The following is a 62,344-nucleotide window of genomic DNA, read 5'->3' as shown; positions in this document are numbered from 1 at the left end:
ATAACTACTGACAACTAGACAATTTCACTGATGTCAAATTCAGAAACTCCTGTTAGGCTTAGAAACATATTGTCCAAACTATGGCCTAAACAGAGAAACATGACTCTGCAGTGTACTGTGGGCCGTCACACATTGGTTGTTGTGTTTTTGTGGAGGAAGCGCATCTCATGGTGTCACCATGCAGGTGAATGAACGAGTGTGTTACCAGTAGAATCTAGTTGTCAGACTGCTACTGTAGTACAGCACTACTACTGTGTCATTAATTATGGACTGTGATACTTCTGGGGTCAGTTTAGTAAAAAAAAAGATAATAATAATAAGGAAATTAATATACTGATAAATCTATTTTATTTCAAGACACTGCAATAAATGCAAAATGTTACGGAAATATGTTTTGAATGGACTTGACGCCCAAAAAAGTTTTCTATAGGAGCTTTAAGAAATAATGTGACAGCATATTGCAGAAGAACACTCAATAGGAACATTTAAATGATTATGTGTGATAATCTGAGGTAATTTTACCAATTTTCTTTTAAATTATATACTATAAATTGAACTTTACAAAATACTAGAATATAGAAGTCTGATATTTGAATGGCAGAGGTGCACACAGTGATTACATAAAGGCTGTTTTGTTGACCCAGATGTCTTTAATGATCTTGAGGAAACCATAGGAAAAAGAGATTTAGGGTTATTTAATAATTATGGGTGTTTTATGATATTTTACACCCATTTATAGCCCATGTAACCATCTGTAAAATAAATCACTACAGTCACTAATACCAATATGCACACAGTGGTTCCCAGTTTGACTTCAGAATAAATGGCTTCATCTGCTGCTGCAGGACTTGAGTTCCCTGTAAAAGGTGACACACCAGTTTGAAATGACAATGTACTGACATACTGTTTGTATATTGTTTTCTTCAGCAATGCCCACATCCATAATGTAAAATAAACATAGTGGACAAAACAAAATACAAGAGAAAACATGTTACAATTAGAAAAACAAGGATTTAAAAATATGTAAAATAAATAATTAAAAAATATAATTATATCAACAGAAAACATTTAAATTACTTGACATCAGTAACAGCTACCATTGAACAAATATTAAAACATATTTGTGTTGGATGGACACAGAACACACTATAATCATCTCCCCTGTTCATACTGGCCCTAAAGAAATGTATTCCTAATTGCTTTCAGTGGAAGTGATGGGGGATGAAATCCTCTAATGATGAATAAAATAACATAAAATAAATGCAAGGAGGGCTGTGGATTATGTAGACAGACTATATTTAAAGAGGTCATATTGTGCTTTTTGGCATTTCCCTCTCCTTTATTGAGTTTACATCTTTTTTTGTGCATGTAAGAGGTTTGCAAAGTGAAAATGCCCAAATTCCAGCCCAAAGGGAATTCCCGTCTCAAACAGAAAACTCTGCTCTGAACTGCCTGAAAACAGCTCGTTTGTGATCCTGCTTTTTCCTTTTGCTCTCTCTGACTTCACAGCAAAAGGCATGTCTTAATGCTCGCCTTGCAACTAGTACGACACGGCCTCAAAAATACTAATGGAAAAACATTCTGAGCTGCCTCTCCTCTCCCTTCCAAACACCAGCTACCCTCCAGGCAGTCAATGGACATAAAGTTGTTACTGTGATGTAGAGACAGAGCTCAGTTACAACTTTATGGATGAAAAATACATTTGTTACAGATTAATAACTCACCACTCTGAAACTCTTGCTCCAGTCCATGTTGCCAAGCTGGTCAGCAACATGTAGCCTACAGCTGAACCGAAGCTGTTTTTAACGGCTTTTCACGATCCGCCATACTCTGCTTCTGATTGGCTAGTAGTCCTTAACTAGGAACGCATGTGCAACTCCCAACAAAGATCATTTAGAGACAAGATGCATCACTCCATAGCTAAAACAAAGCCTTAACACACAGGGTGAAAAAAGGAGCTATACAGCAATGTGCAGTATGAAAGAAATATGGTGTTTTTTGAAAATAAACCATGTAAACCTGTTCTGGTACAACCCCTAAATAAAAAGATGAACCTGAAAATGAGCATGATATGACCTTTTTAAATACAGCTATCTACGGTGGAACCAACCATCATTTGTGTAAGACATCTGTTAATAATTTTTAAACAGCATGAGAAATGTAATAATAATAATCATAATTATTTAATCAAACATACTGTAAACCAAAAAGCCTGAAAGCTCTTATATAAACAATATATGGGGTTACAACCGTTACTGCCTTCTAGTGGAAGGCTTAAAATATTACACTGTGGCTAATTGACATGCAAATTTTATGCAAACTTTCGAAATGTCGCAAAAAAGGGGAAAAAAGTAGTACATGTAAAATAGGTGTGTTTCCATTGGCTGTTTTGGAGTGAAAACACCAGCCTATGGCACGCATAAGGTCAGTAGTTGATGTTAAACATGGCTGTAATAAACAAGACGTATGGGTCCCAGAAACAAAACCACTCACATGAACCTGAGGACCACTGATCTTAGAAAAATGGAGAGAGGTCCTCAGAAATGTGTTTTAAGCAGACAAGTTGCTACCAGCCATGACGTTAAGCATGTTATGGGAATATCTGGCAAGACGCCAACAGCAGAAACAGCTGATTAGATGTGAGTTATAAATTTGCTAGGTAAGGGCTTATTCGGCGAAAGTGTTTCCATCTCCCATTTAGAGCATCAAATCTTTTTCGACAAAGGCAAGAACCACCTCATGGGAGCGTAATTTTTTTTTTGCGAAATATATATATTTTTTTTCATTTTGCCATCAACCTTTTCTAATGCGATACTTCAAAATGCGTATAAAAAAATGTTGACGCAAACACGGCTTCTGTTGTACTTGAGTGAACCTGCAGCTGATCCTGTCTTCCCATCTGAATAAACAATCTCAATGCGTCATACTGACGCTTTCAGACTTTCAGACAGGATTTTACGCAGACCTTTCAGCGTCTGTATGAAACACCCTCATTAGCTACTTTGCAGCAACACAAGGGAGGCTAACCCTACCTGTTAGCACATGGGCGACTCTCCTCTGGTGCATTATCAGATGGATGTGTGGAATGGCAGTTTCAGCTGCCATTTAGGTTTAAAAGAGCAGTATGTCCAGACTTTAAGTCACTTACCATGATGCTGTAAGATCACATTACGAATGCAGACCTTATTACAGTGCTACATGCTCACCATCATAAATGTATCTACGTTTCAGGCCATGATAAGGAATTCTCTGTTTGCCAGTTGGACAAGGTGGAGATTAGTATTACTGATGGATACATTTGTTATCTTACGAAAATATATACAAGATTTGAGTTGTAATCACTTTGTGGAAGGTCATAGTTTACACTTTACATTTTATCTATTTTACAGTATATTGTATTGTGTTTGTGTTGCTCTATTCCAGTGAGAAAGCCAGAGATAGAAATCAGCAATTGTTTTTTTTGTATATAATTTTTTTTTATAAGTTATTAACAAGCAAACAATAGAATGTTGGAAATTATCTAATGTGATCAAGATGTCCAAATTTACAAAAGTGAGTTATTTGATGGCTGAACAGTCTGATTATTGACTTGACAGGTGTATACAGAGATTTATTTGCCTTAAATCCAAAGTCAGCATAATATGGTGAACATACTGATGAAGACTAGAACTGCAGGGAGAAAAAACCTAATTGTCTTCATATGAAAAAGTATTAATCAGAGTCAGAATTACAAATGTAGGAGAAATACTACATGAATAAATGAAAGGGGCACCACCCTGTTTATGAAAATAAAACAGGAACAACAAACTACAGTAAATAAAACTCTGGTTAATTTGATCAGTCTGTTCAGAAGGAATTTAATTATTTCAATATGTTGACCTTGTCTTCTGCTTCAAAGAAAACACACAGACAACTTCATACTGATTGAATGAGGGTATTTATTCGTAGCTAAATGCTTAATAAATTAGGATAAATAAGGTAAAGAAACAAACACGCAGATGAACTGCAGATATTGTAATTAAATTAACCTGATCTTATTGGTAATAGTGAAGTATGTGATCTGATGGTGAAACAAAATGGTAAGAAGATAAGTAACGGTAGGACACAAATTCTCTAAATAGGTATTAATATATATTTTTTTCAACATCAACTCTTTGTAACAGCAAAACCTGTTGTTCAGCCTTTTGTTTTAAAGCCCTGGCAGAGACAAGATGCTCCAGCTGACTCTCTGGCGCAGCGGGAGGTGCAGTCAAGCTGCCAGGTGGCTCCTGGAAATAGTAGGTCTCTGAGCCGATGAGATCTCCTGACCGGTCCGGCAGTCTTGTTTCAGGGCCGACAGCAGAAGTCCATACCAAGATGTTGCAGACACAGTTCCAAGAAGATGTGACATTTTTTCTGTTCTTTTTTTGCGTTAGAACACAGCAAAAACTTTTCAGTTTAATACTGACACATTGAAAATCTCGCTGACAAAACAGTTCAACTAAAGAAACAAAACACACTGTGAGCTCAGAGGTGTGAGGTGCAGCATAAGCTAAAATGCAGTGCATCTCTATTTGTCACTTAGCCAAGGAGGAGAACTTTTTTATGCTGACAACTATTTTCCTTTGTCTAAATGGACACATGGTGAGGACCACCGTGGTCTTCTACTGTTAGCCTATGTAAATTCACATAGTCTAAAATATACTATGGTCAATAAATCCTGATCCAAAACAGCAAATTAAATCCAACATAACAGAATTGTAATTCTTTCACATGATCCGCTGTCAAATGATGCTTGGATGGCAGCAGTTGTATAAATGCTGTCAATGCTGCTTAAACATGAATGTTATTTTTCATGTCATTGCCATCACCATTGCCTCTTATTTAGCTGATGATGCACTTCTCTTTATGAACCTGGAAATCATAATAAATACAACCGAAAAAGAATCACTGAAACCTCCAGTTTCCTCAGATTAATTTTAAATAAATAAAAAATTGAGGATTTTAGACACCTATTTTGACTATAATTACTGACCTACAGTTATATCTACCTTTAGTGTACTTAATGACAATGATATGAAATGACCCAGAAGCTAGCAACATGTATTCCTGTTACAACAATATGACAAAGAAATTAAAGCTGGCTTTTACACAGCACACAAAAAATCTGAATACCAATGTATATATTTGCATGGTTTCATGAATTGGCGTGATATTTGGCTGACTATATTCTTTTGGCCATGTCATTTATGTACATTCATTTCTGTTTGAATTACCAATTTATTTTTGATGCTTCATCTTTTGTGTACTCAGTCCTTTTTCCATGACCTTGGAGCTGAATCTCTGATATGAAAGTTTTTAGTGGCTTCAATTTTAATCACTCAGTTAAAGTAAAATAATTGTGCACTGCTTTGCATACTGTACCACTTCTATTGTTTCCAAAGCATCTGATTGTTTCATGGGCACAAATATCACCTACAGGTCAGGAAAAAAAATTCAAATTAGTCTCTTCAATTAAGTTTAACACTGTTAAATCTGCAGCACAGATGTGGCTGTTACAATTACAAATACATTAACTGAATAGAGTATAGAATAATTTTATAAATAGCTGTGAAAGTAATTCACAATTAGATGGAGGACTGACCATGGAGAAGAGAGGAATATACTTGCTCCTCATTTTCATTTTGGTTGACAGTTCGGACTGTAGCAGAGCTCTGATTGGTTCTCTGTGTCTGGGTTTAAACATGTAGTAAACAATATACATACTGTAAGTAGTAACAGTAGAAGTAAACAGTTTGTCAAGGTTTAGGGTTTTATTTTGAAAGTATCCTTTCTCATGTGTCTTGTGTAACTTTGCTTCTTGTCTTTGTGCGTTTCCCACTTCACCTAATGTTGCTTTAAGGCTGCAGCAGAATATGTGAAGCAAATAAAAATAATATAAAAACATTATTCAAAGCACTAAGTAGGCTTACATTTTGTAAGGCATAGGCTATATTTTGATCATATCGGTAGCATATCAGCATCACCCACAGGATTAGTGTATGAAACAGTCCGTGGGATCTTCTACAGATTAAAGTTTTCCAAGAAAATTGATTGGTCAGTAGGTGGTGTTTATATAGCCTCAATTTCTCATCTCTAACAGAACCTGCTCTGGAGCTGGTTAGCTTTTCAGCATAAGTTATCATGGCTATGTACACTGGCTCAGTGTGACAGTTAATACATATGTTTAAGATGAGACAAGACTGTTGTACCAACCTGTGACAACATGTATCTGTGAAAGACAGATTGGTCCTCTGAGACTGGATGAACATGAAATATGTAGTAAACAATGTACATAAGTAGTGAAATGTAAAAGCTAGTACAAGTAAAAAGTTAATCATTTATTTTTAAGATGAGCTAAGAGGGTTGTACCAACCTGTGCCAACATGTATCTGTGAAAACAGATAATACAGTTAAAACTTACATATCATGATGTTTTGCCAACTGAACCGCTGATCCATGTCATGAAATCATAATTCCTTAGTCATTTTAATAAGCAGTGAGTAAATTATCTAACATTAACAGTAAAAGGTCTTGGACTTTTTGTACCAATACAGCAGCAGTAGCAGGGGAACAACCAGAAAGATGCCAATAACCAGCCCAACGATCAACAGCACAGGAAATGGAGAGCTGGACGCTGCAATAATAAAGAATAAGTATTGTCATGACTGAAAGCAGATCAGTGATCTGAAAAAACATAGAACAAAAACATTATCAACAACATTATGTGACCTTTGTACTCTTTTCTGATTAATCCTGGTAAAATATGTGTTTTTGTAGGCGGTAGTCTCCATTTTTATTATTGACTTCTATCATCGGGATTTGGTTTCAGTAAACTGTGGCAAAAAATGTCTGCTTAAAGCAGGAATACAACAACGTTTAGTATTGTGCGGATGAAACATTTTGTGAACATCAGTTTAAAATTTTGCACATTTAAAAAAAGGGGGAAAAACGATATACAATGAGCCCAGTGTAGCAGTGTACTGTGTGAGGTCACTAAATGATGGCTGATTTTCATGTGGTGTTTCAGTGATTTAGAGTGACTTGAGTCTGCAATTGCTGCCAAAGAGGCTTCAACTAAGGACTGTGTTAAGGGTCTGAATACTTTTGTCAATGTGATATTTCATTTTTTTTTGTCTTTTTTAATACATTTGCAAACATTTCTAAAATCCTGGTTTGACTTTATCTTCATTGATATTAGATTGAGGAGGGGACAATAAAAACATCTCCCAAAGATCTCTGAGGGTCTGAAAAGGTAGGCAGCTGACCAAACTGTGAGGCCTATGAGAGGGAGCACACAAACTTTCAAAAATTAAAAAGCGCATTGGACCAGAGCTGTTTACTGTATGTGTACCAAAAACACTGATTTGACACCGTTTAAATATCTTAAGACAACAGAAAATAGCTAGTTAACATGTCAATTTTGGTCAATTTCAGTGGTTTCTGAGGGGGAACTCATACATCAACTCATCCAAACTCACATACAAAGGAAAATAATTTCCCGCTCAACCTACCTTGTGTGAAATGAGGTTAAGAAGTAATATGGATTGATTGAAACCACTGTAAGATATATGAGGGGGGAGGACGTAATCTTTCAAAAAAACACACACTCGTAGTAAAGAACAAGAGCTGTTAACTGTTTGTGAACCAAATACAAACACAAGAAGCTGACAGACAACAGTCGTTATATTTCATTGTTTTGTCAAGATAGAATATGGAAAATAGCAGATAGGCACCAAACCTCAGCCTTTTTTCGATGACACTTCACAGTCTTTTACAACTGCTTACACACAAAATCTTTACATGTCACATGATGGTTAAAACTTCTCACTCAAAGTGATTTTCAACTGCATAAAACACTTTTATCAAAACACCACACACAATTCTCTATCTAAGACACAAAAAGGAAGTGACCTGCTTTCCTTTTCCAAACACAACCAAAGAAAATGCAACACTTAGTCACAAGATCAAACAGCCACTCCTCACATGTGCAAACACTAACTGCTTAACTGATCACTAACTGCAGTAGTATACAGCAGAACTATACATAGGTCAAAGGTCAAATTACCTGTTTTGAACAATGGATGCCAACAATGGACAGAGAGCAAGGGGAGAAGGAGGGAGAGGCAGGGGACGACAACGAGGACAAGTTCGACACAACCAGGAGGAGCCAGGGATTGAACCGCCGACTTCTGATTAATGGCCAACCCGCTCTACCTCCTGAGCCACAGCCGCCCCTATCATGTGATCAACCACAGGCTGACAGTGAGAGAAGCTGGACTGAGAGTCAAGCCCAATTTGAGTTGCTTTACAGTGGTGACCGTAATTTGAACCTAAAGAAATTAGAACAGGTTGCAACAATGTAATGGTTAATGTAAAATAAAAATTATTGTTTGGCAATAAAAGGATGATACAACACTGTGCAACTGTTACAACTGTAATGTTTTGCCAAATAAATATTTGCTGTTTTAACATTGCATTGGTGTTTACAGTGTATGTTTCAACCACTCTTAGCAGATTACTTTTACACTAGAACATTGTATGGAAATGTGAAAAAGAGCTTTAGATTTAGAACAACAGTGTGTAAATGGTAAATCCAATAATTTACTGCCATCTGCTGCAGGTGCTTCATTTTGGTTTTTATGTCATTTTTAATGCAGTGTTTCATTTTGAAGGAGATTTGAGGCATTTTGCATTTTATGTGAGCAGAATTGTGAGTACATTTGAAAAAGGGAGACAAAGTATTGAAAACGTGTGTAAGCAGTAGTAAAAAAAACAACAACTGTAAAACAACCAACCAATAATAAACACTGGATGCTTATGGTGGACCAGCCCAAAATGTAACCAGTTCTTAACTGGTTAATATCATAAAACATACAAAACATACTGTTTACAAATAGACAAGCCAGTGACAATGCTTGTAAATTTGAGATAATTAAACTCACTTTCACTTCCTTTTCACACCTACAGAATGTGTTGCTGGATATATTTTAGGCAGTGTCATCATATTGACACCAGATCTTATCTTTCAACACAACAAATTACTTTAGAAAGACAGCAATGAAATAAAAATATCTAGTTATGCTGTCAGTTACAGTACACATCGTCAAGTATGAAATAAAAACCGCACACATTATTGTGGTTTTAAATGCAACTATCTCTGGTGGAGTCAGTTTAAATGAATGAGGATGACGATGGCTAAAATCAATTACACTCTCTGTGGTTATATCCATACACCAGTACAGTACATTTATGAATATAAATCTCCATAGTAAACATAATAGTTAGTAGTAGTTAGCATTCAATAAATTCATTTATTTACCATTTATACTAACCTAATTTCTGCCAAACATGAGCCTAACAACATCAATGAAGCAGCAACTTTGTCCCAAATCCACACTACATCATCATCATCAATTCTAAGCAGATGTGTTCACACTTGAAAAATGAAGAGATCAATTAAACTCAAAGCGGTTAGAAACCATATTAAAAAAACCTCAGTGTTTGAGTGTGGTGAAGAACAATGCAGTGCACAAAGGAAATTGATGAGCTGCTCTCTGCTGGAAGTCAACCTGTGGATTGTGGAAGGTGACGAAACAGCTCCAGAATCAAAACGTTGCGTCAGAGGGCTTTGCAATCTGTACAACATACAAACTCTGTTACCTTAGACCGTGTTAGATCCCGAGTTACCCCTGTTCAGGAGGTACTGGACCAGCTCTCCATCTTAAAGGGTCCGATCCTCTAGGCCTATGGGTATTACCCTATTAGGTATAACTGAGGACTGTTTAAGCTGGTGTCGAAGAGATTCGCCCTGCTTACTCTGAAATGGCACCTGACTGAATAGCCCTAGAGCCAAATACCAACACAGCCACGCCCGTTTACGACAGCTCTCTTCTCATTGATCAGTGCACTTGGTATAGCTGCTAGGATTGTATTTAGTGGCCAGGAAAATATGCCCCAAGGATAAGTTAATTTTAATGCTAAAACTCAGTTAGGAAAACTACCCAAAAAAATCTTCAACAGGAAAAAAGGAATAAAACCTCAGAAACCAAAAAAACCCACAACAACTATTCACTGGCATCATCATTTAAAAGTTACAGTTTGGTTAACATCTGACAGAAGAATTGCATAATTGCCTATTTAAAAAAAAGTAAAGAGGGTTGATTTCCTGTATACTCCAAAAATGAAAAAACTCCAAAAACAGAACAACAGATTACTTATAATACTTAATGTTTTGACATTTCTGGTTTTATGTCTGTCCATTTGTTTTCCCCAGCTGTGTAGCTATGAGCCACAAAAGTGTGCAGAGGAGATCACATAAAAATGACTAAAAAGCAATAAAGGACACAACATTTGGCTGCTGAAAAAAGTTTTATTGCTGCATAAAATGATAAAATGTGACATAGCTTTCAAAACGGCAAAATAACATCCAGGTACAAATAAAGTACATACAGTATCAGTCCATTTTTAAAGGAATAAAAGGTCATTACACATGAAAAAGTAATACTATTCTCGTTATGGAACTGGAAGAAAACCAGCAAAAGCAGAGATAAAAGGATATTTAAGATGTAGTCGCTTTAAAGACACAAATCACAACATGCACATTACATGGGAGCATTATTACCAAGAGCCGTTCCTATTTTGACTTCTGAATAAACAGTTTCCTCTGTTGCTGCAGGAGATGATCTTCCTATGAACGGAGAGATGATTAGTTTGTTTGTTTAATTTGTTTAAATGTTTAACAATAATAGATTTAATATACATTGAACTGCAGACAGATTATCTAGGTAAAGGTTAAATGACAGTATTGCAAAGCCCAAAGGTCAAACCAACCACACAGCAGAGTATTGTGTTTTTCTTTATAGAATTTAATGATACATGAAAACTGTTTTCGTCAGAAATGCATATTTGCAGTATACATGCATAATAAAGACTATGCATGCATAATACAACAGGAGGAAAATAGTTACAGGTTACAACAATAGAGGGGATATCAATTAAGCAAGTTTAATTAGAATCAATAAAAATATAATATTAAAAAAATAAGAAATGTTTGTGCATTGTTAAGATTATTTAAAATCTTTTGAGTCAGAGAACAAACTCAAACCCAAGCAACAAACCAACAGCAATCATTTTACAGCAAAAATCAACAGTATTTTGTATTTTTTTTTCTCTAGAACAGAATTTCCATTTACAGGCTAGTCTGCAACAACATGACCAGAGATTAAAAAACAAACAAAAATATAACAGGAAGTAAAATTAGAGTGATTTGAACTAGAGTTACTTTCAATAATATTTTGCATATTTCAAAACAAACTATTGGACAAACTGTTGCAAGTGACTGTACCTGCAGCTGATCTTGTCTTCACATTCGAGTAAAGGGAGCTCTCCTCTGGTTCATTATGCTGCCCTGTAAAGATGAGCAGATGCATCAAAAGATGAGTTAATACTGTCTTTTATTTAGAAATCACTGGCCTGATGAATATTTTGACTATAATATTTATTGTTTGTATACTCACCTTTATTACTACTGTGTTTAAGCTGAATCAACGAGTATGTGACATAGCTGGATTCATCTGCATCTGAAATATACATGTTCTTAACTTACAGGATTGTCAACTCTTTTCTAATATTCTTCTGTGTGTAAATAAATAAAAAAATGTACCTACCATTTTCAGCATTTTCTGAGCCTCTGATTGATTCAGAGAGACAAGCATCACCTGAAAATCAAGTCACGGTAAAATTGATCATTTCAACTTTAGGATACAAACTAAGCTGCTTCTTTTCTGATGAATATACTCAAATATATTGTAAGATTGTCTTAAAGATATAAATATGGGCAAAAGACATTGATGTTTAGACTCTTTGAGTTATTTGAATTGGGTAATGTCAAAGGTGTAACTCAAATTGCATTAAATGTATTTTATACCATAAATTAATGATACTCTCTGTCTCATAGTTTAACATAATTTCAGCTAGAGACAATGTAAACAATGACTATAACCAATTTTCAGTTCTGATCTTTTCTGGTTGTAGTAGATGAGTTTATTATATTCCAATTGACTAACTGAAAAGTTCATTTGGTTTAAGTCTTGAAAATAAGCCTACCAGAAAGCAAGTGTTGTGATATGATAATGTCATAAACATGAAATGATAAATGGATCTGGATCATTTTTAAGGCTGACCATGCAGATGAGAGGAGTGCACTGTAGTTTCATTCTGGTAAACCACTTGATCTGGAGCAGAGCCCGGATTGGTTCTCTGTGGGGTCCTAAAATATAATAAAATAAAACATATATATATAAAACAATATATATAAAATATAGTAAATTCAGTAAATTGAATAAGGAACATTTAGTGCCTAAGAGAGAAGAGAAGTCTACCCACCTGGCAAAATTTGAATCTGTAAAACAAAAATAAAATGTTGTTACATTATTTTGTTTTGGCACTGAATTCAATAATGACTTTGAATAGTCAGATTATAAACCATCAAGTATCAGCAGGAAAAGGTCTCACCCTTTGACTTTCTGTAGCAACACAACAGCAGCAGGAGAATAATCAGTAAACTTCCACAAACTGGCCCAACAATCAACTGCAGAAGAAATGAAGAGTCTTCAGGTCCTAATAAAAGGTAAGTATTAATAAATGTTATTTGTAGTTGAGTGCTTTCACAAACAAAAGAGGTCACAAGTTAGTAAATCTAAATTAGAAGAAACCATGTAAAAGACTTCACAAGTGAACCCACATCCAGGATCAAGTGGGCCACATGTTCAAAAACAGACCAGTTGCAGAAATTATATGTGGAAGGAAAAAAAAACTACACACACTATACACATGTGCGTACACATACATTAACACCTTATAGTTCACAAATAAATAATAATAATAAAAAACATACATGTACACATAACTATACAAGTGTATACTTAAGAGCACACATGCTTACACACAGTATACACATAGTATATATAGTATAAATTGTTCATAAATGAATGTTCAAATCAAATGTCCAAATGTACATCCATGCAAGTGCAGTACACAATTAACACTTATTGTACATACCTGCGCACATACGTAATTATTGTTAGACTGTGTGATATTAGACATTCACAGTACATTAGAACCTCCTGTTTTAGTTTTCTAATTAGAGTATTTGTATTAAGTAAGTATTTGACAACCTCTTTTTATCTCAGATTGTGACATAGCTTCTGAAAAAGGAAGTTTTAAAGAAACAGATGTGGTGACACATTTCCTGAGTATTTCCACTAAGCCTTCGTCTGACTTTGACACTGCAGCAATATTCAGCCCCTCTCCTGTCATTTTGGATGAGACATCCATTTCGGTAGAAAAATATATTAGAATCTGATGTCCCTGTCCTCAGTTTGCAGCCAAGACCAACAGACTGTCCCTCAGTCACAGGATGGACAGGATTCACCATCTTTATCTGTGAAACAGTCAAATAATATCAAGTCGTTGCAAACCTTTTCATCGCTCATACACTTCTGCTGTTACTCTTACATAACCAAAGGTGATGGAGGTTTATAGTCACTGTGGCGTCAATTAATGAAGTTGCAACTGATGCTCTGATCAGATCAGGTAAAATTGCAATATTAATTCATCATTTCAGATATTTACAAATAAGCAGCAATTGCTCTTTATTATTTGGTGTGCAATTCTGGAGAAATCCAACACCATGACACATCCATGCAATAGAGCGAACCATTACAAAGCAAGTAATGTAACTAATGTTAGCTTAGTTGTGGGTTAGCAAACTGTCGCTACAACTGCTGCTATGAAGCTAACGTGCACAGAGGACGAGGCAGTCCCAGAGCCAGCACAATAACTCCAGACAGATACAGCTAACATCACACCAACAGCTATGTTGGTGTACTAGAGAGTAAGTTGAATGTCCGTGGGCAGTTCAGAAATCATGGCTGGAACAGCTGGAAAAGTCTTGTGTGGCTCGGTCCAAGTCATTTTATTTGTTTCCCATTTACAGAACCTGGGCTGGGTACAAACACCAGGTTGTTTTTCAGCACACACATAGAACCGACAGCTAGTGGACCGTGAGGAGATATTTGTTGAATTTGACAAAAAGACTTGTATTGGATTAGAATCACATACCCAAAATTTAATTGGTTAATTTTACACAAATGCCATTGAGGATCAATATGTCCTAATTCTTTGATAATAAGAGGTCTAATAATAAACACTGTGAAGGGCAGAAAAACTGATTTCATGGCGGGTTCCATGTCTCTCCTTAACGTTTCACTGCATTGGTTATATAATATAACCAAAAAATATAATCACCTATAAAATCTGAATATAAGATGTTAAATTATGTAATTGTGAAATAAGAAGAATTAAAACAAAAAAGCAATTACTTTGTACGGTGATGTTGACCGCGTTACTGAATTGAGCTGATTCAGACTCACACCAGTACACTGCAGTTTTGTTTGGAAGTTCGTTGATGTTGCATGTGGATCCAGTCATTGTTCCCCACTTAGAACAGTTTGACAGATGGCCGGCTTTAGTGAACCTCCTCACTCTCCACTTAGAAGAGTTTCCCTCACAGCTCAGTGAGACAGGCTCAGAGGAAAAGTGCTGCTCTCTGTCAGGACTCACTCTGACTGTTGCTGGATGAAAATCTGAAAAAGAACTAATGAGGTGTCAAAACAAACACAGAGATATCATGACATTAACAGCAGCACAGTGGAAATCATCTTTTGACTGTCTTAATATTAATTACAGTGGTTGCTCTCCATCTTTTAACACATAGTTTTCCTTTTAACTATCAGTTATTTTAATCTCCTAGTTGTACCCATATCTTGTCTCTTTACATGCCTGTTTATTTGTTGCAGGCGCCACATTTGCCACCTGTCCATGTGCCTGTCTGACCACAAATCAGTGTCTTTTAAACCTGCAGTGCAGAACTTTTGTTTTTCCTTTCCAGCAGTGAGAGTAACCCAAACACTGTTGATGAATGATGATGACGTATGCCTCTGCTATACTCTGTAACCTACTCCTTCGCTAGGTAGCTACATGACTAATTGTGGGGGCAGAATAGAGGAAAGAAAAGGAAGAAAGAAAGGCACTAACACACTGACCTTTAGACCAGACAAACATAGTGTTACTATAATTAGTGTAGTTCACTGGATCTCCTCTTCCAGCTCTGCACTTATATCCTGCTGTGTGTGTCTGTTCACGAACAATGAAGGAATCCTGTTCAGTCCCGTTGCTTCTGCCAGGTAGCAGCTCTTGGTCGTAGTAGTTGCCTGATAGTTTGGGAACAGCTTTATACCAGAAGAACCTCCATCCTGCAGATGGATCTTTAACACTGCAGTTCAGAGTTACTGAGGCTCCAGGACTCAGCCAGGATGGAGACACAGTGAGGACAGGTTTGGTTTTATTTGCTGGAAATAGATATCCCAGAATTAAAACTCTTTTCTTGTTTATGGATTGAGTGCAGTTTGGATCCTGCACATTTAACACATTTACCTCGAAACATTAAATGCATTCTTCATGTCCATTTACCCTCCTGGTTTACATCATTATCTGCGTGATAGAGTTTAGTTCCTTTTTTAACTTAGCCAGACTAGTTATCATGAGCAAAATGGGTGGCAATAAACCACTGCTAAATGTAATGTTTTCAAAGTATGAAATCATAATCACTACCACAATTAACACTGAGTTTAGAAAAAGTCTCACTTAATAATAATTTATATGTTTGCTAAATAAGTACATTTCCACATAATTTAAAAGCAGATCTATACTCACTAGCCTGTGTGTTTGCTACGTTGCTGGAATATGAAAGTTAACACTCTCAAGCACTTTATAGTCATATTCTCCTTTTTGTTGATACAAATGCACTAAAATGATGCACATGTTGATAATAAATGAATAAAGACAGATGATGTGATTCAGAGTGATGCAGAAAAAGGGAGATTGTGCAATCACCTTCAGCATGTCCAGAGTGGAGGAGTGTATTCAGCACTAAAATAAAGATTGATATTTCATCAGATATTTTCACACTCAAACTGTCAAAATGAGAATAAACAAAGTCATTTAAAACAAAAAACAACTGTGGTTAGATAATGTCTAATATCAAATCTCAATCAACATTATCACAACACAGTCTTCCACTTTAAAGTCAGTCACCAGCCAAGAAACAAAAAGACAAGACAATATTTAAAATATGTGTAGGTCTATAGTAAGCTAGAGTAACCAAATTTGCCCGCTGGAGATCAATAAAGGTTTATCTCATCTTATAAATACAGTATTAAATCATCATTGCTGACGAAACAACAGTGTCACAACTTTCCCCTGGCACATTAAAAAGAAACCTACAGTTTCTAGACAACCCGTGATGCTGTGAATGCAACATAAAGTGTTTTTAGTAAGCACGAAAAGAGTAAGTCAGTGATGTACTCACAGAATAACCCCAGCACACAGAACAAAGTATGTCCCATCTTCACATCCAAAACTGAAACACCACTTTAAAGCTTGAAAGCATACATTATGAGGAAGACTAAGAGGAAGCTGTGCCAGTAAAGAAGTTACAGCTCATATCAATATGATCTCACAGGCTGACAACAAATAATTTTTCTAAGAATAATCCACTCCTCCTTCCTTCCCCTTTTCACAAAGCTCACAGAAGTACAACCACTTCCTGCTCAGGCAAGACAATTTAACTTGAGTCTTGTACATAGCCCCTGCTAAAAATAGAACAGTCACTTTGCACTTTTCATATCATATTAAACAGAAAACAATGTTGGAATTGCACAGCTATATTTTATGAATGGCAGTATCATATTTTTGAATAAACAATAAAATGTATATATAAACTATGGATGTAAACACTCCGACGTACAGCTGATCACCTTCTGCCACATCATACAAATATACAGCCAATCACGTTATGTGACGTTACCAGCAGGCCCAGGCCCCCGTGCAGTTCTGACCACCCGATCACATCTGGTACCTACACCGGCTCCATCTAGCTCCGTGTGTCGTACAACATAGCTGCTGGTAGAAAAAGCTGTTCAAAATAGAGTGTTCAAAACAGGAGGAAATCTGATGTTCTCTCTCACACAGGCAACCAACATTGGAAACAGAGGCAGAGCCAGAGGAGGAAGAGGACGAGGACGAGGACGACAACGAGGACGGGGACGAGGACGAGGACAAGGAAGGCCAAGGACCGTAATCTCTGATGAGATACGAGCCACTTTGGTTGATCATGTGGTCAACCATGGTCTAACAATGAGGGAGGCTGGGCAAAGAGTACAGCCCAATCTGAGCAGGTACACTGTAGCATCCATCATCCGGACTTTCCGAAATGAGAACAGGTAAGAAATCTACTCTCACTAGCAAAATGCAGTAATGCATATCAATACAGTACTCAATGAGTACATTAGTACAGTATTGCCTGTGGACTGTTCTGTAGGACTGTAAAAATACTGTAAAGTATGTTTCAAGTATTTAGGAAATGTATACCCACTTTGTATTTACAGTATTTTACTATTTGTTTGGCAGAACTGAAAGATTACCAACACAAGGTGGTCGGGAACGTCTTCTGTCTTCTGAACAGGAAACTGAAATCATAAACATGGTCCTAGAAAACAACACCATAACATAACAAATAATGTTTCTAAGAATAATCCACTCCTCCTTCCTTCCCCTTTTCACAAAGCTCACAGAAGTACAACCACTTCCTTTGCTCAGGCAAGGCAATTTAACTTGCGTCTTGTACATAGTCCCTGCTAAAAATAGAACAGTCACTTTGCACTTTTCATATCATATTAAGCAGAAAACAATGTTGGAATTGCACAGCTATATTTTATGAATGGCAGTATCATATTTTTGAATAAACAATAAAATGTATACATATAACTATGGATGTAAACACTCCGACGTACAGCTGATCACCTTCTGCCACATCATACAAATATACAGCCAATCACGTTATGTGACGTTACCTGCAGGCCCAGGCCCCCGTGCAGTTCTGACCACCCGATCACATCTGGTACCTACACCGGCTCCATCTAGCTCCGTGTGTCGTACAACATAGCTGCTGGTAGAAAAAGCTGTTCAAAACAGGAGGAAATCTGATGTTCTCTCTCACACAGGCAACCAACATTGGAAACAGAGGCAGAGCCAGAGGAGGAAGAGGACGAGGACGAGGACGAGGACGGGGACGAGGACGAGGACAAGGAAGGCCAAGGACCGTAATCTCTGATGAGATACGAGCCACTTTGGTTGATCATGTGGTCAACCATGGTCTAACAATGAGGGAGGCTGGGCAAAGAGTACAGCCCAATCTGAGCAGGTACACTGTAGCATCCATCATCCGGACTTTCCGAAATGAGAACAGGTAAGAAATCTACTCTCACTAGCAAATTGCAGTACTGCGTATCAATACAGTACTCAATGAGTACAGTAGTACAGTATTGCCTGTGGACTGTTCTGTAGGACTGTAAAAATACTGTAAAGTATGTTTCAAGTATTTAGGAAATGTATACCTACTTTGTATTTACAGTATTTTACTATTTGTTTGGCAGAACTGAAAGATTACCAACACAAGGTGGTCGGGAACGTCTTCTGTCTTCTGAACAGGAAACTGAAATCATAAACATGGTCCTAGAAAACAACACCATAACATTACAGCAAATACAAAGAAAAATAATAGAAAACAATGACATATTTCAAAATATTGATAGGGTAAGCTTATCAACACTGGACCGTGTCTTGCGCAGAAATCATCTCAGGATGAAGCAGGTCTACAGGGTGCCATTTGAACACAATTCAGAAAGAGTCAAAGATTTGCGATATAACTATGTGCAAGTGAGTCCCACAATTGATGCATACACTCAAAACTGTATACAGTAAATTATACATATTTCAATATTGTAATCATAATGATTGTGCTTCACAATAGTGACCACTCCATGTCTATTTCTGATATTGTCATGTGTGTTTCAGAGTCCTTGAGCTAGAGGTGGCTGCAGTGGAGCACCAGTTCATCTTCATTGATGAGGTTGGGTTCAACCACAAAAGATGAAAGAAGGGAAGGAATGTCATCGGCCAGCGTGCCATTGTTGAAGTCCCTGGCCAGCGCGGAGGGAACATCACAATGTGTGCAGCGATTACCCACATCAGCCCATCTGATCACATTCCTGGACACCCTACACAACACACTCATTCCACCAGATCAGGTAGACGGCCCAGAGTAGCTCAGGTACGTTGTCATTTGGGACAACGTAAGATTCCACAGGGCTGCTTTGGTTCGTAACTGGTTCACTGTCCACCCACGCTTTTTAGTTTATCTCCCTCCATATTCTCCATTCCTCAATCCTATTGAGGAATTTTTTCCTGACTGGAGATGGAAAGTGTGTGACCGAAATCCACAAACACGTATACCTCTTCTCCAAGCTGTGGAGATACAGCAGCTGATGCTTTTCATGGCTGGAATCGCTATGCTAGGCGATATTTCCTGCGCTGCTTGGCCAGGGAAAACATTGCTTGTGATGTGGATGAGGTGCTGTGGCCAGACCGCAACAGAAGAGAGGATGCAGCATAGTTTGGTTTTTAGGTTGTTTTTTTTATACTGTAACTGTGTACAGTAAATTCTTCTTCTGTTGTTTTGTATGTAGTGTATGTGCAACTTTGTGTTGGGTTGGGAATGGGATGTACACTGTGTACATTGTTTTTGTGGGACAAATAAAATATATTTGTTACCGTGTATTTGTGTGTTCTGAGTATAAAAACAATATTCTCAAATATTTTACAACACACTTGTGTACACGTGTAACACTGAACAAAAAAAAAAGCCTAAGTCATTATGATGAATGGAGAAGAAGTGTTTTCCATTCATCATAGTGTTTTACATTGAGCACATCAGTGTTCAACTGGTTCTTATGAATGTCTATTCATATGATTTGTGTGTCATTTGAAAACAAAATACCATTTTGAGAAGAAAAAACATTGTTTTGAATGTAAAGTTTCATTTTGCAGGAGAATTGAGGGGTTTTGCCCATTGTGTGTTTTTTGATTTGTGTGTAGAGTTCTGAGAATATGAGGCATTCTTTCAGAAAATGTGTGTAAACAATCAGAAAAACTGTAAGTATATAACAATTAAGAAACAATTAACCTTCTAGTGTTTAATCTTGTTCTACTTGTTTTTATCTAAATGTTTAGAACTAAGTATTTTTCTAATGTTATATGTAATATTAGAGAGAGAGATTAAATGGAAAATACGCGCAATATATATTTTTTCTTTATCCCACTAAAAGTTAACACTTTTGAGGCCAAAGGGTGACTCCCCTAGGGATACCCACTCCCAAAATGACGTCACCACGTCCCAAAAAAGGGGAACAGATGAAGACCTTGTTGTCTTTTGTTTCACTGTCTTGAAACTAAAACTCTTGTACTCTCTTGTATCTTTTTTTCTTTAAACTTCCTTCAGACGAACTGAGAAAGCTTCATGTTCTTGAAACCCCATTTTTCTTAGTGGGAGATTTTGACTTTTGTTTGGAGCTGCCTGGGATCAAACTATCCCCAGACTTTGTTTAAACTCAGCAACATTAAATAGCCTATATTCCCGGGTCCTCGCGAATCTATGTGTCTTATTTGATTTTGTTGTTTTAACGCTATTCGATCGTTCTAAGCAACTTTTGACCCAGATACCCAGAAGCCCTTTCAATTCTCGTCTCGAGTTGAACGAAGTCATGGCTCCAACGAGAGAGTCTGGAGTGTGTTCCGCCGAGCTATAGATGAGGGCCAACTAGAGGACACCAACGAGTCACAGCATGTGGTTTGTTTTGCCTTACTTTTGCCGAGTTTGGTGTCGCCAGTTGGCCGTTGCTGCAAGCGTTTTCCCGCAAAGGACTCCGGAGCAATTCCATCGGTTTGAACCCAACTTGAGACGCCACCGGGGTGCCACCCAACCTGGCCAGGACAACATCCACGAGCCCAACCGGCAGTGAGCCTTTGCTACGGGGAATTACGACATAAGTAAGGCAAAACAAACCACATGCTGTGACTCGTTGGTGTCCTCTAGTTGGCCCTCATCTATAGTTAAGAAACCCCTAGGTTATTCAAAATAAATTTGCAACATAATTTCCGAGCATTAGTGCCCTCATTCTCGTAGAATCCTCTCCCTCTACAATATCAAACTGAAATCCCATCGAGCCCAGTGTACTGATCTTGGCTTATTACATATTCTGTTCATTACCTTCTGTTTTTTTTCATGTTGACTGTTATTCCTGTAATATTCCCATATTTACTCCCACTGTTGTACTCCCTTTAGTTAGTCAGTAAATTTCACCTTGATCATAGTGATTTGTGTGTGTGTATTGTTTAAGCGTCCGGGGTCCCTGTATAGAGGATTCTCCCTCAGATTTGAGACTGACTGATTGATTGATTAAAATAAATGATTTTAGAATAACTGAACCATTAACAACTATCGAATTACCAAAAATTTGTTTAATTACTAAGCTATACTCAAGGACCTAAAGCCTCGACTGCAAATCTTAAGGTCGTGCCCGTAAAGTTTAATAAAAATCATACGCAGACCTGCTACAACCCTAAGGGCTCTAGCTTTGTGTCAGGTGCGGTAAAAATTACAAAAGGCACCTCTACATCCCAGTCCTTACACTTCTCATGACAGTGGTTCTTGAGCATGGATTTTAAGGTTTGGTGCCAGCGCTTCAGAACTCCCTGTGACTCGGGGTGACAGGCGCTAGACACCGAGTTGCCCAACAAGCTAAGGGTTTGTTTGAATACTTTGGAAAGGAAATTAGATCCCTGATTGGTTTGTGCTATCTTTGGCAAACCATATGTAGTAAAAAACTTGACTTGTGCTTTGGTTACTGACACGGCAGTGGTTCAACAGAAAGGAATGGCTTCTTTTAATCGATAGCAACACACATCATTGTAAGTGGGAACTGATTACCAACGTTGGTTTTAGGTAACCTGCCAACACAGTCAACCAGGATCTCTTCGACACACACCCCGCAGATAAAGGGTCGTAGACACTTCCACACTGGAATGGGTACGCACAGCTAATGGTGGGTCTGTTCCCGCCCCTGTCCAGGCTTGGGAGATTCACTCACAAAGCCAGCTGGCCTGGCTCTTCTCACTGAAACAAACGAACAGCCGACCAGTGCATCGAATGGGGGCTGTGTGCTCTACATAGGACATTAGCCTAGCACACATGGACACAACAGATGCACTCTCATCTCCCTGCACCCTAAGTGGGGTAGGGGGATAGAAAGCATCCAGATTTATTGTCCTGGACCTGAACATGCTCCTTATGTTCTAAAGAACAATGGAGGTGTGTTGTCTCAATCTGGCTGCACTGTGGGCACCAAGAACCAGCATGCAGCTGGGGTGAACCGACAGGCACACAGCTCACTCAACTTCGTAGAAGAGGTGGGAGCAAGGCGCAGGACTGTTCAAGAGATAGCAGGACTGCTCCAGGGGCTCATAAGGTGCAGATATTAGAGCCACCAACACAAGCAGCAAGTCCTACTGAGGCGCAGAGAGACACGTCACCGGTAGATGTCTTCTCACACCCTGCAGAAAGCGTATCACTAGGGAGTTGGTGAAGACTGTTCTGTCACCAAACCCCCTGTGACAGGGGAGATAGCTGCAGCACGACAGCCCCTTCTCCATCAGACCTTGCAGGAAAAACAGAAAACGGATCCCACCACACAGGTAGGCAGATCCGTCTCCTTCTCAATGCATCAACGCTGAAAGCCCAAACACGTAGCTTTGCAGCAAGATGGATGGTCTGTGCGACCTCAGCGAACAGACCAAGGAGGAACAGTTTACTCATTTTAACCTCTCTCCTATAAAGTAAAATAATCATCAAATTTCTACAAATGGCTCATCAGGCTACAAAAGGAGTGAACATTGGCCTTCTCATTGTTACAGAGGAAGTTGAAAGCAAGCAGGAGTTGCTGGTAAAAGAAATTGCGGATGTCGCTGTTGCCCTGGAGGAGCACATCATTATGTACAACCTCAAAGATGTTGCTAATACCTTTGCAATAGCATAGACTATCCCAAATAAGTATACATTTGCTTATACAAAAACCTTTCATGAACATCAGTTGCCGCAATTGTTCAGCCAAAGTTCAAGGAAACTAGATGCTTCAAGGAAAGTGCAGTGACAACTTGGCCAAGTTAATGGCAGCTATCACTGTTCTGTTTGTCTGCTTTGAACTTGTTTATACACTAAAACTACATCACACTCAATCTCACAAACCAAACATACCGCCATGCCCACATACACATCAAATCGTTAAATACTCAGCACAAGGCCTATTCTGACAAGACAAGGGCCTGTAAAACTCACACAAAAAATTAATACGATGTCAAAATATTATGAACAAGGTTGTATTATGTTTTGTTCGGTAAATAGTCTATATAATCTGCAATTTAACTACAGCACTTCAAGTTAGTTCAAAATTTCTGCTTATAGTCTAGTGTTTTTGTAGCACATTACATAAGGTTGGACCTCGTCTTTTATCAGGCAGCAAAAACTCAATTAATTGTGGGGTTTACCTATTTAAATATTACACTGAGTGTGTTTTTACATTTATGTAGACTATGTAGACTATGTAGACTATGGCTAAAACTTCAAAAATATAACTGGTAATATTTGGAATTTAATTGACTGGCCAATAGGCCATGAAATTATGTTACACTTCTGCATTATAGATATCATAGACAACTTGAACTTGAAGTTCAAGCTTCCCATCCTTCAATTGTTAACTGGGATATATTTCCACATATTTGATGTTACCAAAAATGTTTTGTTTTCAAATGTTAATTACAAAGACAGTGAGAGGCCCATTAACTGGCAGAGGGGTGGCGCTGCAAATTAAATCATGAGAACAAATGAAAACGCATCACAACAGCATCAGACTTTACTAAACAACTGTAGCTGGAAATGGCAATGGAAGACATCTCCACATAAAAAACACGCAATGCAACAAAATAAATATTATTCAACATATAGCTGAGCGACGGCAGGGAAGACTGCTCCTTCTCCTTCTCCTGGTAATCCTTGCTTTGGCACTATCCACTCACCATATACCAAGCAGGCTGTGTGATCCTGTGGTGAAGAAAGGTCTACCTGTGGAATGAAGACCCGCCTACTTCCTGGTTTCTGTGGAGCTCTGTCAGGCTGACTTCAGTCCACCCATTGGTCCCCTCTGTTCCAGGTCTAACAATCGCTCGTCACCACCTCAGCATTACCTCCTGCTCTTAAGGAGAGCCCTCCAGTAGCTCTTGGCAGCTTGTCACAGCCAGTTGACTTGTGTGCCTCATGTGTGTTGATTGTGTGCCATATTAGTGAAGTAAGTACTTTGTTAGTTAGCCTCTGCAGTTGTGTTTAGTGGAGTGATTCACTTGAGTTTGTCATTGCCACAGTACCTTTTGAGTGTTTGATTTTTATGTGCATTTACCAGCGTGTGGCTGGTAAGAAAACCTGCAATGCAATGTACATATAGAAGAAGCCTCCGCGTTGTTCAAAAGAATTTACTGAACAAAAAAGAGCTACTGATTATTGCATTATATTTATTTTTATATTGTGAAGTGCACCTGCAACCTGAATTTTGTGCTTTCCTTTACTGGTTTAAGCGGGATCTGAACGACTGAAGGTGAAAACAAACTACAACCTTTATGCTGGTTTGATTATTATGGAAGATTTATTTGGACTTTAATATTTGTAACCCACAGAAGACAAGCTACAAATGTGTACAATGATGCGCAATTGTGTAATTTTACACTGGTGATGTGTAAAATCATATCCACAAAAATACAGTGTGATTTGCAAATACACACAATTTAATCTGTACAAAGATCTTTTTATTTCACATGCCAATTTGTAGGTCACGTAGCATTTGTAACTTCCTTTTTACACATTTGTGGAATTTTGGTCCAGCTGCAGCCCACAGACAAATGTGACGGAAGTTGATGGAAGTTGAACTTCCATATATGGTTTGTCCCAGAAGCCACCACGCACAAAACGTGACGGGGTGACCCCCCCACCACCCCGCTGTCATTCTGTGGGAAACACTGGAAAGTAATATAGTAACATAACTAGTTACTTTTATCACCCAGTAATAAGTGAAGTAATAATATTAATTTTTTAAGGAGTAATAAGTAACTGGTAATATATTACAATTTCTGAGTAACTTTCCCAACACTGGATGTCACTGCACTATGTTTCTGTTGTATGATTACGGGATTGACATGAAGAGGATTTCCTACAATAAATCACTGAGCATTTCCCTTTCTGTTTCCCCATTTTCTCAGCAGCACCTTGGCCCCCTCCTCTCCGAGCTGCTACTGGACTGCCAGCCTGCAGCACTGCTTTCTGAGCTACTTCTGCTGGCCCACTGGACACTACTACATCCAAACTTTTCTGTACAAGTGTACATATTTTATTGCTCTGACTACAATATCGTGAATCCAGATTCAACTGAAGGTACAAATATCAACACAGGCTATTTTCATTATAATTATTTTGTTTATTTAACATTGTTTTACATCATTATTCAATACACTAGAGGTAAATATAAGTGTAGGTCAGTATGCAGTTCAAATCTGACTGAAGTTATAGGGTTAATGTGTCATGTACATATTTTCACTTGTATTTATTTTGTTTACCAGGTCCATAAAGAGAAGTGCTTCATCAACAATTACAATTCTAATATGTTGGATTTAATTCCCTGTTGAATGTACTTCTGTATTTATACTTCTGTATATTTTTATTGCAATTATTTAGTTATTCTGTAGGTGTGATGGCATAGGTCTATATATGTGTCTTTTCATGTCAGCATGGAGTTCTGCAGGGTGGTTTGTTGTCTCCAGTCTTTTTAAACTGGCAGTTAAATGTTTGTAACTAAAGTAGCATTTTTGGTAATGTCATTAATCTTTGTTTTATTTTGTCCCTGCAGTTCTGGGCTTCATCACTGAGTATGTTCACCATACTGTGCGTGCACTGAACTCATCTCTGCAGCTCACTTCATCTGCTGTTATCGAGACATAATCTATCTAGATGAGTAGCCTATATTGGGACAAACTGACACAATGTTTTGACACAAGAATAAATAATTTGATGTATTATAGTTAATGCCGAATCTTTAAGCAGAGCATGAAGTTTGTTGTAGACAGTGTTACACAAAGTTTTCCAACGAAAGTTAAAGTCCAAGGGACTTCTTCAGTTCTGACTGACTGGTAGGGAAACTCAGCTATTTAACCTCAGTGGGGTCGTTTGCCAACATCGTCCATACTGCTGGTTCGGTAGTGTTCCTGGTTGTTGTAACGACAGTCGTTACGGTCGTTAGGACTACCCGTAGCCATGAACGACCATCGTTGTTAATAAATATTCTCCCAACTCACAAAACTGCAAAAAAAATTAATGAATGAAAATTTTACATATTTACTGCCAAGAAAATGCTGTCTTCTTTCATGAATTTGACCCTGCTCTGAATGCCTGCTACTTACTAACCCCAAACACCTGTTTTCCTAAAAAGCACACATACTTATAGATAAAAACTAAAGTATATAATTTAGATATAAACATAAGCCTACATGGTCAGATTAGTGTTTTAGAGGCAATGCATCCCTCATGAAAAAAAATCACAACCATGGACAGCTACAGGAGGGGATCGAGAGAAAGAGTTTCTTTACTTAGTGCACCCAGTGTTCTGAAATTATCATTTCTTCACAAAGCCAACATCATACTTCCACACAAATGAGGAGAAACATCCCTAGTTATCAGGCTAAATTGTGGGTTAATTGTGTCTAAAATTCAAATAAAATAAAGTGTCCATTAGGTGGGCTGGTGTGTTTTTTGTTTTGAATATCTTACTTAGTGGTAACATGATATTGCATATAACTTCAATGAAGAGCTGGAACGAGCTGATACACAATATATATGATATATATATGTCAGACACAACTTCAAAGTCATTAAGGTGGAATCTGAGGGTAAAATTAGGGTTTGTGCTGAATAATAACTATTGACAACTAGACGATTTCATTGATTTCAATTTCAGAAGTCTTAGAAACATATTGTCCAAACTACAGCCTAAACTGAGACACGTGACTGCAGTGTCATGTGTGAATGTGTTTTTGTGAAGGAAGCGCCATCTCATAGTGTCACTCTTCACTTAAATGAACAGCTGTGTTACAGTAGAATGTAGTTGTCAGACTGCTTTATCACATCTAATAAATTAAATATTACTAATGTGCTTTTTATCTTAAACTGAAAAGAAGTCGTCTACAGGAGCTTTAACAAAAAATGTGACCGTGTATTAAATATATTATATTATATATATAAAATATAGGACATAAACACTCAGTGGGAACATGTAAATAATTATATGAGATAATCTGTAGTCATTTCACCAAGTTTCTTTTAAATTGTGTGCTATAAGTTGAAATTTACAAAATACTGCCTGACATTTGAAAGTCCGAGGTGCACCCACTGTTCCACTGGTTTTGTTGGTACAGATCTCTTTATTGATGTGGAGGAAAACCATAGGAGAAAGAGATTTAGGGTTATTTAAGAATTAAGGCTGCTTTATGGCATTTTACACCCATTTATAACCAATGTGACCATCTGTAAAATAATCACTAAAGTGACTAATAACAATATACATTATAATGTCACTGAACAGTCGTTCCCAGTTTGACTTCAGAATAAACGGTTTCATCCGCTGCTGCAGGACTTGAGTTTCCTGTAAAAGGAGTCGTACCAGTTTGAAATGTCAATGTACTGATATATGTTTCTATACAGTTTTTTGCTTCAGCAATGCCTACATCCATAATGTAAAATAAATGTAGTGTACAAAAACAAAACACAAGAGAAAACATGTTACAATAGTACTCACAACAAAAGATAGTTGAACACTGATAGTTGATAGAAAATCAAGGAAGGATTTAAGAATACGTAAAATAAATAACTAAATACAAAAATTATACAGAAAACAGAAAACATTTAAATTACGTCAATCAGTAACAGCTACCATTGTATTGAAAATATTTGTGTTGGATGGACACAGAACTCACTGTGTCCAGACAAACCTGTTGGACAGTAACAGCTGCAGGTGGATGTAAGCTTTACTTACCTTTGTCTTTCTTGGCTTTATCATAGGATGAACCTCTGCATACATCAGATTGTCTAAAACAGAAGCCACGTTTCAGGTTTAATTTGTACAGTAGTTATGAACTGATGGAAAAATTAAGATAAAAGGACTATGTCACGACCTGATGTTCATTCCATGACCTCATAACCTCAGATGTGTTCTGTTTGTTTTTTGAGTAAATCTTTTGTTTCCCGTCTTTGAGAATTTGGTCTGGGATAAGAACCATTGATGCTGTGTGCCTGTAAAGCCCACTGAGACATTGTACGTGATGCAGAGCGATACAAATAAACTATGCTTAAAGGAGTGGTTCATACCTTTTTGAGATGTGTCTTAAAACAATAGTCACACGCCCATATGAACAGTAAACTGCTATATCATCCCCCGTGGTCATGCTGGCCCTGATAACATCCCTTCCTTATTTGCTTTTAGTGGAAGTGATGGGGGACAAAATCCCCTAATAATAAATACATTTTTGCAAGAAGGAGGGAAGTGGATTACGTAGACAGACAATTTTTTTTAAATACAACTATCTATGGTGGAACCAACTCATTTGTCACCTATTAATTCTTTTTCAACAACGTGAGAGATTACATATCATATTTATTTAATCAAACATATACTATATGGACAAAAGTACCAGACACCCCTGTCCCAATACTTTTGGTAGGGATTGTTTTTTCATGGTGTGGTCTTTCTTACAATTTTCACAAACAGTTTGTTTTTTGTCTTTTCCTCTTTCAATATGGCAATGCCCCCGTGCACAAAGCCAGCTCCATAAAGAAATGGTTTTCCCCGTTTGGTGTGGAAGAACTTGACTGGCCCGCTCAGAGCACCGACCTCTACCCTATCCAGCACTTTAGGGATAAACTAGAGCGGAGACTGCGAGCCAGGCCGTCGTGTCCAACATCAGTGTCTGACCTCACAAATGCTCTTCTGGATGAACAGGCAACAATTCCCACAGATAAACTCTAAAATCTTGTACAAAGCCTTCATAGAAGAGTGGAAGGTGTTATAGCTGCAAAGGGAGGACCATCTCTGTATTAATTCCTATGGAGTTAGAATGGGATGTTATAAATGTAATGTTTAGGTGTCCTAGTACTTTTTTCCATATAGAGTATCTGAAAATCAACATACCGCAAATCCAACAAGCCCTAAAGGTTCAGTGTGTAATATTTAAGAGGATCTATTGACAGAAAAGCAAATAATATAATATAATGAATGGTTATGTTTTTATTACCTTAGAATCAGTGATTGAAGTGGGAAAAAATTCTGAGTAGAGAATCCCAGAACCTCACAACGTGTGTGATATTAACGCACACGAAGTCGAAATTAAAACTTCACAACTCAGGAATGGGACCATCTGAGGAACACGTGAATGCCGCTGGTTGCAATTTGCACCCCTCACCACAAGATGCCACTAAATCACTGACCCTTTAAAGCTCTTATATATACAGTACATGGGGTTATAATATGACCACTGCTGCTCTTTAGTGGAAGTATTAAATATTACACTGTGTCAGGTAGCAGCACCCAACAAAAACTTCAAAATGTCTGTTGTACTTGTCTACCTGCTGCTGATCCTGTCTTGCCATTTGAATAAACAGGGCTCACCTCTGGTGTATTACCAGATGGATGCATGAAAAGACAATTTACTGGGCTTAATTTAGGCAATGCTGTATACAAAAGCCATCTCACCTAATTGCTTGTAATTCTCACGACATAAAATAAACTACTCACCCTTCTTAGCAATGTTTTTCAGCTCAATCAAAGCATATGTGACCTCGCTGAATTCCTCTGAAATATACATATTGTTTAAAATTCAGGGGTTTTCCATCATTTCTATTTACCTTATATCATCTTATTCTAGTATTTCTAACTGCTCCGTGTTAAACAAAAGTATATACTGTACCATTTTCAATTTCTTCAGGCCTTTGATTGATTCATAGAGACGAGCATCATCTAAAGAGCAGAGAAAATAAAGCTAATGTCATATTAATCAGTGTTTCAATTACATTATATGAATTCCGTAATCTTCTAAAACAGATAACGTGAAATGTAAACATTAAGTTTAATGTAAGTGATTAGTTATAAAGGATTAAGGCTGACCATGGAGAGGAGAGTATTTTTTGTGTTGAGTTTCATCCTGGTTGATCATGTGATCTGTAGCAGAGCCCTGATTGGTGCTCTGAGACCTGCTGGACCCCAAAACACAAGTAAATACAGCAGATTTGATAAGGAACATGTGATGTACTGCTGTTGGATTCAGACGCAGAGGAGAGAGCGTTGTACCAACCTGATAAAGCATGAATCTGTAAAAAAAAAAAAAAAAAGACATTTGCTGTTACATGGTTTTATTACAGTGCAGGTAATGACATCAGACTACATCTGTGAGTTTGACTAATCAGTGTGAAATCAATCTAATATCAGAAGGAGAAGAACTGACCTTTTGACTTTCTGCAGCGATGCAGAAACAGCAGCAGGAGAATAATCAGTAAAACTCCACAAACCAGCCCAACAATCAACAACACAGGAAATGGAGAGCTTTCAGGCGCTGCCATGATAATAATCTATATTAATATTAATTATATGACACTTTTCTTAAATACATTTACAAAAACAGAGTTATGGTCTCATCAAGCCTCACAAATGGTGACTTTCACCCTGGCCAGAGAAGAACAATAGAAAAATATATATAACAAACAAAATATATCACATACACACAAATGCAAATACACTTACACAGTAAATAAATGTATAAGATCAAATACACTTAAATAAACCCCTGATCATGTATCATTTATGTCTAGATATCACAGTATCACAATAAATCATCCTCCTGTTGCTTGATGAAACGTTTCTTCAGCTCAAAATAAATACTACTTTGTAATATAAACTAACACACCTTTCACTGCTAATCACATATTTACTTTTGTATTTTTATGTTTCATTATTGAATAACCAATGTAGAAAACATCTCTTACACAAACTAATAGGTTAAGTCTGCTGAAACAAGGCCAACTTACTTTTACTTTACTTTTTTACACTTACCTGTGATACAACTTACAAGAAAATGCTGTTTAATCACACTCACATTTTACTGACATCCAACTCTCTGGTGATGATCGACTCAGCTGACCTTGTGACTCTCTTCCTTCACATTTATAAAAGCCTTCATCTGACTTTGACACTGCAGGGAGAGTCAGCTCTTTCTGGTTTTATTTTGGATGAGTTTTCCATTTTTATAGAAATCTACATTAGAAAGAACATTTTCTGTCTTTAACTTGCAGCTCAGAGTAACAGACTCTCCCTCAGCCACAGGATGGACAGGGCTCACCAGGATCAAATCACTGCCTGTAAAAAGATCAAGGAATATGTGATCAGCTGGTGAAGGTTGAACAAGTTGATGTACAAAGATAAAAATGAATTAAATATTTTTAAACAAATGTTATAGATGCGTACAGTCGCTGAACAAATACCTGACATTTGGCTTGTGTGTTTGAAACTTAACACGTCTTAATGTAAATATTCTTTTTGTTGAGAAATATTGTGAGCCAGGTTCAGGTGTGAAGAAGTTTCGGAGACTGATGAAGACTTAACATTGCTTGGTTTATTGAGCCCAACCGAGGAGATACAGTGCCAGCATACAACATGTGAACACGTCAAATGCCAACACCAAATCTGAAGGATAACATCTTGTGGTCCCTTTTATGTTTCTGTCTTCCCCCTAGTGCCTGTAGGTTTCTCTATTAGGTCACCTTACACCCAGAACTATCTATCTGATGTTTAGACTCCAATGCTGCGTCATATTGGAATCTCTCACTATCCATGAGTTAAACTCTAATCTGTGGAGCCAGTAAGTTCTTGTAAACATTCTTGCAGGATTCAACCTTCCCAGAGAACACTGATATCTGCTAGCCTGATGCCTGAGCTACTGTCTCTAACTAATCAGTCTATTGTTGTCTCCCTGACAAGGACAAGTACATGTGAGAAATACCTAAAGCTAGAATGTCAGAAAACACTTATGGGGTCAGCTAAATTATTCTAAGCTATACCTGATATACCTTTCCCTGTTACATCAACAAAGCCTCTTAAGAAATATTCTCAGAAACAGAATCAGAAGAAGCTTTATTGCCAAGTAGTGTTTTACATACGAGGAATTTGCTGTGGTGATAAGGTGCTACACGTAGACAAACATACAGTCAACATAAATAAATGTGGAAATATATAAATATGGAATAGAAGAACGTTGCATTATTCTGGGTCTGTGCCATGCAGAAGTAACGTAACGGAAGAGAATATTGTGTACATATAAATATATAAACTGACAACATAAAAATACAACAACAAAGATCAACAATCAGAAGGTCAAGAAATGTCAATGTTTAACTCTTTTTGAAATTAAAAAATCTAACAGGCAACAGAAATGAGTAATGCCACCATTCCTTTAAAAAGAATACACTACATTCAATACTACTGATAATAGTCAAAACATAGACTGGATATAGTTTTATTTACAGGATGTTAAATAAATCAGTTTGGCAACTCAAATTTCTGATTGATTTAATGGAGTATTAAAATCATTCATGTTCAATAAAATGCTATAAAAACTCACTCTGCCCAGTGATGTTGACTGCATTGCTGAACTGTCCTGTTTCAGACTCACACCAGAACACTCCATCAATGTACTGTGATTTATTGGTGTTGCATGTGGATCCAGTCATTGTCCCCCAGGAAGAACAGTGTGGCAGGTGGCCAGATTTAGAAAACCTCCTCACTCTCCACTTAGTAGAGTTTCCTTCACAGCTCAGTGACACGGACTCTTCGGTGAAGTGCTGCACTCTGTCAGGACTCACTGCGAGAGACGCTGCTGGATGAAAATCTGAAAAACAAAAACATGTAATGAGGGCACAAACTAGGCATATGAAGTGATAAATGAGAAAATAGAAAATACCATAATTTTAATCAATCTTGTCTGATTTGTTTTTAATCTTTTTGATTGTTTGGTGAATAGAAACACAATATCACACATATAGAGGTTTAAATGAGATTAAAAACACCACATTGGAAATAAAGCTATGGGTTTTATTTATGTGCCTCTGATTAGTCCACTGACAGAGACATCTAGTTTGTAAAAGGTATGATTGGTTAGGGGGCGGGACTAGTAGTCAGAGGAACTGGAGGAGCAGGAAAACAAGGGAGACGTGCGACTGTATTTTGAGTGGCCAATAGCTACGAACCAAGACGAATATTAGAGGGTAGAGACCTTTATATACAGTCTATGTGTCTACAGTGTTAGCCTGACTCATTTAAGATAAGTGTGTTTTTGGCTAAGAGTCTGCTGTGGACATTACTGTGTATCTCTGAGCTGACCTTGGCCGGTAGGATAATTAGCATAGTATCTCACGGCTCGCTTGCCGTGTGTGTGTATGTGGACTTTGAGGCCCGGACAGAACTCACTGGTACCCTGCTCAGGGAGCGAAGGGACCATCCGCTCTACTGTAAACTGTCATTCAGCGCGCTCAAGCTGCAATCAGGCCTGCAACGGGGGTTGTTTATTTTAATTCCGGGTTTTATTTTTTTGGGCCCATTAGAGTAACTGAGTAGAGTGCTGTGGTTATCGATATATATGATTATTGTTTTATATGAAGTTATCTGAGGTATTTGCTGCTGAATGTTCATTAGCAGTTGAAATGTGAACAATATTGTTTGCTAAGGTACACTCAGATATTTGCAGCGGTTAGTGCAGAGAACTTTTAAGTTTCCATCAAGAGTTATAAAGGTACAGACTGACCTTGATCAGTTTTACAATATCTGGGGAACAAGTGGACGGTTGTATACTTTTATTGGTTAAGGTAATTGAGGGGACATCTCTCTAAACCCTAAAGGTCACTTTATTTAATAAAATTTTATTATTTTTAATTTTAAAAAAAAGTAAATAAATACTGCCTTGTCATAAGATTTACCTCTTTGTCATTGTTATAAATATACACATTTGAAGCAGAGGATTTTCAGTTTAAAAAGAGTTAAAAACTACACATCTGCACCATCTTTTGTAAAAATAGTTCTGTCAGAGTGTTCCTAAAGTAGTTAGTGGTTAAAAGTTGCAACTGACGCTATAGGGTGCAGATTACTGAAAAGAACCCAAGGTGCTGTAACTCATGCTAGATGATACTGAGAAAGCACTACATCAGCAATACCAGAATAGATAAAAAAACTAATTACAACTAAAGGTTCTGCATTTACATGTTTAGGGGAAAGAGAGAAAAAAAACAAGAAACACAGACTTTAATTTAAAAGAAATTAAGAAAGAAGGCCAGGTAAATGGAAAATTAAGGAAGAAGTGGACGGAGGAAAGAAGACAAACAAAAAAGAAAGTACCAGTGCCTCAACCTTATATGCTACTAAAGTACATACACTTACTGAATGAATTTGTTATTTATATCCAGATTTGGGCATTAGTGGTTAGTTAAATGTGTCTTTAGCTGATTTTCGCTGAAATAAAACTCTTTCAAAAAGCATTTATGGTATCTAGTTAAACACGCAATGTACAGTAGTGGCCTTACACAGTGAGGTTATATGTTTCCAAAGTCAAAGGACACAGGTAGCTGCTGATTCCACTATTTGAGAAATTGTGTGTAGGATGAAAGGGTGTGAGGAGATTTTCTCATGTTAAAATTGAGTCCAGTCCAGAAGAAGAATCAAACAACTGTTTTAGAGAAGAGTTTGGAAAACTGAACATTTGACCTGAGTTAAAAAAAAAAGGTCACAACAGTAAATACATTTCTTCTATTGTGTGAACATGGAAAGGTCTAATCAAACTGACCTCCAGACCAGACAAACTTTGCTATACTGTAAGAAGTGTAATACACTGGATCTCCTCTTCCAGCTCTGCACTTATATCCTGCTGTGTGTGTCTGTCCATGAACGATGTAGGAATCCTGTTCAGTCCCGTTGCTGCTGCCAGGTAGCAGCTCTTGGTCGTAGGAGTTGGCTGATAGTTTGGGAACAGCCTTAAACCAGAAGAACCTCCATCCTGCAGATGGATCTTTAACTCTGCAGCTCAGAGTTACTGAGGCTCCAGGACTCAGCCAGGATGGAGACACAGTGAGGACAGGCTGGGGCTCTGTTGGAGGGGGATTTTAAGAATAAAAACATGTTATGGTGGTGAATTACATGCACTGCTTGCATCCTACATATTTTCTCCATCTTTCTTCAAATATACAATACAAATATCAAGGTGCTTAATATATAGTAACCAAAATAGCAATTTTAATATCTTTTAGATTCAGCAAACTGATGACATGACTTACTGTAAGATAGTGTCAATGTGAAAGCATCACTCCAGTCTGTTGAAAACTTTCCACTTTTCATTCTGCCCAGACACCTGTACTCTCCAATGTGTGATGATGAAGCAGATCTGATGATGTATTGATTCTGTTTTTGAGGTTTGTATGAGCTCGTAGTTTTCCACTCATACTCCCACTCAGTGTCTCCTCCATCCTTGATCTCACATCTCAGAGTGATCGTCTCTCCTGAGTATATCTCAGGCCAGTTGGGTTGCAGAGTCACTACAGCCCTGTTTGTGACTGTTCAAAAAACAATAAATAATAAAATAACAAAAGCTTAAATGTTTTTAACCTTATTCGTAATTATTAATCATGTATGTACATTGTTTTCCTGCATTTTGTATTTTATTCTGTAATTCTAAATTGTCAGTTTTGTCAATACCGATTGCATCACTGTCCTCTGTGTAGTAAACTGGGTCTCCTCTTCCTCCTCTGCACCAGTAGAGTCGTCCCTGTGAGACACTGATTTGTCCATCTGAGATGAAGACAGCATCTTGTGTGTTCAGGGGTTCAGAGGTTTTCTCTCCTCTGTACCAGAAGTATTTCCAACCAGATGACGGGTTCACAGAGCAGCTCAGGGTCACACTGCCCCCTGCTGGAAAGTCTCTCCTGACAGCTCTCAGTTTGGCCTTTGGTCTCTGTGCTGTTTGATTTAGAACAAAGACATGATTAATGTAAAAAGATTATTAAAATGAGAAATATATAATCCAGCATTGTTGGTGGTGCAACAACTAATTGTTGATTGAAATCATTAGAAGCTATTTTTATGTTTCACACTTATTAACGACTGAAGCTGTTGGCCACATTAACATAACAATGGTTAAAGTTCAAACACATCTTTAAAAATGAATGACCATTTAGACACAGCCTTCTCTTTGTGTCCAGTGTCTCTAAGATCATCACTCTGCTTCACTCTGGGAATGCTACATGTCTGCAGCTCATTCTGGCAAAATGTCCCTGAATGTTGAGACTTTAGTTTGAAAACTACTTACGTTCAGCTTTCAGTTAAAACAATCAGTTTTATTGGTTCTGATTCTTCGTCCTCATCAAATTTACACATGTAAGAGCTCCCGTCTGACAGTAGCTGAATGGTCATTTCAACTGTATTTGGTGATATTATTGATGACTGATGGTTTGTGTCCCTCTCAATAAGTGATCCGTTTTTATAGAAGACAGCGTTCTTCTCTTCTGTCTGAGTCCGATGTCTACAGCGCAGAGTCACTGATTCTCCTTCAGTGGATGCAGGATTTTCCAGGATCACATTCTTGTCTTAGTAACACATGTGGTTCTTTGTTTTACTAAGTCAGCTCAAATAAATGAACATATCAATAATATGAATAAATGTTGCAATGTATCAGTGATTTATGTTTCTCACATATTTTGAATTTAACAGTAAGTTGGAGACAGAAGAAAAGCTGCTGAAGTCACTCTCACTGGAATCAACAATAACAGCTTTAATAATTATGAATAAATAAAATCCCCCCTCCCATGAAAGAGGCTACACACTCAACAGCCCTGTATAATACATTACTGTTAATACATCACTTATAAACACTAAAAGGGCTAATTTCTAAAATTTGTTCATTTTTCACAAAGAAAAAAAATGGGTTTGTTGGTAAATCCTTATGATCATTATGCAAATCTTTTAATGTGAACAGCTGAACCCAGCCCATCTTTCTTGTTCTGCTTTTAGTTGTCATAATTATGTGATAACAGTTCTACAGCTGCATAAACAGCATTAGTGGAGCTGGACAAACTTTAAGTTTTTTGAATCTTAAACTAGTTTTTACACTAAAATCCAAAGACATTTATACTTTATATTATCAACATGACTCATAAATCAGTGCTTTTATGTAACTTGGTCATCATAGTAAAACATTCATCACTTACCTGATACAGTTAGAGAGACTTTATTACTTTCCTTTGGCAAATATGTTGAGACCTTGAGACTTCCAAAGCACTGGTATTCACCACTGTGGCCTGTATCTAGTGGTTGTAATGTGTAGTTTTTATTTGTGTTGTAGTGGAGAAATTCTCGACCATCCTTGTTCATTCTGTAATACCAGTCAGTGTCTTTTCCTTCCCTCATGTCACATGTGAAGGTCACAGACTCTCCAGTAAATAAAGGGGACCAGTTTGGCTCAATGGTTAGCAGAGAATCTAGAAACCAACGCAAGATTCATGGAGTGAAATGAGAAATACACTGACAGACAGAAAAAGGATGCGTTCAAGAGTGATGCGGATTCATCTCAAGTGAATACATGACAAGAAAGAAACTTGTTTAATTACCTTGAGCATGTCCACAGTAGAGGAGGATATTCAGCACTACAATAGAGTTTGAAACCTCATGAAACACATCAAACTGAAGATTCAAGAGTTAATAGATGAAATAAAGGAAGTCAGTGATACTCACAGAAAACCCCCAGCAAACAGAGCAAAGTGTGTCCCATACTCATATCCGGCACCGACTCTGTGACTCTGTTTCTGAGAAATCCTTCTAACTGTCTAAAGAAAAACCAGGAACAGAAGACACATTTCACTAAACCTCTTCTTCTTCTGAGTTTAGAGTCTGTGTTTCCTTCCCCTTTACTAAAAACACACAACTAGACTGGGTTTGGCCACCGCATATTTTTGTCATATAAGACAAAGACTACTTTGTTGAATAATTTCGTCTCATAAACACATAAACCTGTAAGACTTTATGTTGTGTTTAGTTGTTTATTTAATACTTTATATGTCCACTGCTGTTAGAAACATAGTGAATGTTTTGTGGTGTGTGTGGTGTAGCCTGGCCAGAGTGGTTAGGAAGGTGGTTGGTAGGCAGACTCCAACATCATATGTTTGCAGAAGTGATTATTTTATTGACCATGGTCGGCAGTACATGGATAATTCAATCCAAAATAACAAAAGAAAAATAACACATCAAACTTATAGCAACACTAACACAAGGCACGTGTTCACAGCAGCACACCCTCACCTCCTTTTTTTTTTTTTTCCCCTGTTTATATAGGGTGGTCAATTCCCACCCAACTGCTTCAGCCCATCCCATTCTGATGCAGGTTGATACTCCACAACATCTATATCTAGAAATCTCTTAATATTTGGAACTTCGTTATCAGTTCACTCTGCTCCCACTGCCTAGAAAAACAGGTCAGGGTTATTCACACATTTATTCATAATAATCAAAAAACAACCAAAAGAAACATTCCTACAAAGAAAGAAAACCCTCTACTTGGTTTGGCCCGGTGATGTCATCCATGACCACCCTATTCCTATAAATCAGGAAATACTTACACCGGCCCCTCCGTAAAAAAAATATCCTGCATGGTGGAACTGAACAAAGGAACAAACAATTGTAAGTATTAACACAGGAAAACAACAATAACATAATAAAAAACACAAACAACCTGGAATAGTAAGTGGTGCACTTTTACACAAGCTATGGCAAATTACCAAAAAACATAAACATATATGTATAAACTAGAAAGTCATGGCCTGTATGGGACAAGTGGTGAGCAAACCCACTTCGTCACAGTGTGAGTCATGTGATCTTTGTATGCATGTACTGAACATCCTGTATGTGTCTCTAACACTCTCCACAGAGATATGAAATGTGGTCAAAACACATTTTATTTAGTGTTAGAAGCATATTGTCAAACCCACACTAAGTAAGGTGCTGGCTCACTGGCAGATATCAAAGATGGGTGTAGAAAACCACACTAAGAACTCTCTGGCAATGTTTTTTTAAATCATTTCTATGGATCAACTTTTTTGGCACATGTTCCCTTCATCAGAATAAAAACTGGCATCATATGACTACATAATGTATAGGAAAGGTTTTCAAATCACTGAGTTTGCAGCACAATCAACATGAACAAAGAAATATAACAAACCAAATCCATCGAGGAGATTTGCATAGCCAAAAGACTTCTCCTACATCAAAATATCCACATTCCAAGAACCAGCAAATGAAAATCAAACTAACAGCAAAAATCACAAAGAGGAAAAACACTGGATGCCAACATTGCTGGTCGTTAGAGAGGGGACATGTTTACTTTTAAGGTCTCTATAGTCCCTAAACACTGTTGATTGGACTATTAAGTATTTGAGACACCTGTCCTGTCAGCCAGTATCACATTTGGCTTTAATCTGTCCAGCACATGACATCCTCTACCCTTAGACCCTCAATCCAGGATTATCAGGATAATGCTTTAAACCCGTAGGTTGGAGTGCATTTAACTGTGGCCAGAGAAAGCTCTGCATTTCAAATACAAGAATAACTGTCTAAAGGCCTTGATGTTTAAAAGCAACAACTAGTTCACAATGAATCGTTAGAGCCTGTTTGAAGCCATGAACAAACAGTGGCAGACATTTTCTGTTGGCTTTGCTTGCTTCTCATAAACTTCTTATGTTTGGTAGAAGCATTAGCAGCTAAATGTGTTCTTCTGGATCACTGTAAAATCTCTTCCTCTTAAAACACAAACACAAATTTCTCTCTCTTGGTCAGTCGAATGTGATACATGACTGATGTGAGGATCAAACCTGTGACTTTTTTCACATTGAATTACTTAATATCACTTGTGGCGGACAAGCCTGGAATATAACCAGTTCTTAACTTGTTTATATTCTGGCAGATGTAGTTTGTAAACTGACATGGCAGAAAAAATTATTATTGCTCGATATATTGATGAATAATGTCGGGAGGTCAGGTGATTTGTTAGACAGCAAAGAGACATTTATATATATAAATATATTAAAAATGATTCCTTCCAGAATAAATAAAGAGAGCTCAGATGAAATGACCTCAGGTGTCATTCTCACTTTCTCACCCAACTGGTAAAAGTTTATCTGAAAATGTATTCATTTTCAGCTTAAATCGCAAAGTTAAACTGCAGTACTGTAGAGAAAAGGATCCCATCCCCCCAACAAAGAAGATTTACATGTCCTCATGTTAAGGTGAAATCCTGATTTTAAGTTTGGTCATAACTTCACCCACAGGAAGTGACTGTGCTTGAGGAAGACAGAAATGGTCTCATGAACAGAAGTGAATGTGAAGAGAGCCAAAGCCCTGCCCCCTCTCCCAGCTAGCATCTTTTGCATTAGTTGCAGCTGTGACTCTTTGGGTTTTGTCTTAGAGGATACTGTTATTGTTTATAGCATCAGGTGTTTTATATACAACCATCTCTGGTGGTGACGGTTAAAAGTGAAGGAAGGAAGTGGAGGACCAAATCTTCATTCAACCTAATCTGAAACGGAGGGAAGGAAGAAAAAAAAACTTCAAGACATTCAGTGGCAGAACATATTGCACTGCACGTGGAGACAAACATATTTTAAAACCTGCTTTTATACTGATGTAAGGACATGAATATTCCTCTTGTGATCTGTGCCTGGACTCCCCTGTTGCCTCTTTGTATTGTCCACCTCATGATATATGTATATGTCAGCATCACACTTAAAGTATCTTCATGATAACGTGACACAAGGTTTGTTTGTATTTGTTCAGGTTTTATCACATCTCTCTCTGAGATTTCTGCCTTCACCCTGATTCAATATAGATTAATTTAAATTAAATGAACAGAATTAGATGAACAGAATCCAACAACAACGTGTCTTTTCAGCAAATGTCTCAGTTACTGTGAATAATCCACATATCAATGAACAGTTTTTACTGGAAAAATGTTTTACCAAAAGAATAGTAACCAAAATCAAGTCTACTTCGTGGCTTTTGACAAGCTTGGGGGCCTTTCCGAAACTGCTTGCTACTCCCTCTCCCTACATACTTCCACTCTGTTTGAGCGTTTATGCGGAGGGTACGCCATATTGAGTGCCATCCTAAACCAATGAGGGCGCAGTAGTAGTGGGTTGTTAAACCTTCAAATGCCGAGTAAGCACCAATGCTGGCTTGTTGAAGGTGTGTAACACCCTTTGCTGCACGATGGGGGACCTTTCTTTCAATTTGCGTTCCGTGTGACTTCGCCGGTTAACATATGTTAACTACACTAACACCATTCGCAGGTTAACAACATAGCCCATATGATTTATATTGAAACGTTGTGTTTGTGAATGTAACATTTTTCATACAGGCTAAGTTAAAGTTATATAGGCTTTTCTTTACAATGAATATCAATCTTTTCATAAAAGAATATAATATTTATTTTTCGTAAATATATAAAGTCATGTTCTTAAAGAAATATTCGACATGAACAAACATTGAAATGAATGACAAATTCTTTCACTTTCGTTAATTTTCCTCAACATCAATCCTGAATCTTAATACCACTGTTGTTTATTTGATACTGTTTGATCTGTTGATTTTGATCAAGGAGAGAAGTCCAATGAAAATTAACAAAAGATTTAATTAAAAAAATTAGTGAATCAAAAGATAACATTATAGAACAAACAAAAACACTGCACTGAAGAAGCTTCTCTGTAAAGAGAACTTACACATTTTACTGCTGGAAAGAAAAGTTTATTCATACATAAAGTTATTTTTAATATTAATTAGTAAAAAAAATATTAACCTACCTTTCAATATATTTTAAAAGCTAAGGAAAAGGTGTACATTACAAGGATATTTAGTTTGATAGCAGATCATTACATATAGGCCTACTAAAGTAATTGTTCACATCCATCCTCATCCAACTCTGAAAAAGATGCTGACTTTAAAGCTGCATTATCAGCTGGGTATTAAAGCTCAAATATACTTCAACAAACTGTTACCTGCTGCTGCTTTTCAGAACAGCTTACCTTTAAACTTTTCAACAAAAATGTTTAAAAAATAACTGTAAAATAATAATAATAATGCAGTGCATAAATACTAAATGGGAATACACCTGAGCTGTCTTGTGCTTTGTGCTAAAAGAGAGTAATTTAATCCATATGACATCATTATTTTATATAATCTGTTAATTAAAAAAAAAATGAGACAAAAACAAATCAGTTTAAGCCATGTATGTGAAATGCAAATGTACTGTAAACAAATGTCACACACCACAATAACATTCACATATGAAACAGACAATGTTAAACTGTATAATGATAATGCATGTTAATCCAAACTCTGAGCTGCTGTGACTGAACTCAGGTTCCTATCGTCACCTCAGAGTGAACAGAGCTCTCTGTCAGAGGGTGGGTGTGCGGTTGGAGGTTTGAGGACCCAAACGCAGGTCACAAAAATAGTCAGGTACAGTTCAAAAGGTAAAAGCGAGCACACTTACAAGGAGTGGCTGAGTCCAGAGAATCCAAAATCATAAATAATTCAAACAAGCAAACAAAACAGACATCTGAAACAGGTACAGATCCAGAGAGCTGTTTCACAAAACCAAGTTGTGGATTAAGCCGGGATTTTCCAAATATACTGGCGGAAATTCGCCCTGACTCAGTTTCTCGAAAACATTAGTACTTACAGTCCCTTCCAAAAGTATTGGAACGGTAAAGCAAATTCCTTTTTTTTGTTGTTCACTGAAGACATTTGGGTTTAAGATCAAAAGATCAGAATTTCAGCTTTTATTTCCTGGTACTCACATCTAGATGTGTTAAACAACTCAGGACATATCACCGTTTGTATTAGACCACAGCATTCTTAGGTGAGCAAAAGTATTGGAACAAATAATCTTCAAGTAAATAACATTTAATATTTGGTGGCATAACTCTTGCTTGCAATAACTGCCTCAAGCCTGCGACCCATCGACATCACCAAACTGTTGCATTCTTCATTTGATGCTATTCCAGGCTTTTACCGCAGCTTCTTTCAGTTCTTGTTTGTTTCGGGGTTTTTCTCCCTTCAGTCTCCTCTTAAGGAGGTGAAATGCAGCTCTGTTGGGTTAAGGTCAGGTGATTGACTTGGCAGACAAAATGTTTCTGTCCACTTCTGAATTCATTCTGTTGCTACCATCATCAGTTACTTCATCAACAGATATTAATGAGCCTGTTCCAGAGGCAGCCATGCACGCCCAAGCCATGACATTACCTCCACCATGCTTCACAGATGAGCTTGTACGCATATTTTCTAGCTCTTTTTGTTATTTCTCAAGCTGCTCGTGTTCCTTTTCCTTAATGTTGCTGTTGCTTGAGATTGCCACATTTATCATCATTAGCATCCTTACACAGTCTGCACCTGGATCTTGTACTGAGTGCCTGTTCTTGTGCCGCCATGATTAGTGCTTCTGTGCTGTCCTTTAGTCGAGCCTTTTCCAGCCACTTCTTGTATGTGCCGGTGGTACATGCCGTGCAACATCTTGTCCTTTGAATTCCTTGTCCTCACCCTTGGGTTTCTGCTGCCTGAGGTATTCACTAAGCCCTTCATCTTTGTGGGCTATCTTCCTGATGTACTCTTGGCAGTGGTTTTGTCACTCACTAGCCCTCGGCCTCCCTCGCTCCACTTAGTGTACAGTCTCAGGGTGCTGGATTTGGGGTGAAACCCTCCATGCATTGTGATGAGCTTTCTTGTCTTGATGTCAGTAGCCTCTATCTCCTCTTTTGGCCAGTTTATTATACCTGATGACTGGCAGGGCGTATGTTTTTGATGGCTTGTATCTTGTTCTTCCCATTCAGCTGACTTTTCAGGACCTGCTTTACCCTTGTAAGTATTTGGCTGTGGCGGACTTCCTTGTTGCCTCCTCATGGTTTCTGTTTCCCTGTGGACCCCAAGGTATTTGTAGCTGTCCTGAACATCTGCAATATTACCTTCTTTCTAATATTATTTCTATTTCTTATGCCTTGATGTGCAATGTGTGCAACTGTAACACAAAAATTTCCCCTCGGGGATTAATGAAGTATTTCTGATTTCAGAATCAACCAGCTGGACAGCGTATCTCTCGGTTTGTCTGTGTTTTGGTTGTTTTGCCAGACTTGTCTGTTTTGTATACAGCGACAAGTAAAAGAGTAAAATACAACTATATACAGACATGGACAAAATTGTTGGTACCCTTCTGTTAAAGAAACACCCTGAAATAACATAATAAACTAAAATAATAATAAATAAAAAAATACTGAAAATGAAATTGTTTTTTAATTGTGGTTTAACAGAATCATTGTAAAAAAACAAACTTATGAAACTGGCCTGGACAAAAATGATGGTACCCCTAGAAAAGATTGGAAATAATTTGACCATAAGGACATGTTAAAAGAAAGATAATTATAGAAAAGCTTGTTAAAGGTAAAGGCTATAAGACCAGTTCCATGCAGCTTGGTGTTCCTGTGACTACAGTTGCACATATTGTTCAGAAGTTTAAGGTCCATGGACGTGGCCGCAAGAGGAAAATTCAGGACAAATCTAAGAGACGGATAATATGAATGGTAAGCAAAGAGCCCAAAACAACTTCCACTGACATTAGAGATGAACTCCAAGGTCAAGATACATCAGTGTCAGATCGCACCATCCGTCGCTGTTTGAGCCAAAGTGGACCGAGGAGGACACCACTGTTGAAAGCAAATCATAAAAAAGCGAGACTGAATGCATATTGACAAGCTAAAAAGCTTGTGGGAGAATGTCCTTTGGACAGATGAGACAAAACTGGCGCTGTTTGGCAAGTCACATCAGCTCTAAGTTCGCAGACGCAAAAATGAAGCATACAAAGAAAAGAACACTGAACCTACTGTGAAGCATGGAGGAGGCTCAGTTGTGTTTTGGGCTGCTTTGCATCTGGCACAGGGCGTCTTAAATCTGTACAGGGTTAATGAAATCTCAAGACTATCAAGTCATTCTGGAGCAAAATGTGCTGCCCAGTGTGAGGAATCTTGGTCTCAGTTACAGATATGGGTCCTGCAACAGCTAAAACCACCCGAGAATGGCTAAGAGCAAAACATTGGACTATTATGAAGTGGCCCTCTATGAGCCCTGATCTAAATCCTACTGAACATCTGTGGAAGGAGCTGAAACATGCAGTTTGGAGAAGGTACCTTTCGTACCTGAAACAGCTGGAGCAGTTTGCTAATGAGGAGTGGGCCAAAATACCTGTTGACAAGTGCTGAAGCCTCATTAAGAGTTGATTGCAGTGCACAAAATATTAAGTTCAGGTTACCATCATTTTTGTCCAGGCTTGTTTCATTAGTTTGTTTTTTAAAATAATCCTGTTGAACCCTCAGTTCAAATTTCATCAGTTAATTTTCAGTTATTATTTTATCTATTAATACATTTTGTCAATTTCAACTTATTTCAGGCACCATTGTGGGTTTTTCTTTCTTTAAAGGAAGGGTACCAACAATTTTGTCCACGTCTGTATATAGTCCTCTGCCATCTAACCTATAGAATTACTACTTAATTGCAATAAAATATGTATAATAAGTATAAATACAAAAGCAAATTCAGCAGAAATCAACAGGAAAATTAAATCTAACATAACAGAATTGTAATTATTTCATATAATCCGATGATGATGCACTTCTCTTTATGGACCTGTAATTCAGAAAAAATATAAATGAAAAATAAATATTTGATACATTAACCCTATAACACCATCAGAACAATTAATGAAATTTTAAGTTACCTCAAATTAATTAAAACATTTACATTGACTGTAATTTCAAATGCATGCGGACCTAAAGTTATATGGTAAAGCTACTTCATTGTCACATACACGTAGCAATATTCATTCTCTGCATTTAACCCATCACTCCAGGGAGCGATGGGCAGCCGCTGTACACACAGGGACGCCTCTATTATTTGTACTTCTAATGTATTTAATGATGGCGATATGAAACAATTTTAGCAAAAATTGTGTTTAAATACAAATGACCCAGAAGCTAATGTTAATATTTGTACCTGCAGGTGTGTGTGGAATCACATTACAATAGTCAAGGCTCCTTGTGGGATGATTTCGTATTCCTGTTAAAACAATATGATAAAAAAAATTAAAACTGTCTTTTATAATACCCACAAAGTATGTTAATACCAATGTGACCATTAGCAGGGGTACATACTTTTGGTATGTATTCTGGGATTTCTGTTTGAATTAACATTCAGTTTATTTTTGATGTTTCATATTTTGTGTACTCACTCCTCTTTCCAAGACCTTTGAGCTGAAACTCAGATACGACATGGCTGTATTCTGAATTCATGTCTGCAAGTCTGTCACCTGAAAATAGAAAGTTTTAACTGGCTTTAATTTTAATCACTCAATTAAAATCACATACTTGGGACTGCTCTGCATGAAGCACAATTTATACTGTACCACGCATATTCTTTCCAAAGCCACTGATTTTTTCATAGTCACAAACATGACCTACAGAAAAATCAGAAGTCAGATTAGTCACAATTTAGTTTACTGGCGTTAAATCTACTGCACAAAGAATACTGTTATTATTCAAAATATAATAACTGATATGTAGTAGTTTGTCAGCTGTAAAGGTAATTCAGGATTAGATGGAGGACTGACCATGGAGAAGAGAGGAGTATACTTGCTGCTCATTTTCATCTTGGTTTACCGTTTGGACGATAGCAGAGCTCTGATTGGTTCTCTGAGTCTGGATGAGCCTGAGACATGTACATGAGTAGAAAAATGTCAGGATTAGTAAACTTAAACAGTCTGTCGTGGTTTTCCTGCTTGTATGATTGTCTCCCTAATGATTTTCACCTGTGTCTTGTTATTCCACCTCTAGTCTGTGCTTGCGTCCCAGACCTTCCTCTGTGTTTTGATTTGCCTGATTCCCTGGACTTCCTTTGGACTGGACTGCTCACCTGTCTCTGACCCTGGCCTGCATCCACTTTCCATCAGTTTGTTCAACTTTTTGTTTAATTACTAATAAACATTATAAAACTGACCCTGCGAATGAAACTCACACATTCAAGCAGCAACGTCTGTGAGGACCACTGAATACATAGATGTGATGGCACTGCTCAGTAGTGGCACTGACTGGGGAACCTAACATGTTTTTGAGGTGGGGGAGACCGAAGCACCCGAAGGAAACCCACGCAGACACGGGGAGAACATGCAAACTGCACACAGAAAGGCCGGGACAACCGGGTTTGAGAGAGGACTGTAGTGAGAGCACTGCGGTGTCAGGTGTGACTTTGCAGCAATGGCAAACTGATTACATGGCTCATGAGTCCAATAGGAGGGCCAGCATTAGTTACCATGGCTATGTACCCAGGTAAGAAGTGAACTGCCATTGTAGGACTGAAAAAACAGGGTTAAACCAGAAGTTACCTTGCTCACCACAAATCCAGCTTGGAGTACAGGCCCCCAGATCCCTTGTTTCTGTGTCTGCGCTTGGCTCAATGTGACAGTTAATAAATCTTATGTTTAAGATGAGACAAGAGTGTTGACCAACCTGTGGCAACATGTATCTGTGAAAGACAGATTGGTCCTGTGAGACTGGATGAACCTGAAATAGGCAGTAAACAATGTACGTCAGTAGTGATATGTAAAAACTATTAAAAGTAAATAATTTATATTATGTTTAAGATGAGAGTGTTGCACCAACCTGTGACAACATGTATCTGTAAAAAGACAGTAATAATTCAGTTACATGATGTTTTGCAAACTGAGCCACTGATCCATGTCATGAAATCATAAATCCTCAGTATTTTTAATAAGCGGAGAGTAAATTATCTAAACTTAACGCTAAAAGGTCTCACCCTTGGACTTCTTGTACCAACACAGCAGCAGTGGCAGGGGAACAACCAGAAAGATGCCAATAACCAGCCCAACGATCAACAGCACAGGAAATGGAGAGCTGGACGCTGCAATAATAAAGAATATGTATGAAATGATTACACAAAAGGGGACCCCAATCAAGGGTCAGCATGACTGAAAGCAGAGAAAAATATATGCTTTTGGCATTATCAACAACACTGTGTGACTTTTGTGCTCTTTTCTGATTAATCCCAGTAAGGCAACATTGAGGAAGGTGTTTGTGTTTGTGAGGTCACTAAATGATGACTGACTTGCATGTGGTGTTACAGTGATTTAGACTGACTTGAGTCTGTAATTGCTGCCAAAGATGCTTCAACTAAGGACTGAGTTAAGGGTCTGAATACTTTTGACAATGTAATATTTCTGTTTATTTCTTTTTTAATACATTTGCAAACATTTCTAAAATCCTGGTTTGACTTTATCATCCTTGATTGTAGATTGAGGAGGGGACAATGAAAACATCTCCCAGCTGGAGGGCTTTAGAAATAAAGTATCTGAGGGTCTGAAAAGGTAGGCATCTGACTAAACTGTGAGGCATATGAGGGCGAGGACATGAACTTTCAGAACTTAACAAGTGCATTGGAGTAGAGCTCCAAATACATTGACAAGACACTGTTTTTAAGAGAACAGAAAATAGCTAGTTAACATGTCAATTTTGGTTTCTGAGGGGAATCTCTACATACAAAAAGAAATTAAATTCCTGCTCAACCTACCTTGTGTGAAATGAGGCTAAAAAGTAATACTGATTGGTTGAGACCACTGAGAGATATATGACGGGGGACATAATCTTTCAAAACTTGAAAAGCACACTCATAGTAAAGAACAAGAGCTGTTAACTGTTTGTGCACCAAGAAGCTGACAAACAACAGTCTTTATATTTCATTTTTGATCAAAATTATTGCTAGGGACAATTCAGCAGTCGCTGGATATTGGTACAGGGACATGTTTTACCATAACTACTGAATTCTACTTCCTTCAACATAACAAAATGTGTGAAAGGGTCTGAATACTTTTGAATGCACTGTAAAGTAATACACATTTCACTGCTAATCATGTATTTACCTTGGACCTAATACACGTTATTAAATACCCTAATGTAGAACACCTTATTTTAGACAAACTAATAAGTTAAACTAAGCCGTCTTCTAATGAATTACATTTCTTTCTCAGACTGTAACACAGCTTACAAATGCTGCAGAAACTGTTTTAATCACACTCACATTTTACTGACATCCAGCTCTCTGGTGATCGACTCAGCTGACCTGGTGGTGAATATTTTCCTTCACATTTATAAAAGCCTTCATCTGACTTTGACACTGCAGGGAGAGTCAGCTCATTTCTGGTACAACTTTGGATGAGTTTTCCATTTTTGTAGAAATCCACAATAGAAAGAACGTTTTGTGTTTTTAACTTGCAGCTCAGAGTAACAGAATCTCCCTCAGCCACAGGATGGACAGGGCTCACCAGGATCAAATCACTGTCTGTCAAAAAACATCAAAGAAAATGAGTTCAGCTGGTGCTGGTTAATTGACTTTAATGTGTCTTCCTAAATTATTCTTTCTTCCAGATATCTAAAAGTAAAACCAGCATAAAGAATATAGTGTTTGTTTGAATTTTGTTCATAGAGATTCCACTCAAACTAGGCATTTTATTTCAGTGGGTGGTAATGGCACTTTCAGCTTGCAGCCAACCTTCATTAGATAGGATTCAACTTCACTGTCATCATGCAGAGGACAGGCAGAGTTGGGAGGATTACTTTAAAAATGTAATCTGGTACAATTACTAATTACTTGTTAAAAAATGTAATCAGTAACGTAATCCAAGTATCACAAAATAAAAATAATGTCATCTGATTACTTTTAGTTACTTTTGAAAACATCAATACCGAATAGGCAAATGAAGACAAGAGAATATCAATGATTGGTTGTCTGGGCTACGTTCAGACTGCAGGCCAATGTGACCCAGATCCGATTTTTTTGCCCATATGTGACCCAGGTCTGATCTTTTTATGACAGTGTGAACAGGCCAAGTCACATGGAAACTGATCTTTTCCAGTTTGGAATTGGGCCACTTCCATATGTGGTCTGAATCCGATACAGATCTTTTTAAATGCGACCCGAGTCTGGACCCTCAGGTCGGAATCGATGTGACTTTTTATTATTTGACATGGGCCACATTTAAACAGTAATGTGAATTGTCAAACAAAAAAAATCGGATCTGGGGGAAAAAAAAACGGAATTGAGCATTAAGGCCTGCAGTCTGACCATAGCCATGTTTAAATGTTTTTATATGATATGCCTTGCACTACGTCATCACTCATCTCTCTTTGTACTCTCTTGGTTTTAGCTTAGTGCATTTTAGTTAATTTCATCTTGGTGTGTTTTTTCTTTGACACTGAATTAGGTAATTCGCTTGTTTCAAGAGTGGTGCCCTGAGGTAGATATAACTTTAAGTTATATTCTATTATTAATTATTAAATAATAGTAATAATAGTAATTACTACATTATTTAATATAAATATAGATGTCATCTACACCCTAATCCCCAACAGCACCTAGGCATTTTTTAAGTATGCAGATTATAACGACGTATATGTAGTTGGTTATATGTACAGTAACATGAGCAAACAGTGTAGGGATTCAGTCTGTTTTCACCATTGACTGGAGTTATTTATGGCTAAAGTAGAGCAGTTGCCTTACCACGCTAAGATGTAGTTTGTTTCTTAAGTGTGAATTTACAACAACCTTGTTTAGTTCTGTTGAACAGAACCCCGAGCGTTTAACTACTTGGTGCAGTTCGTTTGGGCTGGTGTGAATGCCAGACTCAAATTCTGGTGAAGACCAAACAACCGCACCCTGGTCTGCCTTGAAGAGATGGTCTCAGACCGCTGTCAAGTTAACTCTGAAGTAGGGCTGAACGATTAATCATTTTCAAATCAAAATTGCAACTTGAAAGAACGCCACTAGCTAATCGTGAAGACTGCGATTAAAATGTACGGTTAATTATACAGCGCATCTGACAGCCATGCAGTTACAAATTCATTCCGTTGTCATCCTTGTGTGACAGACCTGCTCGCCAAACAAAACAAAACTAGAGGAAAACGTGGGATAATGGCGGCAGCCGGACAGACACAGTCTGCGGCTGTGCTGCAGTTTTGACCGGCGTGTTTCAGCAGCGGAGCGTTTAAGTGTAATTTATACTTCTGCGTCGAATCGACAGCGTAGGTTACGGGGCTACGCAGAGGCTACGCCGTCGCCTGACGTGCACCTCCTAAAAATTTAACGAGTCGACACGGACCGTAAGCACTGTGATTGGTCGACTATAGGGAGCCTTGCAATGCCACCGAGCCGACCGGAAGTACCCCGCGCTTTGAAGTAACTTTTACTAGCGGCCAAAACAGCAGCTGTAACACAGTGAATCAATATATTTGACCATCACAACACGAGAGAAATGACTCGTTTTGCTATCAGAATGTGATCCATTCGGTTGGTAACATTTTAAAGGGCTACACCAGCCGCACGTACTGTATACAGTTTTATCGTCATTTATGTTAGAGTAGCGCAAAACCGGAAGTTATTAGTTATACGGTTTGACATTTTTATTAGAATAATGTTTAAGGTGTTTATTGAAAGTTACACTGAACTTTGGGGATGCAGTTTTCTTGCTCAGCTTTGTTGCTCTCAGGCTGCGCCCTTCACATTTTTGTAAAAACACCCACGTCATATTTTGCACACACACCCAGCCAGTCAAACATTGTTGCTAGGAGGCCGTATCAGAGGCTCAGACGAGGCTATAATTTAGAATAAATTGCATATCCGAATGAAGGAAAATGGGGCCTGCAACTGGGCCCAGGCCTGATAAGAAGAACAGATCTATGAACACAAGGGGTCTTTGCATGAGGACTGCAACTCTGAAGGGTGTGAAGGTCATCATGTAACGCAGCACACAGCACGCGAACTTGGAGTGCTGTTTTCCCAACTGTGTAATTGTTTTATGCATATACAATGATTTGCTAATATCAAGATTATTTCTTATTGATCAGTGTCACGTTTAAGTCTTATTTCTTTAAAAATGTTAAAGGTTGAATACACTACTGTTTTTATATTGAATATGTGTGGAAGAGGAGGTGGCATATGTCCAACAAGAGGAGGAACGAGACAGTATATATCAAACAATGTAATACAGAGTTGTAGGAGTTTGATGTATTTGTATTTGCACTTGTTTGAAATGAGTTGATTTGAACTTTACTGTAATCATTATCTCACTGAAGATTATCATTACAACTGAAATCTGTGTGTCGTCTATGCAGACGACACACAGATTATGGTAACATATTTTGTTGTTTTTCATAATCGGAGCCAGAAGAAGCATGTAGATGTTAAACTAAGTCCAGAGTTATATAATGCAATAAAATTTAAATAATACAGATACAAAATAATCTCATTAAAACTCACTCTGTACAGTGATGTTGACTGCGTTGCTGAACTGTCCTGTGTCAGACTCACACCAGACCACTCCATCAATGTACTGTGATTTATTGGCATTGCATGTGGATCCAGTCTTTATCCCCCAGGAAGAACAGTGTGTCAGGTGGCCAGATTTAGAAAAACTTCTCACTCTCCACTCAGCAGAGTTTCCTTCACAGCTCAGTGACACGGACTTTTCGATGAAGTGCTGCACTCTGTCAGGACTCACTGCGAGAGATGCTGCTGGATAAAAATCTGAAAAACAACAAGGGGACAAACAAAGTATTATAAAGTAAATAGTAAAATTAAGATTAAAAAGACCACAATGGAAATAAACTTTATTGTGGTTTATTTTGGACTTAATCGCTTTCATTGTTGAGGCTTAAACGGTTCTGAATCGTGCAACAGTGTAACAGTGCACAATAAGGAGGAATCTGTAGTTAACAGAAGGTAGTAATGCAAAGATGCACGAATTGTGATACTGCTCTCTGGGTGTATAACTACCTCTACCCCCAAAAACAAGACAGTAAGAAGACAGCAAGCCAACATTAAAAAACTGTCAACACTGTCCTCTTTTTATGTCTTTTTATAATACAGACTACCCTTTACAAAGTTTTTAATTTTTGTGTTTCTCCTTAAATATTTGCATACTGTTCTGGGTAGTTCAGGGTTCCTACATGTCCTGGAAAACCTGAAAAATGAAAGAAAAAGTAAAATGTCCTAGAAAATAATTTTGCTGGCATGCAAACTCCTCGCTTTGAAACCAAAATTAGTCATCTACCTGATTTGTGTAGAACCTATGAGATTTTTTTGTTTAACTTTACATCTGGCTCTACCTAACCAATCGCCACTCCTAATGTCTAAACCTGACTGCCAATCAGAGGCAGAGTAAGGCAGGTTTTTTTTCTCCAAGTCTGCTACACTGCCGAGTCTGCTGAACACACTGCCAAAATGTTGAATTGCCTGTTGGAAACGACAGTCTCTTGTCGGAACGCACGCCTGAACGCAAGACATCAGTAAACTAGCTTACAATGTTAACTGTCCCGTCATATCCAATAATGTTCGATATTTTATAATTTAGCCCACTTTTATTAACCAACAGTGTTAGCTAAACAAAATTGTTCATTAATACCTGCGGCAGCAACGACAGTAGGCTGCATGGCATGTAAGCTATCATCAACAGGATAAAACATGTCAGCTTCGGTGTTATTTACACTGTGGACGATGGAAAGATTGAAAGCAATTGTTAAAAATGCTTTGAAAAATATCTTGTAAAAAGAAATGTTAAATAACAAAAGAAAATGCTTTGAGAAAGGTTTATTATCACTTATTTAAATATTTAACTGATTTATACCACTGCTTGGTTTAATTTCCTATTGTGACACGATCTTTACAACATCAACTTTTATATTTGCACACCTATAAAGTTGCCACAGTTATTTTTAAGATGACACTTGCTACACTTGCAGATCAATACACCAAGTTCGTTGTGAAGTGTGGTGCTATTCAGTTATGGGTGTTCAGACAGCAGTGTTCAGAAGATCAAAGATCAGTTTGTCATAATTTTGTTGCATGTAATAGTAATATAATAATGATGTATTGTAATAGTATGTATTGAATGTAGTGACGAAACATGCTCTGTAGATCAGTTGTGCGTTTGGGTTACAGTAGAAACATGGTGGCGCAACATGGTGACTTCCATGTATTCTCCTAAATATTACACACTGAACCTTTAAAACTTTTGGTTTCTAATTACAAATGTAAAGCTATGGCCTGAAGTTGTTGAGTCAAATGTTTAAACAAATGAAAAACAAATTATGTATCAGGATGAAAAGGAGGTCAGAAGATTCACTCATTCAGTCCAGTCCAGCAGAACTCAAATGACACAGTTGTGTTTTAGTGAACATTTTGTAAACCTGCACCTTTGACCTGATGCTGGTGTGAGGGAAAATTACATTTATTCCATTGTGTGAGTGCAGAAAAGTCAAAACAAACTGACCTCCAGACCAGACAAACTTTGGTTCACTGTAAGAAGTGTAATACACTGGATCTCCTCTTCCAGCTCTGCACTTATATCCTGCTGTGTGTGTCTGTCCATGAACGATGTAGGAATCCTGTTCAGTCCCGTTGCTGCTGCCAGGTAACAGCTCATGGCTGTAGGAGTAGTCTGATAGTTTGGGAACAGCCTTAAACCAGAAGAACCTCCATCCTGCAGATGGATCTTTAACTCTGCAGCTCAGAGTTACTGAGGCTCCAGGACTCAGCCAGGATGGAGACACAGTGAGGAAAGGCTGGGGCTCTGTTGGAGAGGGATTTTTACAAATAAAAACATGTAACAACCTTTAAATGAACTGTATAATATTCACTTTGAGAGAAATGTGATGTGACTCACTGTCTGATACTGTTAATTTGACAGGATCACTCCAGTCTGTTGAAGTCTGCTGTGCACTTTTCATTCTGCCCTTACACCTGTAGTCTCCACTCAGGGCTGAGTAAGCAGATCTAATCCAGTGTTCATTTTGCTTTAAAGGTTTGTCTGAGCTGGATGTTTTCCACTCGTACTCCCACTCAGTGTCTCCTCCGTCCTTGATCTCACATCTCAGAGTGATCGTCTCTCCTGAGTATATTTCAGACCAGTTTGGTTGCAGAGTCACAACAGCCCTGTTTGTGACTGTTCATGATCATGAATTCATAGTGAGGATACAAAAATGACAACATGGTAAATCTACAGCAACATTTTTTTATCAATTAATAATTATGGATTCAAAACTGTTTTTAAATTATGTTTCAAAAACAAATCAACAAGTCAAACTCACTCATTTTATCGATGCTGACTGGATCACTGTACTTTGTGTAGTAAACTGGGTCTCCTCTTCCTCCTCTGCACCAGTAGAGTCCTCCCTGTGAGACACTGATTTGTCCATCTGAGATGAAGACAGCATCTTGTGTGTTCAGGGGTTCAGAGGTTTTCTCTCCTCTGTACCAGAAGTATTTCCAACCAGATGACGGGTTCACAGAGCAGCTCAGGGTCACACTGCCCCCTGCTGGAAAGTCTCTCCTGTCAGAGCTCAGTTCAGCCTTTGGTTTCTGTGCTGTTTGATTTAGAACAGGGGTATTCAATTAGATTTCAAAGAGGTTTAGTTAGAGAAAATTTCCTGAAGCAAAGGTCCGGAACATCAAAACGACGAACTTGGGTTATCATTCAGTACTATAACCTATAGTTGTATCAACACATGTTTTTAGTCAACAACGGACTGTCAAATCAAATAATATTTCAGTCAGTTTTCACATCAAACTGGAGGGATAATAAATAATAACTATTCAAATAATAAATTCTAAATTTAAGTAAACTAAAGTGCCTAATTTTTAGAAAAAAAAATGTAATAAAAAGTGTAGCTTGAAGTGATGAAGTGTAGTCTTAACCAATTTTATAATAAACACTCAACACATCATAACAAATGAACAGCTGTAATGCCTCCTCTTCTCTTTCATTTCCTCTTACAGAGCTACCACTTTCCTACTTTCTGTTGTTCAGTGAGAAACGTGAGCTCCAGCTAGCATATTGCAGATCTATGAGATATTCTGGTTTTGAACTGCTCGTGGGAGGAATGTACATGTAAAAATCTGTACATTCTTGATTAAAAGTCATGTGAAATCTCTTTTATCTTTCGTCTCCTCAATTCGGGTGTGTTTCGAAAACGTCTCTGGTGAATCTCGCGGACTCGACTCGCAAGCCTCGGTATGCACAGATTTGATTGGTTGAGCAGCGTCACATGAGACGATTGGAGCACATGCGATTGGTCTGTGAGTTTTCTGGTCCTCTAAACCAGTACAGTAAATGCTAGAAACGCTGCGCGGGTTAAAATAGAAACGCTCCGTCACGAGGTAGTAGTCTCAATAATAAATGGGCTGTAGGTCGGCGGTCCGGAGAGGACGGCGGCTGGGTCCGGATCCGGACCGCGGTCTGCCTATTAGTGACCTCTGATTTAGAACAAAGACATCGGTTTGGAAGATTACTTTTTAGTCCAGTACAATGTAATCAGTAATGTAATCCAAGTACCACAATATAAAATAATGTAACCTGTTTACTTTTAGCGGAGGTGGAAAGTAACGAATTACATTTACTCACATTACTGTAATTGAGTTTGTAGTTTTTTTATGTACTTAAGTCGTTTTTATAATCTGTAATTGTACTTTTAGTATTTTGTCTTAAGTATTGTACTTCGTTACCTTTTAAATCACAGTCCTTACTGAGAAAAAACAATTCACGTTTGCGGGTGGCTCAAAGACAAGACTGACTGTGACTCAGCTTGCTGCGGAGAGTCCCCAGCTGCAGAAGCACCGGGGCCCACCTGTGGCGCTGAACCCAACGGCCGGCGCAGCGCAAATCGCTTCATATCTGAAAGGGCCATCTCATATAGGGCGCAAAATGTACATACTGCTCCTCCAAGGTTTTTCACTCAGCGCGAATGAACTCCGGCCAGCTGATGCAACACCGGCGATTTTAACTTCGCGCATTGAGTCCAGACAGTAACGTAATTGTTAGGCAACAGTTTTGCAATATAAACATCATAAAACGACAGCCTTTTTTTCATCAATGTAACTTTAACTTAAGTCCATTATTTTAGTACTCTTTCCACCTCTGACTTTTAGTTACTTTTGGATTACTTCATTGCCAATTACACAAATAAAAACAACTTGAGCTCACATCTGACAGTGGACGTCTCACCACTGAAGATCTGAGTCCAGTTGGGTTGAAGAGTCACAACGGCCCTGTTGGGAACTGTTAACACAAAAAATACCCAGTTAGGATACAAATAAAAATGTACAATTAAAAAAAACTGTCAACTGGCAACAATTTGACAATTGTATGAAAGTTAAACAAACATGACTTAATAGCCATGAAAACAAAAACAGTTCATAAACAAAATAAACTAGACTCCATGGCTTCGAAAAGTGTTTTGGTTCAATTCTTGTTTAAATGTAGCAAACCTATACTTTGTTAATAAAATCATGAATAGTAATACTTTTTAATAATTTTAATATAATGAGCACTCATTCAAGGGGCACCACCTAAAATTGCTGTCCGCCCAAGGTTTTATTAATCCTTGGGTACAGCTTAATAATTACAACAATTAGTTACTAGTCATCAGTTAGTTATTAATTGTTCAATCAGTTTTCATCAGTTAGTTTAATCCAGTGTTTCTCAACGGGGCGGTTGCGCAATATTTTGGAAGGGGTGATGCTGAGCTGCTTTTTGACTTCTATACTTTGCAAATACAATAGTCTATGTGACCCATACCAACTGTAAAATTGAACACATGATGGTACTTTAGACTGCTGTGGTGCAGGCAGCATAGCCGCGGCAGCGTATATGTATGTTGGAGAGAGAGGCACATAAAGAGAACTCTTCAATATAATATGTTAATACGGAAAACTATTGTATATATATAATTATTTTAGGAACTTTAAAATAAGAAATTAGGTATTTACTGTATCTAATATTATCTGTTGTTAAATTGTGCACAGTGAAGACACACAAGTGTGCCATTATAGACCTGAGCATAATGTTTGTGTGTGTGTGTGTATGTGTGCTTCGTAATTAAAAAGGAAACTGCGACATCTGGTTCACATCATGCGTTTAGATCATTAAAATAGGGCCGTTTGTCTTTTTAAATAACCCATCTGTTAATAATTTGCTGTATAAATTACATTTAAAACTAAAATATTTGATAATTTTGAGTTGCTTTTAAATTGTACTAGACATTATAAATCTTAGTGGAAGAGGTTAATTTAAATTTGTGATAAACAATTTTCATTCATGTTATCCATACATGTGATGCAGAGAAGACGTATTGAGTACTATAGTATGAACAGTCTGTTGGTAATGGCATACTTATTAATTGTTAATTTAGTTTGCAATATGATATAAATACCGATTTAGTATACTGTATGCTGTAGTTAGTAAAGACGTTAAACACACTCCAACATACTTATAACAGAAAATGGCTGGAAGTAAATGAAATGACTCTAATGTTGCTAAATGGTAATGAATTATACAAATATGACCAAAGTTGTGCACAGTAGGTGGAGAATTATCTTGATTGAATAAACACAAAAACAGGAAAGAAAGAAAAATGTTAAATCACCTTGAGCGTGTCCACAGCAGAGGAGTGTATTCAGCACTATAATGAAGATCGATAGTATCATCAGACATTATCAAAATGGCACAAATATCAAATAGTTAATAAATAAAGGCATTTAAAACAGCTGGAGTTTCACCAACAGCAGTTTGCAGCAAGTGGACAAACATCAGATATTATCTGTACCAGTTGCTGATGTACTCACAGAATAATGGCAGCATCAAAGTGTGCTCCATCCTCACATCCAGCACTGAAAGTCTGCCGCTCTGCTACTGAGGAAAAGAGAGACTGAAACTGCAGCTGGAAGACAAAAAGAGAACTGTGAAGAAAATAAGTTACATTTCATATAAATACAGTGTGAGATCAGAGGTTTTCTACAACGTCTTTATCTAAGTTTAGCCCATTTCTTCACTTGGTTTGACCACATCTTTGGATGTTTACACTTCCTGTCTAGCCTCTGCAGATAGCATGCAGAGAAGACATTGCATGATTTCTGCATATTTCAATTAAGAGAGAGAGACTTCATTTGAGTGAATAATAAGGATTTATTTACTTTTGCACAATGAAAATGAAAAATGTGAAAAAGGCAAAAAGGTCTTTGGCAACTCGACCCCATCATGATGACATGTTATCTAAAGGGGGTAAAGAAGCAGATAGGCACCAGACCTGGAACTTTTTGATGACAACAAAAAAGACTTTATGGTGAACTAGCCCAAAATCTAACCAGTTCTTAACTGGTTCTTAACTGGTTACATTTTACAGTGTATTTTTCCTGCAGGTAATAATCTCAGATTAATGTGCTGACGAAACTCAAACAATACAGACATTCACTGAGATCAAAATAGAACACAATGTAACTCTAAAGAAAGTTGAAACGTGTTGCTGACAAGATTTTATCAGAAAATACACCTGTGTCATCAGTTTACATAACATAGTTATTGCATTCCAGCCTGAAGGGCACAAAAGGAGGAACGATGTCATTTTAAAGGTGTATGTTTACCTATAAATAATAAAAATAATATGATGCATTATATCAATAATATAATCAGTGGTGTCTGTGATGCATAAAAGTCTCCATGTTAGGTGAAAGATGGCTGGCTTCTGCTTTGGTCAAAAGTAAATGCACAGGAGGTGATAAACTGAATTGAGAAGGTGCTCTGTTCAGATATTAGCTCTGTTTTCTCTCTTGACTCTAACTTTGAAACATTCAGCAAAAACCTGGGTGCCAAATGTTACTTTTTAACAAACAGACAAACAACAAGCCAAAGCACTGCTTGTAAGTTTAAAATAATTAAAACCCAACTTCCCTTTCACACTTACAGAATGTGTTGCTGGATATATCTTTAGACAGTGTCATCATCCCATTCACACCAGATCTTATCTTCCTACACACAACAACAAATTACTTCAGAAATATTGTACAAGACAGCAGTGCAATCAAAGTATAATCTAGTTATATTTTAAGTGACAGTGCACATCGATAGATAATAAAACAGTGGTGGGGTCTGTTTAAAAAAGTAAGGAAGACGATGGCTAAAATTCTCAAACACTGAGTTTTATTTATTGTCTGCAAAATGTATATATAATACATAATTTGACTGAAAGACTGTGACTTAACAAGGCAAGACACAAAGCTAACACAAAACCCCCTGAATCTATAGAGCGATATGCTGATAACTGATTCTCTATTTATTGGCACTTAGAAGTTAGAGAAGCCACAGTCCTGTTGGTTGGCATGAGCTCAACTTAAACTGTCAGTTCCTCTTTATACAATTTCAGATCTGCTGCTGTGATAGCAAAATTTAGACAGAGTTGAGACCACAGCTAATACATTCACACGCTAAGGTTGGAAGAACGTTGAGTTTGCTTTGTGCAGTTTTTGAGGGAATCAAATTTCACCTATTTTCATCTGGTCACCCTGAATGTACTGTTGTTACATTCAGGATGAGAAAAAAGGGAGTTATCCAACCCGTCACAGCACAGATCTGTGAAAATGAAAAGTCAAATTGTTCATCATCTCATCTGTGTCATGATGTCAGAATTCCTCTGCAGTGTTGGATAGAAAATATGACTAAGGCAGCATTTAACTGACATTGTCCTACCCTAGGCTGTTTTGTAATGACAGCAGAGCAGGACACCAAACATTACAATTTCAACAAGCAGGCCGGTAAAAACTGTTACAAGAGATTAAGGCCCTGACGCTGCAGGAAGAAACATATAGAGAGCTGAATTTATGATGTCAGGTCTGAACGAACTGCAATTTCTAATTCAACATTTCCTTCATAGGTTTCTCTGAGAAATTAAGCTAGTTCCTTGGGTTTACTGTCCATATTCTCAGACAAATCACTGCAGCAGCTGCTATTAGAAATGGAAACACAATGATAACAGTGGGACCTGCCCAGGGACTACAGATGGAAATGAGCTGGTAGCTAAACCTGCTACAAAGCTGCTGCCTCTCTTTTGAGATATAAATAAATGCAATAAACAAAAACAAAATTCCCATAAAAAATAAGTAACTTGGTTCTAACATTTTTTTCCAATTTGGAGTCTCTGCTGTCCAAAACTGTTTACAACATTCAGTCCTCTCTGTCTTCTGTTTGAGTCTGAGCTCTTTTGTCAAGCCATGACATTTAGTTAGGATGGTCGATGGCCATATAATGCATCCAAGAAGGACTTGGGTTTGTGTCCCATCACAGTGTGGGGACTGGGATACTGGACTCAGAAGCAGACTCAGGTCAATTCCAGGGATAAAAAACAGTTTATTGGAAGGAGTTGGCTATTGAGACGGAGGAGGGAGCGTCGGAGCAGTGCAGAGGGCAGACCAGGGAGAGGAGGCTTACTCGTGAGTATCCAGGTAGGCAGTGACCCTGAGCACAGGGAGGACAAGGTAATCTAGATTCTCACAGAGAAAATACACCTGAAATGTCACTATAAACAATAGTTGGCCACAACCCAAATTTAGCTGACGTGTGTTGCTGAACTCTCCAGACTCAGACCATTACAGTGTAATACCTTCCTGTAATCTATGAATGTTGCATGTGGTTCCAGTCATTGACCCCCATTTCAGAACAGTCTAACAAGGAGTCCTTAAACAGCATCATTCTCCACTCAGCTCAGTGAGACACAGTCAGAGGTGATGCGCTGCACTCTATCAGGACTCACTGTGAGAGAAGCTGATGAATGAAAATCTGAGAAAAACATGTAATGAGTCAAACCAAATACAGAGATATTTTGAGTTCTATGTTTCACTGTTGCGGTGATTGCAGTGAGCGGAGGGTCGGCAGGAGAGAAGGGTTTGCTAGATGTGTGTTATGGAGAAGATTACCAAGACTTTTTCAACTTGCTTCACATTGCGATCACTCTCAACAATCTTTGGCATCAGAAACTGGAGAAAACACAAGCAGTGCGTGCTGACCAAGATCAGTTCTTGGGCTCCCCGCATGATATCTCTGTAGTTGTTTTGTGAGAGGGCCACATTCAGTCCTGGGCAAAAGACACAAAGGCAATGTTCAAGCTTCCAAAATGTCTTATTTAGTATATAATGTAATGTTTTAGTATGTTTCAGTAACTTACAGT

The 62,344-nt window shown here is 37.8% G+C and overlaps 1 protein-coding gene and 1 long non-coding RNA gene across 2 annotated transcripts; both read right to left on the bottom strand.

The window, feature by feature from the left end:
• Positions 1–10,536: 10,536 nt before the first annotated feature.
• On the bottom strand, positions 10,537–38,043 carry LOC119911485. Its single transcript, XM_038730391.1, has 14 exons — positions 37,938–38,043; positions 37,814–37,849; positions 37,415–37,684; positions 35,907–36,167; positions 35,489–35,764; positions 35,002–35,301; positions 14,403–14,666; positions 12,535–12,639; positions 12,406–12,421; positions 12,204–12,289; positions 11,688–11,738; positions 11,538–11,600; positions 11,366–11,428; positions 10,537–10,708 (listed from the first exon to the last, which is right to left on the bottom strand). The coding sequence occupies exons 1-14, from the start codon at positions 37,978–37,980 to the stop codon at positions 10,623–10,625; spliced, it is 1,920 nt and encodes a 639-aa protein (XP_038586319.1). The 5' UTR covers positions 37,981–38,043; the 3' UTR covers positions 10,537–10,622.
• A 7,284-nt stretch (positions 38,044–45,327) lies between these two features.
• Positions 45,328–47,089, bottom strand: LOC119911501. Its single transcript, XR_005445880.1, has 5 exons — positions 46,900–47,089; positions 46,696–46,746; positions 46,522–46,599; positions 46,287–46,349; positions 45,328–45,920 (listed from the first exon to the last, which is right to left on the bottom strand). It is a non-coding gene; the product is annotated as an uncharacterized LOC119911501 (long non-coding RNA).
• Between the last annotated feature and the right edge of the window lie 15,255 nt (positions 47,090–62,344).

The sequence above is a fragment of the Micropterus salmoides genome, unplaced genomic scaffold (assembly GCF_014851395.1).
Source record: "Micropterus salmoides isolate LMB-PRFRI ecotype aquatic unplaced genomic scaffold, ASM1485139v1 Ms_hic_scaffold_2, whole genome shotgun sequence".
Lineage (NCBI taxonomy): Eukaryota > Metazoa > Chordata > Actinopteri > Centrarchiformes > Centrarchidae > Micropterus > Micropterus salmoides.
This window is presented reverse-complemented; position numbering and strand designations above follow the sequence as displayed.

Coding starts and splice junctions, on each gene's coding strand:
- LOC119911485 (XM_038730391.1), bottom strand. CDS start 37,980: ATGAGTATGGGACACACTTTGCTCTGTTTGCTGGGGGTTTTCT. Junction 36,168..37,414: donor AGTCTCTCTAACTGTATCAG/GTAAGTGATGAA, acceptor TAAATCAAACAG/CACAGAGACCAAAGGCCAAA. Junction 12,640..14,402: donor GGTCAACATCACCGTACAAA/GTAATTGCTTTT, acceptor ACCTTTTATTAG/GACCTGAAGACTCTTCATTT.